The sequence below is a fragment of the Cygnus olor genome, chromosome 12, assembly GCF_009769625.2.
Source record: "Cygnus olor isolate bCygOlo1 chromosome 12, bCygOlo1.pri.v2, whole genome shotgun sequence".
NCBI lineage: Eukaryota > Metazoa > Chordata > Aves > Anseriformes > Anatidae > Cygnus > Cygnus olor.
Window position 1 is genome coordinate 2,959,811 of NC_049180.1, and position 69,110 is coordinate 3,028,920.

The window sequence follows — 69,110 nt, forward strand, 5'->3', positions numbered from 1 at the left end:
GGTTCTGTACATCTCCCTATGAGTAGCCTTGAAGGAATAGAAATGACAGTCTAGTGCTGCCTGATGTAAATCCAGGTTATCCCTTTTATACAGTTTGCATTCCCTGACTTAAAGCCCCTCTATCTTTAGCGTAGACCTGTGTCAAGTGAAGACATGGCCACTGGAACCTGGTCACATTTAGAGACCTTCTTGTAGTGGCTAATTGACGAGCAACACAGCTTTATGCAGACTTCCCACAGGACAGGCAGGAACACTGTCTGGAGGTGTATTTCTACCTCTTTGCCATGGGCCATTTAGAAAAACAAACACACCCTACAGCTGATTTTTCCGGTGACGGTTTGAAATGCATTAGGTGGGTGTCGGGGGAGATGAGAGGGGCAGAGCCAGTGGGGCTGTGTGACCAGCTAGTGAAGCACGTTGCCTTCTGTGCCCAAGGGACAAGCCCCAGGACCTCAGCGGCGTCGTGGCCACACTCACAATCAGTGCTGAGCACCACATCAGCCCCAATCACAGCAAGTTTTTACCCACCATTGGCTTTTGCCATGCTCAAACTAGGGATTTCATGGTTCCCAGGTCTTTGTCCCACTATCAGACCACGGAGGGGACAAGTAACATGGAAAGCTGGTGGGACGGGTGCCTGGCAGTGCACATGGCTTTGTTTTCGGGGCTGGTTCAATGCCTGATGCTAGGCTCTCTGACCTCTCCAAGGGATGGATGCACCTGGTTTGAACGGTGGCCTACGGGAGGAGATGTGGTATCCTCCGAGAGCGGGTGAGCTCACGTTGTGATTTATTTTTCTTTCCTGGGGTTTGTGACTGCATCAGACGGGAGAGAGGAAGTGAAGGTTTGTTCTTTCTAAAGATTTATTTCGTTACATCTGCAACAAGTCAAGAAGAGAACAGGGTAGAAAGGCTTTTGGTTTTGGGCCTGGAACAAAGCTCAGTACTTGAGATAAACAAATGGGGAAAGGAATTATCAAAGAAAGAGCTGGCCACAGACTCTGTTATGAGCTTTATTGTAACAGGCTGAGAAACTCTGGTAACTTGAACCAAAGTGAAAGCGGACTGGACTCTGCAGGGTGAAAGGAAAAGCAGATGATGGAGGTACCTTGAAGAGGAAAGTGTTCTGTCTGCCTGCCTACCCGTCTTCGTGAGTCTCCTGTGTTGCTCTTCCACGTGGAGATGGACATGGAAAATATTCCATGGTGCAGGTGAGAGGACCCAGAGGAAGTGCAAGGTGCGTGATGTGCCCAGCTGCTGCTGACAGCCGTGCACGAGCTGTGTATGCACCTGACTCTGCTGATTTATCTAGGAAATGCAGCAGCGAGGTTTTTGTAGCATCAGCAAGCACTGAGACACACGAGCACAAGATAAATTGTAGGTATTGATGTGGCCGGGCATCACGTACCAGTGTGCTGTACCTGCCAGGTGTGATGTGCTGTACATACTGTGGAGACAACACAGGTGGTGTGACATACATTTCCTACACAAGATTTCTCTGCAAAATTTTCAAGTATTTAATTGCAAAAGTATTTCCAGACCACGATGACACCTTCTCCAAGTTTCCTCTTTGGCAAGCAGGTGCTAATAATAATTCCTATGTAGTGCTGAGGCCAGTCTAGGAGCTGAACTACTGCAAGTAGGCCAGTGGAGATGGTGAGAAATAAATGATCCGAGAGATACAGCATTTGGTCAAAGAACAGAGTTTATTTCTCTGGGGGGGGGGGGGGGGAAGGAAAAATGATGAAGCCTTCATCTCCACAGTGTTAAATTAACAACAGCAAAAACAACTCAAATGAATAAACTGCATGCTAAGTAAATTTAAAGGAATTACTATGAAATGAATGCCAGCTTGCTTTGCTAGTGCCTGCACATGCAGCCAGCAACCCCCCTGTAACATTTCCCAAAAAGCTCAGAGGATCATGCCAGTCCCTACTCCCCTCCGTACAGCTGTAGGGCCGTGGTGCCCCCAGAGGAGCTCCTCCAGCAGAGATAACCCCACCACAGCCCCATTACCTGTGCTCCTTATCTCACCGATATCCTATCAGCCCTGCTCACAGTGAGGCTGGCGAGATAGCAAAGTGGGGCAATTAGTGGTAATTAGCGGTACCCTGGGGCACAGCAGGTCTGTGTCGCCCAGTTCTTCTAGAGAAGATGATAGGGTTGGGTGGCCATGGGGCTGGAAATCAGGGCAGGCTTTGTGCTGCCAGTTCTCTTGTATCACTGTGCAGGGTGGGGCTGGGTTTGGGGGCAGAGCCCTGGGGTAAACGTGGGGATGGTGAAGGTGGCCTCACCCTGGGGACGGGAGGATGCACGGGAGGCTCACACCTCCAGAAAGTGCACAGCCGGGCCACCCCATGGCGTTGTAGAGGCATTAATCCTACTAAAACCAGACGGGCTGGTCGTGCAAGTGATGCTCCATGACATCTGGACCATGAGGCACCTTGCTGGGACCTGCCAGGATGAGGAAATCTCAGGATGGTGGGAGCTTCAGGGAACGGGAAAAGTCAAGTTTTCCTTTAGTGCCATGTCACTGGGGACTACCTAAAGCAACAAAACCCTAGAGCTGACTCTGTCATCAGTACGCCCTAATAGAAGAGGGGAAAACCTCCATAAATATGAGTTTTGGGTCATCTGGGGCACACGCAGGCTGACTTGCACTGCAGCCCACATCGAGGCGGGCTGCCCCCATCACTTGCTCCAAAAACTGGCTTTTCCTACACCTTCCAGGCACTCACCCCGGGGTGAGGGCTGTCCTGTCTCCACCCGCAGCCCGGTCCTGCAGCAGGGTCAGGGTGGGCTCCCTCCACCCCACACGGCTGACACCCAATCGAAGCCTGGTGCACGACATCCCCAAATGAGCAGCGTGGCCGTGGCAGTCGCTGGAGTTGCTGGCCAGAAACCTATAAAGCAGAAGGGAAATTGTTTTGGTGGCAGAACTACAAATACTCAATAAAGCGCAGCTTGTTTCAGTGCTTTTTTATGTGGTTCTGCGCTGACTTCTCATCCCCTAATTCACAGCAGAAGTGAAGCAGAGTGTAGCAGAGATTGAGCATGAATCCTTCACTTTTCGTTAATGGGAACAATTACAGCAGTTTCTTCTTTTTCTTTTGCCAAGCTGTGATATAAAATAATTTGCTGGGTTCCTGTTTCCATAGAAACAATTAGTTTCATACTATTTTTATATTACACATCAATGAAGTGATTAACTAAGTAAAGGCCAACACTTCATAAACGTATTGTCTCACGCAATAATCATGGAGCTACCAAGTGCCACAGCTAAATGCGCTTGAAGTGCAAGGAAACCAAATCCATAAAGCCCTTACCAGTGTGTGAGTATTTATTGATCTGATGTGGCATGTGCTTCATGAGCCAAAACTACCCCAAATTTCAAACATTGGTGTTCAGGTGCCGTAGGGCATGCTGACTTTTGTGGAAGTTCTGAATTTCTCAGAGAGTCTGGGTGCCTTGATTCATCTCCAGGGAAGGGTTTAGGGACCTGCTGGGTGATGCAGATGGATTTCAGCGGCCGGTGATGCTGAGAGCTGCCATCCTGCAGGCAGAGGAAAGCCAAGGGTGGATGGCTTGCCCTGTGGTTGGTGTGCTCGCAGGGACGTGCCTGGTCCCCAGCCTTTCTCCAAGGACTTGATGCATATTTTCTCCTTAAAACAAAATATACAAAGAGTCCGCCCGGCACGGAGTGGAATTCAGGGCTCTGCCCGCTCCCTCCCGAGCACATCTGGGAGCCTTTCCCTCGCAGAGCCGAGCAGCTGCACCGCCGGGGAGGGTGGAGGGAGGGAGAGAGGGAGGGAGACTCCCATGCGCTGTCACGGGGGAAAGCGAGGGCTGAAATGGGAACTGCTTTCAGGGACGCTGTGGTGGGTGGCTTGGCCCCGAGGCTGCTCGCTTGGGTAGGGACGGGACTGCTGGGGATGGCGCCCAGCCCCGGGGAGGTGCAGCCTGGGCTGAGCAATGGACAGGGCTGGCTTCCCGGACAGCAGGCTTAGTAATTCAGTCCTGAAAATGAGCCACTCGCTCCGAAGGCTCAGTAGGAGTTGGGATAGCTCGCTTTAATGAGTAGTTAGGGAAGAATTCACTGTGCAACCCACTCTGTTGGACAGTGAAACCTTATTTCACTGGACAATGGCCCAGAGTCTCCATCTCCTATGTCAAGACCAGCCCTGATAGGAAAGGAAGTGACATTTTCCTCTTCACTGGGGAAAGAGTTATACACAAGTGGCTGTGCAAAAAGTAATGACCCATTTTCAGTTTAGCAGTTTAAGAAAATCAGAATTTTGCTTGGAACGTTCCCTCTTTATTGAAATGCGTCCTGGTGTGATGCACATACAAGTAGCCTCGTCGGACACAGGACAGACCATGTTCAGAAACCCCTTCTGCAGCTATTTCATGGATGAAGCCAGTTACTTGCTCCTTCCAAAGAGATGCAGACAGAAATTTTAGAGAGAGACTTCACCTAAAATAATTTTTTTCCCTAATTCCAAAGGACAATCTCCATGCAGGGGAGAAGGCTTCCTCAATGCATACGAAATGGACCCTGGCTGTCCGTTCGGTGCAATAGTATCCTCTTTAATCCTTTCTGCTGACAAGCTAGGATGTGGTGAATCACCACAACACAACACCAAAAGAAAAGAAATGCTCTGTGCTGGGTGAAAGCACTACACAGAGCTGTGTCTCCACCCAGATGAGAGGGACATCCATCTCCTTCTCTCTGACAGAGCCATTTCTCCTGCATTTCCCCATTTCGTATGGCTTTTCTGTTTGTATTTTTTTAGCCATGCTAAAAACCTTGTCACCCTACAAAGGACCCAGGGATAAGGTGATGGCTAGCAGGGCTGGCTGCCTCGCCTGGCCCTGCCTTGCTCTGCTGGGCCCAAATTGCATGCCCAAAGAGCAAGGGTGCAGAGCGTGCATGGGCCACCCTCATCCAGAGGGCTTTGAAGCTTTGTGCCTGATGTGCTTGCATGCAAGCAGTGCAGATGGGTGGCGAATCTGGAGAGGAGAACAGGCTCCGAGTCTGCACTTAATGACCAGTGTAAACATCCCCCTGAAATCTCTTTGCAGAGCCAGCCTCCACTGTCTCTCTGCTATTCCCCATTCCCCTTTTACCACCCAGCCTCCTGACCTTGCGAAAAACATGTCTCTGAGGGGTCAGGGCTTGGGTCTGGAGCAGATGCTAGAGCCTGGGATCAAGGGTGGGTGGCCCAAGGGCTGAGCAGTGCAGCATTCCTGCACTGGCTCTCTGCTGGAGATAAGGTGGCCCCACGCTGTGATTTACACCAAGGAAGCAGAGTTTGAATGAGGCCTGCGTGTTCCCTGGCAGGCAAGGCAGGAAAAATCCTGCGGAATAAAACCCTTTCAATCTGTCAGTAATGGTTTGCTTTAGAAAAACATCTAATTATATATAGCTAAAAGCACCATGCTGGTCTGGACCACAAGCCATCGCTCACAGCCTCCAAGCCCGAACACACTGGAACATACCAGGGATTGAGCTAATTTATTTCTGCTTCAGTTAAGCCTGGCTCAAATCCTCCTGGTTTTGCAACCTCCTCCTGGTTGGGCTTCAGCAGAAAAGGTGAGACAAAAAGCTGCAACAACACTTCCGAGGGAGAAGAACCCATCTGGGATGCTTAAAGTCCCTGTTTGGGGCCTGGGGAGGGTCAGGGCTTTGAAAACGGATTAATCACCCTGCCAAGGAGAGCAGACCCCTACCTAAATCAGCAAACACCAAGTGAAGCTGCTTAGGGCCAGCTGAGAGGAGCGCAGTGAATGCAAAAAGGGCAAAGCAGACTCCAAAGTCCATGGCCTTCCTCTCCTAAAACTGCTGGACGCAGGCTGGAGAATAGACCTGCAGCAGGTCCTCTGTTCTGCTGGGAAGGTTTGAGGTTGCAATTACCCCCATTTGGTGCAGGTTCCTGAGAAACCCGGTCCAGGTGCCACCAGCCCCAGTGAGATCCTGGAGCCATCAGCCAGACACTTTCCCAAATGTGGCTGGTTCTTCCCTCCGTTCCTTGGGCCTGGAGCCAGTTAATGGCTCAAGATCCTTGTCTAGGAAACACATTTCCACCCCGTTGGGTGATTGTTGAGAAATAGGTTTGAGGACAGAAGAGTCTGGATTAGTCTGAGTTATGAAGCCACGTTCAAGGTCACACTGGGAATGTGACATCAAAACCAGGGCTGAATTCTTTCAATATATAAAAAAAAATCCTTCGTTGAGCACAGCAGATGACTTTGGAATTTGAGCACTTCCAACTTTTTTTTTCCCCATATATCTTATTACACAATTTCTGCTCCCCTGGAGAACACCAAGTCCTCTTCCTTCTTTTCCAACAAGCCCAGCAGAGGTAACGCTGATAACCTGGCCACAGCTCCCGAGAGTTGCCCTCACTGCTGCAAACGGTCTTAAACCTACCTAAGGAAACTCACTGAAATGAATCAGGTAACAAATAGCAAACATGCAGTTTATGCAACAGCGTACAACTAGGAAATCTTCCCCTTGGCGAAACAATAGGGCCATTGTGCTCCCCGTCTGAGCAGTCAGCAAACTCTGCTGGTCCGGGGCTGTAATGAATTAAAGGCTTTTCTGCAGCAGATACAATTGCTGCTCGTTACTAAGAAAAGCACTTTGTCTGGGCATCTGCAGCATGCTAAATGCATGCGTTCATGTTCCTAGCATAGTCAAATTTACTAAATAGCTGAGGGAAAGGCGATTAGCAGACGTGAGTGACTCAGCTCCGTGCTCATTTCTCCCGTTTCATAGGATTCCCAATAATGTGGTAGCAGGAATGCTTGCAGCTGTAGCGGCTGCTCTGACGGCTGAGCTTCAGAGCCTGGTGGGATGGACACGGGGGCACCGACAGCTTCTGCTGCCTGAGCTCCCCGTATTTGTGCTTGTCGGACTATGTCCTTGGAGGTTTTCCAGGCTCAGTTAAACAAAGCCACGTCTGGCCCGACCTCACGTTGGCAATGGACCTGCTGTGAGCAGAGGTTGGTTGGGAGCCCTGTGAGGTCTCTCTGGATCCCATGGATCAATGCTGAGGCAGTGGCATTATACAGGTTATAGGTTATACAGGACAGGGTGTCAAGGTGATGGGGCTGACCTTTCTCTCCCTGCCATTGTATCGCCAGATGGCCTTGGGCAAGGCACTGAAACTTTCCTTGGCTATGTTTCCAGCTCTAGGCAGACAGCCTGGTCTGTCTCCGATGAGCTTTTTGGGCTGGGAGGGAAGGGTGGTTAGAGGCTACCAGGCTGCAGGCACCAGGGCTTTTCCAGCAGGGTCCTGAAAGCCACCGAAAAGCTGTAGCTGCTTGGGCACCAGCAGCAGTTAAAGCCAATCTGTTAGCACTCCTGGGGTGTCTGCAGCCGTATTTAGGGCTTATTGTGAAACAAAAGAGATCCAGTCCAGGTGGTGGAAATTAGGAAGTGAAATGGCAAGAACAATTACTAGCACGATGTCATGAATTCCCTCCACCACAGCACTGAAGGACTGCGACAGGGAACATACCAATGGGCCCCAATAATTCAGAGCCTTGGTTTCACTTAGGAAATTCTAACTAAACACACTCAATGCTTGCGTTTTGTCTTTAAATTATAGTGGTGCTTTGAATTGCTGTCAGGGCTCTGCACCACTGGAGTTGACCCTGGGCTCCCATCTTGCCTCTCCCTGGCCTCCAAACCTTAATGGAGATGGGAAAAGGGAGGCGAGAGCTGCGAAGCTGCTTTCTCCTGCATCCCCTTTCCCAGAGAGCACACATACCATGTGTCACGCTGAAACTGGATGCACCTGCTAGAGGAGCTGTGTGGGGGCAGACATTATACGCCAGTTATAAATCCTTAGGCTATCAACAGCCTTCAGTAAACATTTGGACAATCCTTCCTACCTCTCGGTCGTCCAAATATTTGCAACAAGTGGGGCTGCTAGCCGTTTCCTGACATGCTGCGTATCTAAGAATATCCTCGGATCGTAGGTCGGTTCCAGCGCCCCGTGATGGATAGTCTTATTGGTGGAAATAAATGGCTTGGGGAGAAAGAAAAAAAAAATCTATCTGTCTGCCGATAATAAATCCAGGTCAGGATGGAGTGAAAGAGCTTGCAGTCATGTATGGGACTTTTAGAGAGCTTTTAGGATCTGATCTGAAGCACCCAAGGGTTAACAGTGACCAGCCCTGAGCTCAGTTAGTGGATCTACTTCCCTTGGTGACCACTTTGGACCAGGCTCTTGGAGAAATGGCTGAAGATGCTCCCGAAAGCTCTTCCTTCCTGCTGTGTGGAGCGCAGGGTTGGAAATAACCTGAGCCAACTTCGGATGTAAGAGGGGAGCCTGCTCCACCGGCTCTGGCAGCACTTCCTCCAGCGGAGAGCATCTCCCAGGTGAAACAGGGAGGAGAGCACAGCGGTGCACAGGGCTTGCAGGGTGCGTGTGAACCCTCTCATGCAGCTGAGCTGCCAAATAAAAATAAAACTTTTTATTTTTTTTTTTATTGTGGAGAGAGGAAAGCAGCTCGGACTCCGCTCTAGTAGTCAGTAGGGTTTCCTGCACGCAAAACCTGTGTTTAAGGCTACTGTGCTAAATAGCAGTGCAAGGAAGCTGGAGCCTTGCAGCACAATAATTTCAGTCTTCCTCTCAATACTCCGCGGGTACTTCTGGCTAAATATACACTGTAATAAACCAGTGGATTTTCTGATAGCGTAGGAAAGAAAATGCTTGACCCTCCGCTTAATTGCAGGATAAAACTCTTAGGGTGTAATGTGGCTTTTCCACTGCAGCTCCAGTTTGGACCTTTCGTTTTAATCTTCACTCCCCTCTCAATAAAACCACCAAAGCTGCGACAAATGAAAACAACACAACTTATTATCATGGAGCAATTGTGGCAGTGGGTGCCGAAAATGTGTTTTCTGACAGCAACGTGGGGCTGACCCCCATGCTAAGGGCTGGTTCGCCCCCAGTTACCACCAGGTAATGTCCCCCCGGCACCCCCCGGCTTCTCCAGGATCTCCTCCCTTCCTTTTGGGAAGCCCACAGCTCCGAGCCCTCTGGACAGACTAAACAACATCTGCAAAGTTGCCTCTCTCCCCTCCAGCCCTCCCAGGGGAAGGAGCCGCTCCCAGATGGACAGGAGAAAGCCGGTGTCACCGGGGAGGGCGAGCGGGGCTCCCGAGGGGGGTGCCGGGGAGCAGGGATGTGGCGGAAGCATAAAGCACCTGTTGGGAGGCTATTTAGGGATTAGCCAAGTGCTGACAGACAAATTGGCAAGATTAATAAGAGCAATCAAGGCTGTGTGGGCTCGAGTTGTGAGCTGACATTAATGTGACATCACTTTCATCTGCTTTCGCCTCACACCGCATAGCTGGTCTGCAGCATCATTAGGGCTGCAGGAGAGCGGCACGCTCAGCTGCGGGGTTTGGGGGGGTTGTGCATGTGTTATGGGTACGTGTGTGTATGGGTACGTGTGTGTGTGTGTGTGTGTGCATCCCTGAGGACACATCTGCACGTGGGTGTGCAGGGGCAGGGGACATCCTGTGGCTGGTCCCCACTCAGGGCTGAGTGCACCGAGGGGCACAGGGGCCAGCGCAGCACCCAGCGCCTTGGGGACCCCGAGCCCCCCACCTTGCTGCCCCCACCCCAGGCACCTCCACAGGGCCTACCTGGCCCTAACAGCTCTGGTGTAATTTTGGTGATGTTTTCTCCAAAGCCATTTGCTGTACTCTTTTATTTATTGATTTATTTTGCCTTGATAAGCCATCCGCTGCATTGCTTAACGTCGCCAGGGAAAAATTATTCCCCCCCCCCCCAAAAAAAAAAAAAAAAAGAAAGAAAGAAAAGCATCATGGAAAAAAAAGGTTAATTCCAGGTGCCAGGAGAGAACAAAGGAACCCCCCTGGCTCTGTGCTAAGCCCCATGCTGGGAATCTCCCCTTTCCACCGGGAAATGGTTTGATTCCCCCCCCCAGATATTTTGAGGGAGAAAAAGCTGTTTTGGGGGCTCTCCACGGCCACTCAAAACAAGGAGAAAAATCTTCCCCCTGAAGCTCTACAGTGAAGCTGCCATTGCATGGGGAAACCTTGGGGCAGGGTTTTCACGTTTTTCCTTGTTTCCTTACATCCCTTCCCTGCTAAAGTTTCACTCGCCCTAAATTTTGTACACATCCCCCTTCAGAGGGCAACTTGTTTACGCTGCGATTTTCTTTGTACTTCGGTCAATGAGGAATCATAACAGTAGTAAAACATCCAAGTGTACAAATCCTCCAGGTCTGCCTGGCTCTGCCGGAGAGGCTGCTCCGCTGAGAGCTTTTGCCCACAAAAGGAAAGTGTTGAAAAGGAGGAAGATGCCAAAGCTGCGCGCACGTTTGCTCGCCAAGCTCCCGGGGTGGGGGGGGAAAGAAACCTTCTCGCTGGGACCCAGGGTGCATCCCTGCAAGCTGGCAAATTATCGACCGGGAGAAGAAAGGCTGTCAAAATCCGATTTTTTCAACTATCGCTAGCAACAGTTCAAGCACACAAATACAGGCTGGGTAGAAACGGATGAGGGGGGTGCCGGGGATAATTTTGGAGACATCTTTTTCTTAAGAAAACCAGAATCGAATGGACCCCAAAGTTCAGCCTCTGAAATCAAAGTCACTGCTCTCTCCCACCCTAAAAAATGTAAAAAAAAAAATAAAATTATTTTTATTTTTATGCAATTGATTACTTGGTTACTGCTCACTTTGCACAAAAAAAAAGACTGGAATTATATATATATGTATCATAAGTATTGTACAGTATTGTATTGTACTGTACTGTATTGTATTATATTATATTATATTTTTTAATTTATATATTTTTAGCCATTCTAAATGGTAAATTACCGGGGATTTTTTGGAACAGATTCCAGGTTTGTCTGAGCTCCACCCGGCAAGGAAAACCCCCGACAATGCCCCAGCCCGCACAGCCGAGGTTTTAGGGATGTGCACCCGTTTGCGAGCGGGACGCAGAAACCCCTCTGCGGGCTCAGGGGGGGCTCGGGGAGGACGAGCTGAGCCCCCCCTTCCCCTGCCCGCCTCCAGGAGCCGAGGGCTCGTTTTCGTTGTTTTTACGGCTAATTCTCGGCGAGCTACTTTGATGCTTCTCCCTGCAGCCCTGCTCCGTCCCCGCCGCGCCGGGAAACACAGCTCCGAAAGCGGAGGGGAAGGGGCAGGGGTGGCACGGGGCTCCCCAAACATCCCAAATGTGTTTCTACTAAAAATGAAAAAAAAAAAAAAAAAAAAAAGAAAAAAAAAAAAGGAAAAAAGAATCATATTTGCTCCCAGAAACTGATTAGGTTTAAAGTACACAGCTTAGACCAATCCGGCAGCAACATCCCGGGCATTCAGTGGTCTGTTTGTAATCTCAGTCTTTTTCATTAACATAAACACTACTTCAACAAAAATATACACGGCCACCTACTAAGCCGGGGAAGTAAACGAGGAGCCGCTCCCGCCGCTCTCGGCGCGGGCACCGGCGGCGCGGAGCGGGCGCTGCGCGGGGCGCGCAGCTTGCGCGGAGCGGGGCTGGGGCCGGGGTCCCCTTCGCGTCCCCGCTCCGGGAGGAGATGAGCGAGGCCAAAAAGCACCGAGCAGCCAAAAAAAGCAGCCGAAGCCCCGAGGCCGGGGCTGTTCTGTCCCCCCCGGGCCAGGGAAACGCCGCCGTGTGCGTGCCCGGCGGGACACCCTTGTCCCTTCCCCTCTTTCCTTCTCCTGTTTTCCATCTCGCTTTCTTTCTTTTTCTCTCTTCCTCTATCCCCTTTTCTCCATTTATTTTTATTTTTTTCTCTCATTTTCTCGTTTTCTTATTCTTTTTTTATTTTCTTCCTTCTTCCCATTTTCGTTCTTTTACTCTATTTTTTCTTTCTCGTTATTTTCCTTATTTGTTTGTTTTCCTTTTTTTCCCCTCTCTGTTTCCGTTTCTTTCTTTCACCGTCTCTTCTTCTCGTTCTGTTTCTCTTCATTTCCTTGTCTGAATTTCTTTTTCTGTTTTCTTTGTTTATTTTCCTTATTCTCTCTACTTTCTTTACAGTGGTTGTTATTTCTTTATCTTGCTTTGTTTTCCCTCTCTATATTTTATTTCTTTCCTTCTTTCTTTCTTATTTTCTCTTATTTTCTTTTTCTCTTTCTTTTTCCCTCTTTCTTTTCTTTATCTTTCTTTATCTCTTTCCTTCTTTTTCTCCCTGTATTTTTTTTTCTTTCTTTCTTTTCTTTCTTTCTTTCTTTGTTTCTTTCTTTCTTTCTCTCTCTCTTTCTCTCTTTCTTTCTCTCTTTCTTTTCTTTCTCTTTCTCTCTCTTTCTCTCTTTTCTTTCTCTTTCTCTCTTTCGCTCTTTCTCTCTTTCTCTTTCCTTGCCTTTCTGTCTCTCTCTCTTTCATTCCCTTTCTCTCCCTTTCCCTGCCTTGCCCTAGCCCTTTCCATATGTCTCTTTGCCTTTCCCGTCTTTCTCCCTCCTCACCCTGCCTCTCCCCCTCTCCTCTCCCCCAGGACCCTTTCTCTCCCCACCTATGACCAGTTCGGCCCCTGGCCCCCTCCGGCTGCAGACCGGTTCCCTGCTCCCGGGAAGGGAAAGGGAAGGAAGGGAAGGGAAAGGCAGGGAAAGGCGCTCCCGAGGTGCGAGCGCTAATTCCCCCGCACACCCGCATCTCTGCTCGTCCCCGCGGCTTAGCATCAACGGGGGGCGTTTGGACGCCCCCGCGGGTCGGACCCGCTCCGTCCCCACAAACCAGGGCTCCACGGACGGCAGATTTCGATGCGACTTAAGGGCTCAGCACCGTGCCCCGACGGCCCCGCTGGCTGCTCTCCGCGTCCCACGCGTGGAGGGACAAGGGGGGGCCCGGGGCTGCTCCCGGCCAGGGCACCCGGGGCTCCCCCGGCCCCCACCCACGGGAGCTCCGCGCCCTTCGCTGGAGTGGGAGCAAAAGCCCCGAGCCCGGGGGTCTCCGCCTGGGAGAAGCCCCCGCGGGGCTCTGAGCTTCCCACTTAGGTCGTTTCCAGGGGGGAAACGAATAATCCTGTAAGGAGAATTTCTACATGGTAACTTGGCCCTGCGGCAGCATCTCCCAGCAGGTAGCCCCCCAAAATCACCTGGAGAAAGGCACTGGACGCCTCTATCTGGAAAAGAAAGGCAGAAGCTCCCTCTTCCACCGATTTTACCGGGGTTAGATGCAAAATGCTTTTGCACGTTTTAAGAACTGGAATTTAAGGGAGAGTAAGAGCGCGGAGCTGAGGGTGTTCTGCAAAACGTGCTGCGACGTTTCACGGTTCAGCGAGCGATTTTGAAAACGGGAAAAACAAAATAACGCATGGGTTCGTTGCTCGAATTTTTAGATAGATCTGCGCAGTGGTGTTGGTTTGTTGGTTTTGTTTTTTGATTTTTTTTTTTTCCAGAGATTTCTCCCCCTTTCCTTCCCCGACTTTCACACACGTACACCCTCTTCCCCAAAAAAACAGCCGGTGGATGCACCCGTCCCCATTATCAGCCTCATTCTCACAAAAAGCAGCTGCTTTGCTGCAGAAGCCGTGTAACTGCAGGGTATAATCCTCAGTGCTCCGGAAAGCCTTCCCACCTAGGGTCGGGTGCTTCAGGCATTCACTGAGCACCTTTCCCGAGGATGCCAACTGAGCTCGCTGTTCCCCGCAGAATATTTTTGAAAGCCTCCCTCCCAACCCTCGAATAAAAAAAATCGCTGATAATATTTAGCTGGGGGACCAGCCGTGTAAAAGGGGTCGTTTTACGACTCGTCCTTCTCTTTTTCTAATGAAGTGGGAAAGGCGCTTAACCAATTTTTAGCGTTTTTTAACTCTGCGCTGATAATCGTAAAGCAAAGAAGGGGGCACGAATCTGCAGCATCCCGTAACGTGGCTCCAGAGCCCGCTGGTGCATTATAGAGCTGCCGGGGTCCCGCAATTAAGCTATACATCGTTAATTGGGAATTAAATAGTTGAAAGAAGAATACCGGAAAATAGTTTTTTTTTTCCGCAGGAAAGCCCTCCGCACCTCTTGGCAAAGAGTGGCCAAGCGAGCAGGGAGCCGCAATAGTTTCCAGCGGGGTTTTTCCTCCTTGTTTATGAACAACAGTCCCGAAAACACATTCCCCTTTGGGCTCTGGAGCGGGGGGATGAAAACGGGTTGAGGTGCGAGATTTATTATAGGAGCGAGGTTAAAAACCCCAGGCGGTTCCCCCCTCGGACACAGGCTGTAGCCCGACCGCCCTGCAAAGCCCCGCCGGCCTCTGCCTGCCCGGGGCACCTCCGCCCGCCCCCTGCGCCCCCCATGCCCTGGGGATCCTAACCCTAACCCTAACACTAACCCTAACCCTAACCCTAAACCTCTCCCTGGCCCGAGGGCGCTGTTGTTCCCCCCGCAGCCCCCAAGGGATGCCCCGACTTTAGTTCTGGCAGGTGGCGGCAGGTCTGGCCGGTCTCCGGGCAGGGCAAGGCAGGACCCCACGGGCAGGGGACAAAGGGACGAAGACCCTCTGGTACACGGGGGGGCTCCCGGCACGCCGAGCCCCGCCGGTGGCTTTCCCCAAACGACCAGGTCCCCAGGGAGCCCGGCACAGGGCTCGCCTCGCCTTCAGCATCCTTCCCTGGAAGCCGCTCTTCTTGCCGCATCCCCCACGGGGGACCTCCGTGTCCTGCGTGGGTCGCTTTGCCGGATGGCCTAGCGGATCCCTGTACCCCTGTCGCCCCTCTCGTCACGACAGGTGACATGACACCTGGCATACGGCGACAGCCCCGAGCCCTCACCCCTCTCCCCGGGAGGGGGCACCGCCTGATTTACAGGGCTCAGCGTGGGTTTTATTTTCCACCCCGATGCTGGGGACACTTGTCCTGGGGTTGTCACCCCCTGTCCCCCCACAGCCGGGTGATGCTTCCCCAAAAAGCCGTTCTCCCCCCGAGGACCCCTCCCGCAGCACCGGAGAGGCTGCACGGCCCCGGCACCGTGCGGGTAACCCCAGGGTTTTTTCCTCCCTCGGAGCCCGGTGTCCTCGCTGTCCCCTGGCACCGAGCACAGAGGGACAGCAAAGCCACCCCCCTCCCATACCCCATTTATTTTCCTCCGCTCCCCGTACTGTTTAGGAGGACACGAAGCCGCCTGCTTGGCTGGTTTTTAGGCTGGCATTACACCGTCCCCGTGGCGTTTCGCACCCGTGCAAGAAAAAATCCCTTTCCCCCTCTATTTTGGCTAGTCCGTTGTGACACCCCATGCAGATGAATTTTGTAGGGAACCCCGAAACGAGTCCGTCGAGGGGGCCGATGGCCCTCGCCTGCCCTGTGCTGGAAGGGGCTGCGGCTCGACGGGCCGTTTCGTCGGGGATTTTACTTTCGGGTCGGGAAGAAAACAACGAATCGAGGTGAATAAGCCTGGAAATAAGGCTGAGGCTTGCGGGGTGGCCGGTCCCAGGGAAGCCCCTCGCCGTCCCCGGTCCGAGGGGACTTCCCCAATTCCACCCGGCCGCGCGTTTCGCTCCGGGACCCGTCGGGGCGCTGGGAACGGAGGCGATTCCCTGCCCCAAAAGAAAGGCTCGGAGGAACGAAATGTTTCGCAGGCATCGACGTCCCCATTTTGCCTCTCACCCGCCGGAGTTTGGGGCTAGAAAAGCTGGAAATGGCTACCCAGGAGCTGCGTTTTGTCTGCTTGCCACACCGCTCTGAGCAGGAGCCGGGAGAAGCGGGATGCCTTCCCGTCGGGGGGGTTGTTCGGATCCTTTTAACCCCCGGCCCCTTTGTATCCGACCCTTGCTCTGGGCTCCCGGGGCTCGGGGCGAGCTGGGGAAGCGTTGACACGGAGGGGGCTGCGGGGGTCCCTGGTTATCTGCCCCCTGGGCGGCTCTCGGCCACAGTGCGGCTGGGTGCCCGGGAAAAGGCTGCGAGGGGGGATAATTCTCAAACGTTTTCTGCTGTAGCCCGTCTTTCAGAGCAGCTCAGTTTCTATCGGGGATGGCTGATGTCCCCACCTCTCCTCCCCAAAGACCCACTCTGAGCCCCCGCCGCACCTCCCGGACCTCCAGTTCAGCTCCAATTGGAGTCACTGGCAGAAAACCCTGCAGGGAAACTGTGTGAGAGAAAGCCCCAACGATAATGCCAGCCCGGATTTACACCTGGCTTTACACTTCGGGCCGCCTTTAGGGCGAACTCTTTTAGCGGGGATGTCCGGGAGCATCACCCGCTGCAGCGAGCCGGGTCCCAGCTCAGCTCGGCTCAGCCCCGCCGGTTGTCTCGGTGCCCTGGTCCTCAGCTCTGAGTCCCAGCCAGCCACAAAGCATCCCTCCGGGAAAGTATTCTAGCTATCCGTCCCTGAGCAGGGATATAAATACCCGGAGATATTTTAAAGATCTCTGTGGGAAGCGATTGTGTCTAAGTGGTAGCGCTCGGAGCTTACTATCGCTGGAACCGATTTGTATCGCGGGGAGTGGGTGCTGCCAGAAAACTAAAAAATCCTGCGCTGAAGAGGGCTGTAAATTCCTGTGCTGCAATATTTCATCGAAGGACGTCATGGAAAATGTGGGCTTTTTTGGGGGGGTGGGGGGTGGGGGGGCAGGCTGAGGACGGGGCAGAGGGGGGGAAAAGAGAGACAAAGAAGGGGGGGAAAAGAGAGACAAAGAAGGGGGAGAAAAGTGTGAGGTTTTCCTTTTTTTTTTTCCTTTCTGACCAAAGCCTGAACTTCTGCCCGACACACGGCGGCTGACAGACAGCCCGCACCTCCCCGCAGCCGCCTTAGGCGCTCCGGCAGCTTCGCATTGCACCCGCTCCCGATTTCGGCTTTTTCCTTCCCAAAAACTCCTCCAGGTCCCGGAGGCCGGGCTGAGGGTTCCCGGGATCGGGACACAAGCTGCGTACAAGGACACGCGTGGGGCGAAGTGCTGCCGTGTGCCGGGCCCCCCACCCCGCAGGAACGGCTGGGGAGGGGGCGTTTTGCACCCAGGTGCAGCCAGGAGGGAAGCGGACGAGGGGGGCACTTGGCTCGATTTTAAGGAAAGGGGGGTTTCACCAGGCTGGGGCCCTGCTACCCACTCCGTAGCGGGCCGAATAAACCTGTCTCGCCCCCCCGTGCTGCCAAGCCGCCAGCAGCAGCCCCCGGGGCCGGGGGAAAGGCGCTCCGCTGTCTGCGGGCGGCTCCGCAGTGACTCCGCAGTGACTCCGCAGCCGGCCTCCGCTCCCCAGCCCCCTGCCCTGCCTCCGGCCCGGCTCTCGGACGCAGCCCCTCGGCCTTAAATAAACGTTTAGGGATCAATTTGCAGCCGGCTCGGGGTCGGCGGCCACGGGGATGGATGGCTGAAAATGCAGCCGAGGGAAAGGGCCGGTGCCGGGGAAAGCGGGGGCGGGGGGTGTGTGTGTGTGGGGGTCCTCCGGGAGGGGGAAATGCAAAGCAGGGGCAGCGGGGAGGGGGACACGGGCCGGTCACTCCCCTCGCCCTGGGTGGTCCGGGCTCGCAGGAACACCCCGGCCCCTCTCGGAGCAGCACCCAGCCCGCCTCTAACAATACCACCTATATACATTTCCAGCCTCGGATTACACACGGCCTGCTCGCAAAGTTGACTTCACTTAAGCAATTAGCTAGTAAAAATACCTTCGGCGCAGGAAAAGGAAGAAAGCTCGGATTTGTCTATTTTTACACAAAACACGGCCGACTTGCGGCCCGGGGAAGGGATGGGGCCGTTTGGGAAGCGCAGCGGGGCCGGGACGGGGTTGGGGGGGGGGGGGGGGGGGGGGGGGCCGTGCCGGGCAAAACGGGCCCCAAACGGTGCCGGGATTAGCGCAGGGCTAATTGCTCCTGATGAGCTTTTTTTTTTCTTTCTTTTTTTTTTTTTTTTTTTTTTTTTCTGCTCACCCGCCCCCCCCCCCCCCCCCGCCGGGGCGAGGGCCGGGGGCGGGCCCGATTAAAACCCCCGAAAGAAGAGCAAACAAGAGCAAAAGCGCGTCCCGCTTTGCTGCGGGGCTGGCTCCAGCCCGGCTCTGCGGCTCCGAAAAGGCCGTCCGAGGCAGATCCGGAATCTGAAAGTGCCGCTGGGACCTGCGAGGGGGTTTATAAGCAATAAAGTGTCACCGTCGGCCCCCCCCTCCGGCCGCGTTCCTGCCCCCGTTATCCCCCCAAGCGCTGCCGAGGGTCGTTCAGCCCCCAGGCACAGCACGGCCCGGCTTCTCCTCCCCAAATTTCTCCTTTCCCCAATGCACGGGCTCGGTTTACCTTATAAAACGCTCCAAATTTTCTGCTATTCCCACTGCGAGGCCTATAAAACCGGGGGCAATATATTTCCATTTTAATGCTTGCTGGCCCTAATGAATACATCGGAAATCAAATCTTCACACTCCGAAAAGATGGGGCGAGGGGGGAAAGGGCGTTTGTGCGGGGAGTGGGGTTGTCTGGAGGGGGGTGGTTTGATTTCCACGGGGAGATTCTTGCTCGGAGATGTTTATTTCCGAGTGGAAACGCTGCCTGCGGCGGTGCTGGGCTTTACGCGAGCTCTTTGTGCCGCTCTTTTTCCGACCTCCATCCCCGGGTGTTTTGGGGGACGGATGGGGGGAATTCAGTCGCAGAGCTTTGTATAGCAAAGAACCCCCTTTCTGGGAGGCCTGGGGGGCGGCATTCGATGAGGAGCGAAGCTCAGAGTCAGTGCTGTGCCCCCCAGCCCCCCCAACCCCCCCGGGCAGCTGCCGAGCTCCGAGCTCCGGCCGGGAAGGGAGCAGCGGCCGCGGCCGGGCCGGGCAGTCGGAGCAGCCCCCTCTCCTCTGCCTGCAGCGAAAAGCTCCAGCAATAGCAGCCCCCCCCCTTGCCCCCCCAACACGGGCATCTCTTGTCCCCCCCCCCCCACCGTCCCCCCCCGTCCCCCCCAGGCTCGGGGTTTGCCCCGCACGGCGCTGCGGGCTCGCCCTGCCCGTCTCCATCCCCAGAGCTCCTCGTTTGCCCCGGGAACAGGAGGATTTATTTGGCGGAGAGGGGGCAGACGATGAGAAGGGGAAGGAGAGAGGCTTTTTTTTTTTTTTTTTAAAGGAAAAAAAAAAAAGCCCCTGATGTTAAATCCCTCTTGATTGTATCACAGATGTGACAGGCGCCCTGGAGGCTGCTAACAACTGCCCGCGAATAACGCGAAGGGAGTTTGGAAACCCGATCGGTATCTATCTTTCTTTTAAAAGGTATTAAATTATCACAAAAAAAAAAAAAAAAACGTTAAAAGCGAATCTGGAGGACGGGGGTTTGGGGGGATCCCCTCTCTCGCAGCGCAGGCTGCAGCGGGGCAGACCCACAGCCCTGCGGTGCGGCCTGCAAGAGGGGGGGGACAGTTTTTTCTTTTTTCTTTTTTCTTTTTTTTTTTTTTTTTTCCTTCCTTTCTCTCTTCCTTTCCCCAATCTTGAGAGGGAGAACGCCGCAGCAGCCAGCACATCTGCTCCGCTCCTAGCCAGCAGCCGGCAAAGCCCGGATTCCTGCAGCCGTGCCCCCCACCCTCCCGGCACCCCCCCCGGAGCGCAGATTTCCACGAGCAAGAAGGTGACAAAGCTTTAAAGGGACTTACCTTGATAAGCGAGTGACAGCTCTCCCGATGGGAAGATGCTCACAGGAGCTATTTTTTTTTTTTTTTTGGAAGGGGTAGGAGGAGAAAAGGGGGGCTGAGGACTATTCCTTCCCATTCTCCTTCCCCCCCCCACCCCCCCCCACCCCTCGCATGTGTGTGTGTGCCTGTGGCATCCGACGGAGCTGAGCATCAGGCTCCTGGCATTCAACAGCAAACGTTCAGCACAGATTTATACACAACACCCCCCCCCCCACCAAGAAAAAAAAAAAAAAAAAAAAAAAAAGAGAGAAAAACAACCCAAAACAACCCAGCCCTAAAGAAACCTCGGAGAGGGCGAGGGGGCCGAAGCCCTTTCCCATCCCGGGACCGGCGGCGGAGGCAGGGAAGGGCATTTCGCGCGGCAGCGGGGACTTTTCGCCGATTTCTTTTTATTAAAGCACCCCCGAGCCCGTGTTTACATTGCGCAGTATAAACATCCTGCCCGGGCCCGCCGAGCTTAAAAGAGCGCACGAAGAGGGGGTTTAAAGTGGGTGAAGCTCCGCGCTGCGCCGAGCCCCCGGGGAGCGGCCGCCGCTTCCCTGCGCCCCCCGCGGAAGTTGCGCGCTGCCCCCGCGGGCCCGGCCTGCCGCGTCCCGGCCCCTTTCCCCGCGACACGCGTGGGGCCCTTCCCACTCCCCCCCGTGGTTTCCAGCAGAGGAGGCTTTGGGGGGGGGGGGGGGGGGGGTGATGGTGATGGTGGGAATTTGGGGGGGGGGGGAATGGGGCAGGGCAGGGGGGCTGCAAAGGGGGACCCCCCACGCACGGCCGCGGTCACGAGTGGCAACACCCCCCTCCCTCCCCCCCCCTCGCTGTGCAGGCGGAGATGCGGCAGGGGCGGCGCGGAAAGGGCTCTTTAAAAGCTGCCCCCCGGCGGGGAGCAGGCGGCGGAGGGGGGCCGGGACAGGGCCGAGGGGGCCGCCCGGGAGGGCGTGGGGGAGCCGCTCGGGGCGGGGAGATGCTGGGGCGCTCTTACGTCTGTCAAGGAGCGGCAGACGGCCGCGGCGAGAGATAAAAAGTAAAAGGCGAGCGGCGGGGCCGGGGGCAGACTCGGCAGGCACGGCGATGGGAAGCAGCTCCCCGAGGCACCGGCCCAGCTAAACGGGGGGGGGGGGCCCGGCGGGACGCGGACGGCGGCGGTGGCAGCCCGGGGGGCAGCGGAGGGGGCGGCTTCTCCCTCCGAGCACCGAGCCCGGCTTCTTTCTTCACCCCCCCCCCCCCCCGCCCCGGCTGCCTCCCCCCCAGCCCTCCGCCTTTCGCTCGCCGGGCTCGGATTTAGGGATAAAGTGGGAGGAGGAGGGAAAAGGGGTGGGGGGGGGGTCGCTGCCATTTGTTTAGCCGCCGAGGGGTGAAGTCTCCCGGTGGAAACAAACCCCGCCGGGAGGAGGAGGAGGAGGAGGAGGAGGAGGAGGAGGAGGAAGGGGGGCACAGGGAAGGGGGGGGGCCGTCGCGGCGAGCCCCCAGCAGCGTGGCCTTTTGGGGGGGTGCGCGGGGGGGGGTGGCGGAGGAGGGCCGGGGCTGGCCGCCGCGGACCTGGCCGTAGATGACTGCAGAAGCGCAGCAGGCTCTGTCCTCTCAGCCCCCTCCTCCTCCGGCGCACAGCAGCTACGGCCCCATGTCCTCCGTGGCCGAGAAGCAGCCGCAGAGCTCGGCCATGGACGCCGCCCCCGGGGCCCCCCCCGGGCCGGCCGGCAGCGCTGCGGGCAGCGGCGGAGCGGCGGGCGGCGGCGGCGGTCCTAAAGCGAAGAAAACGAACGCGGGGATCCGGCGGCCGGAGAAGCCGCCCTATTCCTACATCGCCCTCATCGTCATGGCCATCCAGAGCTCGCCCTCCAAGCGGCTGACCCTGAGCGAGATCTACCAGTTCTTGCAGAGCCGCTTCCCTTTCTTCCGCGGCTCCTACCAGGGCTGGAAAAACTCGGTGCGCCACAACCTCTCGCTCAACGAGTGCTTCATCAAGCTGCCCAAAGGGCTGGGCCGCCCGGGCAAGGGCCACTACTGGACCATCGACCCCGCCAGCGAGTTCATGTTCGAGGAGGGCTCGTTCCGCCGCCGGCCCCGAGGCTTCAGGAGGAAATGCCAGGCGCTGAAACCCATGTACAGCATGATGAACGGGCTCAGCTTCAACCACCTCCCCGACAGCTACAGCTTCCAGGGCTCGGCCGGAGGGCTCTCGTGCCCCCCCAACAGCCTCTCCCTCGAGGGGGGCTTGGGCATGATGAACGGCCACTTGGCCGGCAACGTGGACGGGATGGGGCTGGCCGGCCACTCCGTGCCCCACCTGCCCGCTAACGGCGGGCACTCCTACATGGGCGGCTGCACCGGCTCCTCGGCGGGGGAATACCCGCACCACGACGGCTCCGTGCCGGCCTCCCCGCTGCTCGCCGGCGGCGGCGTGATGGAGCCGCACTCGGTCTACTCCAGCTCGGCCTCGGCTTGGGCTCCCTCCGCTTCGGCCGCCTTGAACACGGGAGCTTCCTACATCAAGCAGCAGCCGCTGTCGCCCTGCAACCCCACGGCCAACCCGCTCTCCTCCAGCCTTTCCACGCACTCCCTCGACCAGTCCTACCTGCACCAGAACAGCCACAACACCGCCGAGCTGCAAGGTGAGGCGCGGACACGCGTGGGGAGAGCCCCGAGCCCGCCGCGACGGCTCGGCCGGGGGCTGCCGGCGGAGCTGGCGGGGGGGGGGGGGGCGGGCAGGGTCGGGGACCGTTTTTAGGCATCCCCCCGCCCCGGGAGAGGCCGCCGTGCCCTCGCTCCTCGCCTCCTTTCCCGGGGGAACCGGCCGGCACCACGGTGGTGCTGCCCGGGCGGTTCGTGCCGTCGGGGTTCGCCCCGTCGCTGCTGCGGGGCCGGGAGCCGCCGAGCCCCGGGCTCCGCTCCCCAAGGGGCTGCTCCGCGGCCGGAGCTGCCCCGGGCCTAGGGCTGGTGGGCTCGGGCAGGAGCGGGGCTACGGGAAGGTGAGGTCCGGGATGGGTGCCGGGAGTACCGGGGCTCGGAGCGAATAGGTAGGAGAGGGCAGAGCGGCGGGGACGGGGCAGGGAAGGGGCGAGGGGGGAGGACGAAGGGGTGCCGGCAGCCCCACAGCGACTGACGGGGAGCTTGGCTCCGGTCTTCAACCTCTATCGAGGCCTTAGGGTTAGGGTTATCGAGGGCTCCGGAGGCTCCCAGCGACGTCGGAGGGAGAAATGGGGGGGATTTCCCCACTTGGGTGCCCGCCACCCGGTTCCTCCCGCCCCCGGCCCCCGCCGCCCCCGCGACCCGCTCCTGCCGGGGCTGTGTTTTCCTCGGGGCTGTGTTTTCCAGGCCCGCCGCCTCCCTCCGGCCTCCGCTCCTCCGCCCATGCGGAAGTCAGAGTCTGGGGCTCCCCGCGCCCCGCAGCCTCGGCCCGGCCTCGGCCTCCCCGCAGCCCCCCTGCTGCTGCCCGGTGGAGGCTTTGCCCTGGCCCGGAGGGGGGGTGTCGTGTTTTCGGCCTCTGCTGGACCACGGAGGCCTGCGGAGGGACGTGGAGGCCGGGGCTGGCCTTCGTGCGGAGGCCCAAAGTCCCCTCGGGGAGGCTGTCGGGGTGCGGGGAGCGGGGCTGGGGGCTGCGCAGCATCCCCGCGCCTTCGGGGGAGCGAGAAAAACCCCGCGGCCAGGGTGTAAAACAGCGGCAGCGGGGCAGGAGCGCCGAGGGAAGGGCGGAAAGGCGCTGGAGGGAGGACAGCGAGGCCTGGCCCGGGCACAGAGCCGAGCCGAGCCGGGCCGGGCCATGGCGGGGACAGCGGCCGTCTGCGGGGTCCCGCCGGGCTCCTGCCTCGGTCCCCGCTCCGCCACCGAGCCGGTGGTTATCTGCCGTACACAGCTCGCTTGGAAAGACCTTGAACGAACCCCAAATCGCTGGAAAAAGGAGCAAAAAGCCGCCCGGAGAAGGCGCCGGGGCCGCCCGCGGCGTGAGGGCAGCAGCTCCCAAAAATCGCCCGGGTTCCCAGCGCCGTCCCGGGGTCCGCGGCTCCTCCCGAGCGCACCCCAACACTTCGGGGCCTTTTTACGTCCCCAGGCGGCTGCAGAAGAGGCAGAGAAAATTCCGCCCTCGGCTGCTTTTCGCCCTCGGCCTCTCCAGCCGCTTTCTGGGGCCGGCCCATCGGGACTGGGCTGAGAGCGGCCGCACTGCCCCGCTCCGCACCCCGCGGGGAGCACCGGGCACCCTCGAGGGCGCAAAAAGTGGGGGGAAAAAATAAAATAAAATAAAATAAAACCAACCCGAGACAAAACCCAAACCATCTCCTTGAAGTCTCCTCGGGCCGGCTAAGAGACTGCCGAGGCCGTGGAGTTTGCCTCGTCGCCACCTGCCCCAATATTGAGGTGTAAAACCCCAAATTCCCAAGCGGGCTCTGCGAGGCGCGGGCGGCGGCTTCTCCGCCGTGCTCAACCTCTTTTACTGACCGTACCCACGACGGCTGACAACTCTTTTTCCCCCTGTCCCGCAGGCATCCCGCGGTATCACTCCCAGTCTCCGAGCATGTGCGACAGAAAGGAATTCGTCTTCTCTTTCAACGCCATGGCCTCCTCCTCCATGCATTCGGCGGGCAGCGGCTCCTATTACCACCAACAAGTGACATACCAGGACATCAAGCCGTGCGTTATGTGATACGGGGCGGAAAAGCCACCTCCCGGGGCCGCCGAGGCCTGACCCGGGCACCGAGCCCCCCCACCCCGGACCCTGGGGGCGCAGGGGGGTCTCTCCGGGCCGGGAGGAAGGACCGGGAGCCCCGGGGACCGCCGTGCGCGGCGGCCGAGCACCGGCCCCGGCCCCAACACGTGTCTTCAATCAGAGACGGTCTCTGCCTTCTTCTGCTTCTCCGCTTGGGTCGGCTTGGGGTGAGAGGAAAAGCAAAAGCAGCCCCCCGAAACACCCACCGCCGCCTCCTCACCCGAAATCCCCGACTGCGAGTTTGGGTTAAGAGTTTGACAAATGAGGTTTTGATTATTTCCTTTTTAAAAAAAAAAAAAAAAGAAAGAAAGAAAGAAAGAAAAAAAAAAAAGAAAAGAAAGAAAGAAGAAAAAGAATTTGCTAACCACGTTTTCTAAGTCAGTGCATTGAGCGATGCCACCACCCCGGTGGGTAGGGGCAGAGCCGGCTCGGGCCGGGGGCTCCAAGGACCCCCCCGGTGCCTGCGGCCGCTCCGCGCTGCCCCCCCGGTCGCCTCCGGGCTTCCCGGCCCGGCCCTTCGGTCCCGTCTCACTTCGAGCCCCTACTTCCGAGAAATATCTTCTTAGTTTTGTTTCTTTGCCGGCAAACACACAGCGGGCAAAAATCTCTCAGAGGGATTTTTTTTTTAACTATATATATAATTTTTTTTTTTGCCTGCATAAAGACTGCAGGATCAGACCCTATGCAGAGAGAATAAGGCACTTTGAAAAGAGACAGCCATGCTCATTCTGTTATTTATTCTACATTTTTTTTGTTGTTGTTGCTAATAATCGAGACACGAGTAGTCTCAGTTGATCAGTATTAAAGCGGTGGAGCTCTGTTGGCAATATTTGCCATATAGATTTTTTTTTTTAGTTAACCTTTGTAAATTTTAAACCGATTATGGTCTTTGTGTAAAGACAATCTTCCATATGTTTTTATAGAAATATATATATAATGAAGGATTATTCCCCTCCGTCCCCCCTCTATTTTTTTTTTTTTGCCCTTTGTACAGTTCGGTGACACCTATTTTAATTTCTTTCTGCACTGTATAAAATTGTAATTATGTGGTTGGTTTTGGTTTTGTTTTTGTTGGTTTATTTTTTTTTCCCCGCCCTGCCCTTTTGTGTACGTTTCGTCCCTAAGGATAAAAAAAAAAAAAAAAAAAAAAATCGAACCGAAATAAAACATGTATGTTATTTGTACATGGGCTTCACGATTGTATGAGCAGCAAATAAACGAGCATGCGGTGTAAGACGCGTAATTATATCTGAGGAGTCGGGGGGCTCCGCGGGGCGCGGAGGGGCCGCCCGACCGCGGAAACCTTCGGGTGTTTGGGGCAAAACCCCCCGAGAAGAATAAAGAGAGGAGGGAGGCAAATCGGAGGCGATTTTTAATTTTTATATATATATATTTTTTTGCTGCTGTTATCGCCTCGCCCAAGGAGAAAGCGAAACGCGGTGCCCGACAGCGATTTGCTTCTTGCTGGGGGACGTGGCGGGTCGCTGCGGAGCCCCAGCTCTCGGCTCCTTCTTCCTCCTTCTCCTCCTCCTCCTCTTCGTCCTTCTCTTCCTCGGGGCCGGCCGGGACCCCGGCGGCTTCGGGCACCCGCGGAACCCCCGCGGCAGGGGGAGAGCGGCCGCGGGCCGGCTCGGCAAAACCGCGTCTGCTGGGGCAGCGCCGTGGAGGTGCCCGCAGGCTTTTCCCTCGCCGTGGAAAAAAAAAAATTAAAAGTAACTTAAAAAAAATAAAAATAAGAAATTCAAGCGGGCGAACAGGGGGCTGGAGCGGCTCCCGCGGGGTCACCGCGCTGCGCTCAGCGGAGACAGACCCGCACCCTCCGTGCCTGCGGGACAGCGGGTGGCTGGGGACGGGGACAAGGATGGGGACAGGCTGGTGGCTGCGGAGTGGGGTTTGTTACCCCCTCTCTCAAGGCAGTTCCCCTTTTACGATACCTGGAGGCCAACGCGCCCACAGCAGCTCATGCTACGAAGCCAGCCATGGAGTAAAAACAATAAAAAAATGAGATGCATACGGCTAAATCTGACTCCTTCGTCGGCTATTTCTCTCTTTTTACAGGCAAATTAGGTTACGGCGCGCTAATTAGCCCAGCTTTATGTAATGAGTTTAATTAAAAGGAAACTCAGCCGGTAACAAACCAACAAAATATCTTTCTAATTGCTCTTCTAATTAAGGCAGGTGGGAAAGGCTTTGTCAGAGCTGGTAGAGGCCTCTCTCCAGGATTTTTTCTTTTTATTATTATTTTTGGGTGTTTATTTTTCAAGGGTAGGTCTGCTTAGGCTGATGGCGAACAATGTGCAACATTTACTGGGGTTCCCCTGTTTTTACGCCTTTCTGGACGGATCCTTCCCTCTGTCCCCTGCACTGTTGACCGTCCCTGCTGGAGGTGAGCTGTGTTGTTACCATCTTTTTAACGTACAAGCTGAAGGTTGAGGTTTCGCTCCTGACGCACATATCTGCACTAGGTGTGGTTGAGATAGAGGCTCAGGGTGAGGAGTTCAGTCTCTGCCAAGTGGTTTTTCCTTCCTTGAAATCTCACTATCATTCCTAAGATTCGTTTCATCCTTCAGATTCACGTTGAACTTGCTCCTCTGCGTGTACTATCGATCCGCTCACAGCTTGGTGTCTGCAGGGGATGGAAAGGGCAGGCAGACACCTTGCAATCCGCGGGTCCAGCCTGAGCAAAGTTTGATATCTGGTCCCCAACAAAGGTTCGCATGATTCATTTTCCTCCCTCCCATCGGTTCCCCTGCCCCATGCCGCCAAACCTGGAAAAACAGAACCACCGCATACCGTGGACGCCACATACTCCTCAAGCCAGTGAGCGCAGTCTAAACAGGCAGCTCTCCATCTCAGACACCTCCACCAGGGAGGAGAGGATGAAACCCTACGGGCTCCTGCCCCCAGCCCTTGTTCTGCACGAGACAAACCTGCTTTTTCCCTGCATGTGTTGTCCCAGGGGATGGCAAAAAACCTAGCTGCTATCACAACCGGCCCCTTTGTAGCAGCTCTGCGTGTATGTCTGTGTGGTCGGGTGGGCTCTGCTGGGAGGTGAGGAGAAATAAGCTTGTTCAGAAACACTGGTGGAGCCTTGTAAGAGGAGAGGAGAAGTAGGCTTGCTCAGAAATACGGTATTTGCTCACGCAACAGCCTCCCCCTGCCCAGCTCCAAGCTGTGGTCAGCCGATGTGGCTCCGTTGAGCATCGGGGATCCGCTCACTACTCCTCATCACCCGCTGCCCCATCCATAGGTGATAAAACTACCTGGTCTTCTTTGTTCTTGGTGTTTCTACGATAGGAAAGTTTCCCATTGCGGATGCCCTGCGGTGGCCCGTGAGCTTTATGCAGGGCTGTTGTGCTGAAATTCGACGCACAGCAAGGAACAGGCCTGATGCCTCCGACCAGATGTGGCACAAGGGGACCCAGAAGGCACCAGGCAGCAGGGCCAGGTGGTGTCACAGCAGAGCGTTTGGGTGGCAAGGAGCCTTGGTGGCCCTGATGCTTCCCGGGTGTTTCCTTCCCCTGCCACGAAGCTGGATGTGCACACTTACTGCCCTGCTCCTTGCACGCTCGTGTGCGCACAGCTGCTTGCTTTGGGGGGGAGAGGCACACGATGGTCCCGCACGGGCAGGGCGCAGAAAGCCCCAAGGGTGCGAGAGCTGCACTTGGGGGCCCCACGAGAGGCGGTGCGGGGCTGAGGTCCCCGCCGGGGGGTGGGGGTGGGGGTCGGGGGGCGATGCTGGGCTCTTTTGGTCGGGGGGCGGCACCTGGGGAGGGGGAGCGGGCCCGGGGGCGGCGCGGAGCCGTTCCCTTGGCGGCAGCGCCACCTGGTGCCGCGCACCGCGCACCGCTCCGGGAGGCGTCTGCCCTTTCCTCCGTGCGCCCTGCTGGGGCGGGTGCTGCAGGCTCGGGGTTGAGGTTTCTTTTCCTTTCTTTTCCTTTTTTTTTTTTCTTTTATTTTTTTTTTTTCTTTTTCCTTCCGCTTTCTGGTAGCCGGCGCTCCGAAGGTGAACGGCCCTTTCCTGCATCTTCAAATTTAGCATCGAAACATTGGCGCTTGAGCACATCGGACAAACCGTTTTTGTGGAATGCTTCTGGGTTAGGCCTGTTCTACCCCCAGGTGGGATGGATGGGGATATGCGGCATGGGGTTGCATAGAGAATCCCATGTATACTCAGCACGTGATGCTCTTGGATGGGGGTGGTTACGCAGACTAGCAGCAAACTAGGCACTTTGGAGACTTTGCTGGTGGAATCAGATCCTTTGAATCTTAAAAGGGTATTTAGATGGCCAAGTTCTGAGTTTGGTCTGTACTTTTTAGCAGGTGAAGGCTCAGATCCACCAGGATAATTGGGTGCCTGACTTCTGTGTTGAATCCAAGAAGTCTGGGACCTACACGCGTCAGTGGATCTCAGTTACAGTAATTTTCACTTTTCAAAAGTGAACTTTTCAAAAGGGAACTTTTTCAAAAGGGGACTTTGACTTATTTTGGAAGACCACATGCTTTCAGAAGACCAAACCTGGACATTTGCTCACTTTCCATGCGTGCTTACAAGCGTAACTCCTGCCTGATACCAATTTCTGCAGGAAGACAGTGCTAGGGTTGTTCCTGCAGGCTTGGCATTTGCATGTTTGTGCCAAAAAGTCTTTGGCACTGGGATTCGACCTCAGGGACATAACTGATGCAGGGGAGCATGCGTCTGGCTGAAGGAGACCCCCATGATGAGCAGAAGATGCCCCGAGTGCTAGCGGCAGCTCCGCAATTGTGAGCTGATGTTATTCATAGGAACAATTATAAGATTGGCTCAAGAAGTGAGGAGAGGCATGCAACTCAGTTGTTTTTTAAATAACTTTCATTGCCAGTACTCATCCTGCCCAGTAAGCAACTAAAATCAGAATATTATTAAGGAACGATAAAAGAAGGAATAAAGCTCATCGTTACTGATCTTCCAGGATGGAGAGCTGTCTATTTGCACAGGTTTATGAGAGGTTCTTTGAGACCAGTTCCCCGGTATCTGAGGCAAACATGAATCTCCTCTTCTCAGACACTTCCTGCAGGTTCTCTGAGAGAGCCCAAGAAGCCTGCAGGTCTGAGGTTGAAATTCATGGTCACAGGCACATATAGCAGAGCAAATGTCAATCCGAGAGATCAGATCTGCTTGATCAAGGAATGAGATGCGTGGACATTGGCAGTGCCACCTCACTTCAGTATTTCTTACAGTGACATAAATACTAGAGACTGGACATAGTCATTTCTTTATTTGAGGCAGCGGGAGTTGAAAGACCCAGAATGGTACAGAAAGTGCAGTTCTGTGGCTCAGCTCAGCTTCAGGCTAATTACTGAAAAAATAAGCAAACACACCTGAGAAAGCAGTATGTCAGAGCCTGGAAAGTTTTGCAGGGACTTAAGAGTACCAAGAGTTCACTTGGAGCTGGACTTGTTACAGCGATTGTGTTCCTATATGGTGGTAAAGAAAAGACACTGCAGATCAACTACCTGAGTAATCGCTTCCTTCAGAAAGGTGGAAACACCAGACTTCGGAATCTGAGCAGTGCAAGTGCCTGGAAAGACTCTGAAAACACGATATCCCTCTGGAAAAACTGTAAGTATTACTCTTGTCTGAATGATTAACTTTATTCTAACAGATTGCTCAAAGATACTAAGGAGTGGCAGGAATGGATACACTAATGCCTAGAAATGTAGAGGTTTTTGCAACCTTTCATGAATGTTTCACTTCCTTCCCTGCCTTTTTTTCCTCTCATCTAACAGTCCTGAATGTTTGCCTTATTCCTCAAAGAAAAAAATTGCCCCGTTTTAGCCCCACATGTTTCTGCATGGGATGGGTGGACCACAACATAGTTGATTTGCTAGACCTCTGGAGGAGGCACGTCTCAGGGAAAGGAGCTCAGTTTCTGTCCCCCATCTTGTCTCATGGGATAAGAGAGCCGTGATTTATGTCCCTGGACTGGAGAGAGGCTTGCAGTTAAGTGCTTTGACTGACTAGAAGGCTCTCCTGGAGCAGGAGGATCGAAAGGATCACACGATCCCCAACCACAGCAGGGCTGTGAGGAGGCAGAGTGGCTGCGATGCTGCAGCTCCGTTGGGAAGATACAAGATGCCCACCTGTCACGTAGAAATGTCAAAAGGTCACCACGCTGGTTTTATTTTTTGAGGGAGAGAGCTTCTCATGAGTTTCTAACCTGTCCCGCCAGTTGTTTCCCCAAGTGCTGGGAATTACCAGTTGCATCTGGTCTAGCAGGAGCTCCACCTTCCTCATTTTTCCATCTGTAAAATGTGGACGTTACTGGGGCCACCATAAAGATTGACTAGATAGGTCCGTATCCTGAAGTCATTTCTCCCAGTGACTTCAGTGAGATGCCCAGCCCAGAACAATGGCAGGATACACGACCCTAAACATTTCTGCAGTGCTTTGAAAGATGAAAAGCAGTGACTTTTCTACCTATGTCAGTGGAGGGGCAGAGAAACTTTTCATGATGTTTACAGCAGACGTTGCAGACATTATACATAAAAACATGGGAAATGGTGCACTTTTCTTGTAGAGAGATAATCTTTAATAGATGGCAATGAGGAAATAGAGGCATTCATACACAAGAGCCTACCTCACAGAGGGGTACGTTTCCCTGACTTAACATGGTCACAGTCACAGATGTTTCCTCCAGAGCCAGAACTGCTGCATGGGGCTGTTCCTTCTAAGGAACCGGAATGAGAGAAATCCCAGCGCATGCTTTTCCTCCCCCTCCTCAACCCTTGCTGCAGTTGTAGAGAAAAATGCAGAGCCAGTGCTAGATTTTCAATAGAAGCATTTTCTTAAAAACGTTCGTTTCTTCCTTTGGAGCACTATAAGACGATTAAATTTAAAACAAACAAAAAAAAAAAGACGTGACTTGAAGCCAGTATTTAACCATCCCTTTCCCCAGATATTTTATTGGTCTCCAATGATAATGAGCTAAGTCCTCTGTCCTTAAAGACTGCTTTCTGGGAGGGAACCAGGGACAAATGTGAATGGAGGCGCTGGAGGGCTGGATGGGGACCTGGCTGTGACACAGGAGCAGGCTTTGCTGTCTTCCCACCCTGATGTTGAGACTTTTTTTTTTTCCTTTTTCTCTCCATGGAAACAAACAATCTCTGATTCTTGTCACTCAGAGGAGACTACACAGCAAGATGGCTTGTTTACTCGCCGTTGTCTTTGGTGGATTGAAGCTGTGTGGCCTTGTCCTTGTTCCAGGAAATGCATGGACATAGCTGTCTGAAGGAAAACCCTCATGATTGTATAGTTTTCAGTGCTGAGTGGCATTTAGCCACCTCGTTTTTATTGTTAGCAGATCACAATGTTGCCTCACTGCGCTGTGCCACACACCACGCTGTGACTAATATCATTCAACAAAAGAAAATCCCCTCCAAAGTGACCATGTTCTCGAGCCTAATGGAGCTGGTGGAGGCTCCATTCATCCGATACAGTTTTCTCTTTGCATCTCTCCCACAAGTAGGGATAGAAGATGAGCAGAGGGGGCAGAAGCACTCTGGGAAGCTCATACACACACGCTGTAACACCTAGGGTGGTCGCTGCCGGACTCTGCACCCTCTCAGCTGCCATGAAAGTTGAGCTGGGTTTGCTCCCGCTGACCAGCCTCCGGAGCTGTTCAGCATCTTTCCCCATTGAACCCTTAAAAAGAGGGGCATGCAATAACAACATCCTAACTTGTTTGTGCCATGAAAGGAGCTGGAAAGAATGCATCGAACCACATGACAAGCGAGGACATCAGGCTGCACAGAGAATAGAAAGACCTCATTTTTAATTACTTCTGAACAAAGTTGGCTCAGTAAAGTATTTCCCATTGTACTGCTGAACTTTTCTTCTCATCACACAGCAGAGAAACACAGGCTCTTGTGCTGCTGCAAGTGAACCAACATCAAGTCTGTGTTAGGGATCACTTCATTTCCTATTAAATGCAGACTGCACATCTATCACAGGCATTTTAGACCTCTTTTTTTCTTCAGCACCCAGGCACTTCTTTCTCATTGTAAATGTTTTTATCATGAGAGTCGTAAAAAGCAAGGATATCCCACCATTCATACAGAAGGAGACTGGGGGTTAAGTGCTTAGAAGTACATTCTCTCCATTGTTCTGGGCATGAGCGGTCACCAAAAGGCAATTACAGAGAACAGGGTTGAAGCACTGAGGCTTCTGCAGTCCTAGACTAGCGCTTCAGTCACAGCAATAAAGAGGGACTGTAGGGGCCAATATCCACCTGAGATTAGGCACAAACCCTATCCATGATGTAGCCAAGTTCATCCTAGGTGCTAGCACCAGGGCCACAAATACAACCAGCAGAAAATGAAGAGTTATTATTTTAGTAAAAGTTCTCATCTTTAAAGCTTGTTAATTCAGACTGTAAATTCTTCAGGGCACGGACTTTGTGGTTTGATTGTTGCTAAAATATCTTGCGTAGGCCTGATCTGGGCCAAAGTGAAACATAAGCAGGCTTCAGTTCCTCGAGTTTCATTATGAGATCAGAGTCTAAGGATTCACTAAAAAGCATTACATTTCAGTTTTGTGGATTCAGAGAAAAGTCAGAAGTGACTCATGTATAACTGATGTCTTCCTGACCATGCAGAGAGCCTGAAACAATAGATCTAAGAGATGCAAACTGCCCCATTCACTTTTTCTTCAAAATCTGCTGTCTCCCCAAGTAGAATTTTGGTCAGCCTGCAAGAAAAAATCCACATCATACAGCTAGAGATGCCAGAAAGCCATGTAGGCGTGTGCCTTGGGCAGTCTTGCATTACTTAATTAAACAGCAATTTAGCATCTTGCATTGAAATGTCTCTTAGCTAAAGATGATCAACTTCCCAAGCGGCAGTAAGGGCATCGTCCTTGTCACTGCTTCTCTTGCTGGCCAAGACAGAAATCACATTGACTTCAGCATGTGCAAGGTCAAACTCCTACTGAATGTGTTAATATATGGTGCATTTCAGACAGTACGAGCTATACAGTGGTGTACCTCACAGGTTAGCTTGTAGAACAGCTTTGCTGCAAGTCATGCTGCCTTTTTTTTTTCTTTTCGAAATGTAAATGCTTAAGTTCCTACAACATCACTTCCGGTTCTCACTGTGGGAATACTATATCAATCCATAAATGCGCTAGGACTTGTTCCGATTTTTCATCTCGAAAAGGGAGAGGTTACGTTCTTCAGTCATATTTGCCAACAGAAAACCCTGGTGAAAGTAAAGCACCCACCCTAAACCTGCAGGAGTGTGGGGAAGCCACACCTGATTTCTGATGACTACTGCTCTGCCTTCATATAACCTCTTACTACTAAACACTCCGCAGAGGCTCTGAACCCTGGTGAGCCTTCTGTAGCTTCAGGTTCTATTTTCAGCAGCTGCCTGTACTAATTCGCTCCTGCATGATGTTGCTCTTGATGCAGAGATGACAAATGAACTTGTACCCACACACGTTACTACTGATTTGCTGAAGCTGCTGATACAGATGGGTTTGCAGTGGGCTGCCAAACTCCGACCTGGAGCAGCTGCTACCTTGAATTAAAAACAAGCTTTAATGACTTTACGATGCCAAGGCCTAGAGGACCTTGCCATTTATTAACAACCTGGATCAAAAAGGACTACTTAAATTGGATATTATCACAGCATCAACATTATTCCAGTTCATTCGAAATGCTAATGAATTGTCCGTTATCTTAAGCGTATAGTAATTATTTTTCTTTTCAGAGCCTAACTGCAGTTATATATCTGTCTAGTTAATATCTTCCCAGCAGCGTGGTTTGGACTGTTAATTGCCTTTTGGGAAAGTAACAGGTTATTATGTATTGCTGTGAAATGTGACCTCACAAAACATAAGACTGAAAAAAGTGACAGGCTGGAAGATAATTACAGAGGTTGGCTACATGGATATAGATCTAGCACAGCTCAGGCTCTGGAACCACAAACGTAACTCCCCTGGCATAATGTAAGATTTTACTAGGAGAAGACAGAAAACCGGTATGAATGCCTCTTTTTCATTACCTTTGGAGGTCAGCTGACCTGGAACTATATGTTGTGGTTTCTGGCAATCAAAAAACAGAGATGACCAAGGTTAGCATAAAAAGATATATTAGGAATACCTTCAAGTATGTATTTACACATGAATACAAATAACTTATCACTTATAAATTTCTTTTGACTCATTCTGCCTCAGTGAAAGCAAAAAACCATTATTTTCCTCCCAAAAAAACCTATGAGGTCAACAGTGGTTATTGTTATCTGCACTGAAACTTCAGAGATTAAAAAACACAACACAGAAATAAGGCAGAGGATGAAATTCCCACAAACCAGAAAAGGCTGGTTCAACCTGCAATATAACAGGGGAAGTTAGAGACAACTGAAGTTTTCCCTGGCAGAATAATGCTTTTTAACTGCTGAGGTCACCTGGGCATCATCACCAACGCAAGCAGTATTGCGAGAGTCAAAAAGAACATCACATGATCATGTTGCTTAACTCGCCATCATTTGGAAGGGGAAAGCAGTGATGTGTAATTATTTTTTGATTTTCTTTCCCCTGCTTTCTAAGCCAATGATGTAATGAGTATGTTTTAGTAGTAGCATAACCCCCGACTCCTATCCTTGAAGCACACAACTACCAAAACAAGATGCAGAGGCCTCTGAAGTGCTCACGTCTGAATTCATACTAAGTGACACTGAAAATAATTTTGAGCTGGAGGAAAAGAGAGCATTTAAGAGCACAGCACTGCTTCTTCAGAAACCTCTCCTTTGCTGACCTTACAGGAAGTTGAAGCAATGCTTTCCTTGAGTCCCTCCTGGGCAGAGCTCATGATAACAGAATTTTTTATTTAATACTGTATGAAATGTCTGACCCTTGAGGCATAATAATGTACTTAAAATATACTTAAAAGTACCCTCAGGCTAAAAAAAGTTTCCAACTTATATGTTAAAAAAAAAATCCATTTGGATGCTTACTTTGACTATGTGCCCAGCATCAATGGCAAAACTGCTTCTGTTTAGAAAGGATGGTTCAGCCAAAATTCAGCTTGTTTTTCAGGAATGAAGAACTGAAGAAAAAGTATAATAAAAGCCATACCACATAAATCATCATTCTCCTCTACACTGTAAGTGTTCATGTGTGCGTAAAAAACTTACTTTAAGCTAGTAGTTGATAGCACTTCTGCAAATAAAATTTGTCAGTGCTGCTCCCTAATGCTCATCACTGTCTGCTGCTGTGGGTGCAGGAAAACCACACTGGTGGTGACAAAGACACAGCAAGAACAGGCTTTGCTGCTATCTCCAGCAACTTTTCAAAGAACTAGACTAATCATCAACAAGTTTTGACTGTGGTTTGTCTGCTTTTCATTTCCACTACAATGATTATCTATTAATGTAATTTCCCAGAGGCAATAGAATCACACCACATTATAAGAGACAAGACAATCAGGAAAATAATATGTTTTATGATTATCTACATCCATCAAAAAGGCACCTGAAGTGTTTTGGGGAGAAGTAGGGGAGAAAAAGTTTCCTCTCCCAGACTGGGATAAAACATACAAAGTTTACAGAGGGCTGAATTAACAAAACCAACCTGAGAAGGGGGCTACCTTCTCTTCCATTATGCTAATAGTTATTATTAGAACTTGGGGGCTGAGCCAGTGTTTTTACAGCAGTTCTTCAAGAGCACAAATAGGCCAAGGTCCCTTCCCCCATTTTTACGAAAAAGATGCTGAAAACTCACATCAGGCAAACACCGTTTCTTAGTAAACATAGCTGTAACCTTTAAGACAGATTTTCTGCAGCTGGCTTTAAAGCTCACAAGCACAAATCTGCAGGTACAATCTGTAGATGACAGAACATAACCACCTCGCTCCATGTGGCTGTGCGCAGCTACCAAAGGGCAGGTTTTTGATCCAGGCCTAACAGATGTACACTCTGAACAGCAAATCAAACCAGGGCCAACGAAAAACAAATGCACAGAACGTGGATACTTTGTGGACAACCATTTAGAGAAAAGGCTCCTCTGTCATCCGTCTTGACAATGCACTGCAGGAATGGGGCAGGCAAGTCAGCTGTGAGATGTATGCCTCATTTGTTTCAAAAGCCGGCTTTTCCTTTGTTGTTTAGCCTGCAGAAATCAGAGCCTATACTAATAACCTTGAAAACTTAGGTCAGCTTCTTGCAAAACAATAAAAACACTCCTTTTTTTTTTCCCCTCTATTCAAATTAATTTCTAACTATTGATTTCTACTTGCCCTTTGTTTCTCTGATTCTTGGCCAGCTCAACTCGCAAAGTATTACCCCCGAGGCTCAAGCCTTTCAAAGAGGATACAGCACTCTCTGCGGCTGCTTTATCCTTGTAATCGAGAAAAGCCCTGTGCTGCGCTCCCTGCCAATTCACTTTTAAAGGAGTTGCACGGAATTCCCTTAAAGCATATTTCAGCTCGCTCACTCTTACGTTGGGAGGTATGTTCCCCACATACACAGTAGTAATCGTGCCAGATCCCTCTAATCTGGGACTTAAAGAATCACTTTCAACGTACTGTTGTCCCATTTGAGCCGAGCCCATTGCAGCCTGCGGTCTTGTATTTCCAGGCATTGCCTTCTCATTTAACGCTGCTGACTTGCTGGCGTTTGCCAAGTCTGGATGTTCGTCTTGGAGGGTAACATCCTTGCCTGTCTGTTTCTCTTTGTATCGAAGACTCTTTAGGATGGGGATTTTTGCCAGCATCTCATAGCTGACCTAAAAAAGGAGGAAGACAGATACAATTATGAGATTTTTCTTCCAGAAAAAGATCACCATCAGGACCCATTTGTACCATAAAAAGAGCGGAACTTTAGTATATTGCTGCCATTCGAAGTGCCAGAGCATTCAAAATGTTACTAATTGTTGGCTGGATTCTGAAGATGCTCCCTAAATACACACTGCAGGACAAAAATAAACATTAGTTACTCTTTAAGCGAGCAGTACAATGTAGATCCAGCAGGAAAATCAAAACCAAACTCAGAGCTATGCGATTTTGACATTTATTTATCAGGGCGTTTTCAGATTTGCATTCTCATTGTTATCCCTTAATATTTGCTTTGACCGAGGGCCTGTGCTCCTGCTCTGGCAGAATCTTACATGCCTACAATTCATCAGACCATCAGGCACTTTCATTCTGCAGACCTCCTTGCTTTCTTTTCCCCCCAAAACAGGATATCCCGTAGGCTGGGTCATACAATGAGGAGGGACCATGGTGTTAGCTTGCAGCTGAGGAGCGTGCCTTGTAGCGGGGCTCCTACGAGTGTGGGCCCAGCTGGAGGCACGTTCTCTGGTTGTGGCACATCACCACAGCCCCTCTCTTGCCATCTGACCTCACACACCACCCGCAGCTACTCATCAGATCCCACACCACTCTGCTGGGTTGGATCACAGAACGGAAGAGTGTCCAAACACTTACTTCAAAACTGTGAACTCTCTGTCCCTCCATCCAGCCCCAGTTCATAAGCAGCTTTTCTGGAAGGGCTCTTCCTCTCAACAGCTGAACCCTATCCATCTCAGGCATGAGATGCCCCAGGCTGCACTCAGTGACTGGCAGGAAACGCAGTGGTTCCCTAGCTAATGTGGTCTAGCTCTTGGCTTGCAGACTGCAGTTGGAAGCAGCAGTAATTCGTACTTGGCTGCTGGACAAGCAGAACATCCATCAACACAAGATCCAATTCTTAAATTTAGGGAGCAAAACAGAGCCTGGGGAAGTGATGCCTGAGCTAGCAGAGTCCCAAGCTAGTAGCCCACACAGTGCGAGCAAGCCACTCTCGCAGGGTGTTGTGCCCGAGAATATGAGCCACGACCTCGGCAGGCTGTCCTGGACCAGCACCAGTGTACCCTGGCTAGAATATGCCTGCAGGGCTCAGCTCAGAGCCCCTGAACTCCTGGTTCTACAATTCTGTCAGGGGGAGTTTCAATCTAACTGCACCACGAGAAGTGTAAAATTCACAGATCTCTAGGGAAAGGAACCCAACTCTGACGTGACTGGAGTAAAGTTGAAGACAGGGTGGGGGCAATGTTAGGCTTAGGTAACAGGAAAGGCAGTCAGCAGGAGTTTCTTAAATGCTTCCAGGCAGGACTCCTCTTCTGAGGAGCAAACAAGTAAGTTTTACTTCAGGCTGAAATTAAATACATACATTTCCACACAGCCCAGCTCCGCCTTGTTAATATAATATCAAACAGCGGAACAGAGCTAACCATCACGGGCAGAGGCAACCTCCATTCTGCCACACTGCAGACCCACAGACAAGGTGTTTGGGATCAGGCCCTTTAAACAAGCAAACTTTATGGCTGAGAATAATTTCTGTACAAATCTGGCCTGATCTGGCAGCCAGTACAGAGAGGCAAGGACTTCCTCTGGGGCTCTGGGAGCCTCAGCACTCTGAAAGGTACATGCCATTTTCAGATTTTGAAGACTTATTGCTCTGCGGATTCCTGGACTAATTTGTTTTTCTCAGCCAGGAATTCAGACTGCTGGGTTTGACGGCAAACTCCCCTTCCCTGGGCAATACAACATCAAACCAATGGCTGAAGCCATCTTATTTTGTTTTTACTGGCCAACAATTAGGAACATTTGTTGTCCTCTGTCAAATTTCTATGTGAAACGTAAGCTCTATGCTAATTAAACCAAACAGGAAAAACATTTTTCTATTCTCATGCAACTAATCACTCTTGGACCCAAAGAACAACCTTAACCTATTACCAAGTGTGTGCACAGTTCCTTTCACCCTGAAATTAAACTCAGCTCCTAAGGCACAGACGGGGGGTTTTAGCTAGAAAGAGCAATGCTACCAAGAGCGAGCCCTCACCCACTTTGCAGATTAAGGGAATCGACGAGCAGGGCCACTCAGAGGATGGATCTGGAACTCCCTGTCTCTCAAGAACAAACTGAAGAGAAGATTTAGATAATCCAGGGTCAGCACACTTTCTAAAAGAGAGCTCAACTAGCCAGGCTGCAGCACTGCCTCTCTTCTCACTGGAGTGACCAGCAGTTTTTGGTATCTGCCTGGAGCTCCTGGTTCAGGGTCCCTACAGCCTCAGGCAGATGTACTTGCAATAGCATGGATGTCTTCAGAAGGACTACGAACTAGTTCTCTATAAGAACTGAAGCTCTGACCATCAAAAACCACCACAAAGCGAGCCTATCATTACTTGAAATGCAGCCCTGGGTAGGCATACCAGTAAGAAGCCTCTAAGCAACAAAGGCAGTTGATTTGGCACTTAGATTTGTTTGTAAAAAAAAAAAAAATCTGGAAAAAAATATATTAAACTAGTTCTGATACTGTCAACTGACATCCTTCTGCCACAGAGCGACAGAATTCACCTTTAAGACTATTTTCCCTGGGGTCTAGAAGAATCTTTCGTCTGGGCCAAAGCTTTCAAATCCTTCCCTATTTCTCGCTCCTTTTATGTCAAAGAATGGTAGAAAGACTCAGTTTAGGAATTCAGAATATCATTTCACCACCTTTTTTGGGGTGCAGGGGGTGAGAGACAAAAGGGCAAAAGGGGCAGTGGGTGGCACAGGAGGAGAAAAAACTTGCTCTGCTCTGTTGCAAAATACCAAACAAAAGAACTCCTTTGTGGTAGTACAATGTGTTGCTAATTACGATCACGAAAAAAAGTTTCTTTTGTCTTGTGAGCTGGGGAGGATTGCAATGATTTATTTCCATGTGGAGAGAGTCCAAAGATATTCCTCCTCTCTTTCAAACAAGCTGCACGTTTCTTGGTCCTGTGCCGGCTGGTCACTCCTCCCTAGCCTTGCTTAGCACTTAGAGCTAAGCCAGGATGCAAGGGACTTGGGCTCTGCCCCGCGTCTTGTTGATCCTGTTATGCGGACCTGGGCAACCTCAGTGGCGGAAGCTCCTTCCCTTGCTCCCCCTTTCCCTATAAAGTCGGAGCCAAGCCATTTATTGATGTTTGTAAACTCTGTATTGAGTGTTGGGATTTAGATGATTGGCTTTGGCAGCGAAGCCAGCTGAAGAAGTTTCCTATTATCCCTTGACCACCAATTCCCAGGCCGCTTCCACGCTTCAGCCTTCTGGGGTCGGACAACAGAAGTGCTTCTGGGGCTGTGCTATGAACTCAGTAACTGAAGTGATTCAGGTTAAAAATAACTCCACCAAAGGCAATTAATCATTTAACAATCCTGCCTACTCCCTGCCATGGCTGGGAGAGCCTTGGGGAAAGAGGACAGCAGGGTAGATGAATTCTTCTGGCACACAATTACCAGGCTATGGGAAAGGAGCTGAGAAGGGAAATGTGGCCCCTCTCTGACAGAAACCTGAAGAAAACAGACTCTGGGATGCTGTCTGCCAATAAAAATCTCCCAGCACTTAACCCTGAGCATCCACTCTTACGACACCTGGTTTGGTCCCAAAACAACGTAGTGGCAGATGGACTTCTGCAAAGTCTCTGCTGGAACGTCGGGGCTCTCCTCAGCCACTGTTATTCCAGAAGAGCGAACGTAGCCACTTTCAATATTTTGCTGGAGAAAATGAAAGATGTGTTTGTCCTCTGACAGAATGAGTAATGCTGACCCCTGATACAGTGCAGGCCAAGCCAAACACTGCTTTGATTTCCCTGGCAGCAAAGGCAGTGCAGTTCTGATGTAGGGCCCGTACGGGAAGGACAGTTATAGATTGGAGAGGATGCTAAGCCTGTTATTTAATTCTGCTTCTCATAGCTACCCATCTGGGCACACCAAATGATGGAGGAACACGTGGCTCATGATGGATACAGGTGTTGCTGCCCTGCCCTGGAAGGCTGAGAGCAAGACCAAATGATCTTTAGTAGAGTAGATCCACCAACCCTTCCAAGTAACGAGGCTGGAAGGCCAAAGCGTTTGCAAGATTCATTTCTGCCCACCGTGGGGGATGCCTGACCCGAGACTCCTCATAAAGGCCTCCAGAACAGAGCCCACTTCTCACGTTGTCTCCTTAATCAGTTGCTTGTTTCAAGGAGCGCTCTGCTCACAGGGGTTTAAAGCACAAAGCCAAGACAGCTAGGACGGGCCAGCACAGTCGAACGTTTTGTGCAAATGAATGATAAAATGTCCAAATATGTGCACGCAATCCGAGGGCATATTTCTGGGAGCTGGCAGCCCATGAAGTCTGCGAGTGTCCCTCAGGAGAAACTTATGCAACCCACATTTGGAATCCATCAGCAAAAAACCGAGTCCATGGACTCCGCAGCAAGGGTCAGATTTGCAAAGGTGTCGAGATGTTTAACCACGCGTGGAAGCCTGCCCTGCTCACGCTATCCCTCAAAACAAACCCACCCCAAAAACAAAACAAAAAGCCCTAGCTAAACCGACAATAATTTTTTTTCTGATGGCAACAGCATGTCCCTGCTAAAAGTTTTGCCAGCTTGAGCGTGTGAATTTTTTGAGCTCTGAAACAGCATTATTTTACTTTCCAAACATTCTATCACAGACACAAATCAAAAGCTGTTTGTTGTCAGTGTCTCTCTGCCACTGCATATTAAACTCTTTCAACATCAGACCCAGGGATTCTCCTAGCTCATTTTGTTTTGGGAAAAAAAAATTTCCTGCTTCTATAAAATTCTCAGCAAAAGAGTGAATAAAAAAAAAGAAGGAAGTGCTTGCTAGAATCTAGTGATTTTTCTACCAACTATTCTCATTTCCCTCTTCATGTCCCCAAGTATTTTAATTGGTCTGTACAGTTTCAATTTAAAATAAGCACAGCACAAATAACTTCACAATTGCGACACACACAATTGACAGCGTTGCAGATAAAGATCACAGCTACCCATACAAAATACTAAATGAGAAAGTAAGTTGGTTCATGAATTTAGAGTTCCCAGAAACAATGGGGCGGATTTTCGAGGCAGATGAAGCCAAATAACTCTCCACTGGTATCCAAATAAAGTTTTCCAGAGTGCTCAGCTCTTAGCGGCCCTTGCTGCCCTCCAAGAGCACTTACACATTTTTCAAACCCCTCAACTCCAGTGCAGAAAGCTTACCTGTATACATGCTCCAGTATTGCCTTTGTAATTCAGATGTGTTTCTAGAGTGCCTAGCACTTATTTTGATAATGCTTCCCTGGTACTAACACTGTAGCTCTTATATTTCCTTTGAAGTCTTTAAAAATCAGCATTTCTACGACAAAAATCACAGTATATAATTATTCGCACCTGTTCCCATACTCGACTCACTACTTCCTTCCTACACAGCATGTAAGGACCACAAACACTCCAAGACAACACAGTGCCTCTTTGAGCACAGAAATCTAGCCTGGAGATATGCATTTTGTTTACTCTGTAGGTACCCTTTTACCTCATTATGAGCTGAAAACAGAGGGTACCTATTAACGGCTATTTATCCTAACAGCTTTAGGAAAGCACATCCTTTACAACAACTCTTAGCAGTAATCCCATGTTTGCAAACACCTTTAATTAATTTTTTAAGTCATTGTCTTGGCTTGATCCAGCGAAGGATGAATTTTTTTTTTTGCAACGTATTTTACACATCGCCCACCTTAAAGCAGTTAAGCTACTTTCTGTTGACAAAACACCATGTTCAGAAGTGGGGTATTTATTTACTGACTACCTCTTGATTCGTTTAGTTTTGCTGAGAGGAATAGGAATGCAACAGCAAAGCCAGGATTTGAAGGAGAAAAGGATGTAGAGAAAAAGATGAGAAAATAATGTGGAAGCATCCAGGTAAAGCTGATGGACAAACACTTAAATTGCCTCAATCAAATCCTACAATTTTAACAACCTGACAATTAACTAGACCTCCCACCTCCAAGACCCTCTGTGCAGGAGTAGATCACAGCTACCTCCACAGCCACAAACAACATATATACAAGTCGCTCAGTTCCCTGTGAAAGAATAATGCTAAATTATTTCTTCATACCGACAACACTTTGCTGTTGTCCCAAAATAACAGAAACATAATTATCCCCACTGACTAGCGTTCTCCAATATTATCTAGTCAACACAAGCTCTGAAGAACAGCCAAAAGCTGTTTTATATGTTAAGTTAACACTCAAACACTTAAAGCTCGGTCGTGTAAAGAGCTCTGTTCTCAGTGAAAGCTGTAAAAAAATTCAGTGAGAGCTGTATTTTTCAGACACCACCACTAACGCAGAGATTACTATAGAAAAAACTTTCACAACGACACACAAACTGGCTGAAGTCAATGTGGTGCAGGCTTTAGATGAAAGCATCTCCTCAAGCCTTAGAAACAAGGGGTTGCGACAAATACTTTGTAAGCTTTTGAGCAACATTCTGTAACACAAATCTTGACTTTTTCTTTGCAAAGCAAAGAAATGCAAAAGAAACATTGAATTTGATAAATTGCTTGGGGACTGACTTGACTTTCTACCAATGGCAAAAGCCACACAAAAGATTCAAGGGCCCCTGCAAGAGACTGTGCCCCAGACCCTTAAATAATGTTGCCAGCGAAAGGAAGGAGACGGGAGCTGGGGGGGAAGCATTAGCAAAGCTGCTTACTGAGACTGGTCTGACAGTGAGAGAGAGACTATAATCAAAAGTATGTTGGCAAGATGGATAGAGCACAAGGAACAGGCCTTCAAAACAATTACATTCAATAATACCCTAAAAATTATAATTCAAAAATAATTCAATGGAAAAAATGCACTAGAACAGAGAAAGCTTTTATTTATTTAATTTTAACCTCAAATCCTCAACCACAGTCAGGGTAAATCACTCTCTCACCATAGGAATAAAAATAGTACTGGCTAGAATTGTTTGTTGTAGATACATTACCTTAACAAATGCAACTTTTTACTTTGTTAATCACTTGCCAAACAACTGATTTCCCTGAAAGCATTCACCAGTATTTCTCCAGAGCTTTCTGCAAAAAAAGGGTACGCTATGCCTCATTTTAGCATTTATCCTGCTACCCAGTCGTGCGGGATTAGGTCTTCTCCCTAACAAGATGACTTTTGGAATGAAAATCTAATGACAAAGAAAACGTTTTCACAGAATGCAATTCCAGTAGAATAATTTCCTAAATGCTTTTCCAAAACCATTTTTGAAACCACTGAAGTTTCCGACAATCTCCAGAAAAACAAAACCAACACGCAACTCCAAACCCATAACACAATCATTGTCAATAAATAATGATACGTGATTTAAAGCAGTATCAAGTCACTGTTCCTCCACCTGAAAATGAGCTCCGGTTACAAATTCATCTGTCCTCTGGAAGCCAACCCCATACATTCGCTATGTAAACAGCAACGTACCAGCCACTAAGTCACGCTTTTCTTTTAGAACTGGAGCAGCATGTATTCCACCCGTTCCACACAGTCTAATGCCATAAAGTTGTCTCCAAAGTACTGCCTTCATAAATTGAACACAGGCAGTTTTATTAAGCACTCAAGAATTAGATATAAAACAAGATGGAGAAGTCCCTCGTCTTACATAAGCTGTTATACTGCAAACAACTACAAGAACTGATGTCTTTCTTAAAACTCCATGAACGATGTTTTTGACAACTCTCACCCTATAATTCATTTGATACCGTAACTTCAGCTTCAATAATATACTTTGTCACTATCACCATCTACAAACCACTGAACATTTATGCTGTATTTTTGTTTCATCTAACAAACACATTTGCTCCTTTTCCAATTATTTCCAAAGTAACCAATGTGTTTATATCTAATTTTTAAGGGAGTAAAAATGGGGAACTTAGCAGAATATTGGTACCAGAAAACCATTGTTAACAGAGGTGACTTGCCTTATGCCATATTATTCCCTGGGGTTTTGGTCGTTTGCAATTAGTCTTGATAGTTCTTGTTGGTGTGAGTATATAATCAACGGTTAAATCATGATCATCAAGAAGCTCTTCTGCTATGTCGAGCACCTACAAGAAGCAAGAGATTTGTTAAAAACAAATTCATTAAAATTGTGCATAAATTCCTGATGCCTTGTAACATATGCAAATCTATTAGTGACCCTGCAAACAAAGTAAAGGTGCTACCCCAAAATCATTCCAAGCTGTCACTTCAGAGCAGATATTTTATCTTACCTGGCAGTCATGCACAATAGTAACTACAGGTGTCTCCTCCTTCACTGCTCCCATTGACACCATCATCGCGTATTCCATGTCTGCATAACCTTCACCTTTTCCAATTCTCCAGCCTAAAACACACAAAAGCAAAAGGTGATAGTAGACACAAACAGCACAGTGGAAAGAATGGTAACTGTCAAAAGCATGAAATTAAACTAAGCACTCTGCAACAGATAAACCAAGCACAGAGTTATAACCTGACAAGAGTTCAGATCAACGTCTTTCACAGAACGCAACTTTACTTTGAATTCAAACTGAAATTAAAATTAAATGTTAGTTTCAACAAACACTTGGAAGATGCCAGGATCCTCCCACTGAGAATAAACCAAACCCGATCCAATTTGGTTAACACAGCAACCTATTTACCCACTGTAATTAGAACCACCTACTCACATCAAGCACAGTTTAACTTCACGTAAGTAAAGAGGAATCTGGGTCACATACAAAGAGCATTTTATTTTTAGGCAATGGGTGAAGTCAACAGATATTTTTTCACCACCAGCGGTTCTTCAAAAGACTAGAAAATGCAAAATCTGATCCCCAAATAGGTACTGAATCAGCAGCTGCAACACCCATCCTTTTATACAGCCTGTTAGAGCAGTGCAGGCCTCTGAACACGTTGGTCTCCCTGCTTCCTTTAAAAGAAAAAGGAAAAGCTTGCCTGAGTAGTTCTACTGAAGGCCAGAACAGTGGCCTGCATGCTCTAAACCACACTGCTGCCTGCCCATCAAGTCCCGGTGGCACTGTTGTAAACCAGGCACTGAATCTTCCTGCTTGGACTAGGATCAGTGATTTGACACACAGAAAAGACAAAACTTAAGGCCACAATTAAGCTCCAAGGAGATTTTCAGGTCTGTCAAAATGAAGATGTAACATTGAGAATCACAACCTTAACACCCTCCGCCGGGAACGCTTACAAGGTTTTATCTTACCTTTTTCAGAGACAGCCACTGATCCTACAACAACCAAGTCCACTCGTACTTTCCCATCAAGACCTACAGGCACACTGTATTCTTTTATACCCTGCAAGAAAAACATAGCTTTAGGTTCACACAGTGCAGAGTCTTCCAATCAGTGAGGAAGAAATCCAGAGTATTTTGATAAATCCAAGTGACTCCCCATGTTTCTAAGTGTTTCTTCCATGTATAGCCAAGTTGTAAATGTCTGGAAAGGGATTCCCTCTAGGGAATCCTAGAATACATTTTCTACTACAGTGACAAGGATTCTGGCACGCTTCAGGGAGAGCTAAGGGAGGTGGGCCATTTTCTAAACAAGGTTGCTTTTTTAGGATCAAAACCTTGTATTTGAAACCCTTAATTCAGCATCTATTTCTGAAAATGAGGGCAAATGAAACTTACCCTCCTACTCCTACCAAGTGAAAGTCACAAAATATAGATTCACGTTCACGAGCAACGCCAGAGCACTACAAATTCTTAAATTAGCTCTCACATACCAATCACAAGGTTAATTTAGACAGACAGCTACAGCCTGAAGATGTTAAACTGTACCCAAAACACACAACAAGGTGCAGATGCTGGATTACTCTCCTCTTCACACTGTATACACGGCACTGCCAGCATCTCCAGACCCAAATCTTTAAAAGCACATTCCCAAGCTGCCTACGTGTTCCCGAGACTGCATTCCTCAACACTTTGCTGTGTGATCATTATTCAGGATGTGCCACTGCCAAGCTAAGCTATCTTTACCCAAACTTCCTAACTACAACACCGATGAACAGAAAAACACATTATTCCTTACAAGTGACAAGAAAAGCCTTACATAGCCCTGGCAACCTTTCTTATATTCCTCTTGCCCCCTCGCCCCCTTCAGGCTCCTCTCTAAAGGGCACATCCTAATAAAACCCTGTCCAGAGCTGCAGAAATTAAAAACAGAACTTTATTTTAGCTTTCAAACATCAGATGTTTAGAACTTAAAGATACCTTGGGATTCATTCACTCTTAATACACATATACAGCACAACAAATCTTTTTCACAGCAATTCAACCTTGTGCTAAGTTAATCCTCACAATAAAAAAAAAAGAAACATTTTCAGGGTGAAGCATATAACCAAGAAGATTGGTAACTTTTGTATGACTTTAATAAGGCTCGCTATGCACTTCACAGCAGCGTGCCACAATCAGTTTGCACAGTGCTTTGTCAATATAAACTAGTGGCATTTATTCATTAGTAAGCCTATTTGGGGAAGAAACAGACGTGATGGTAAGATCCTAGATCAGACATGAGGCCTGAAGCAGGTCAAAAGAAAGGTCCCTTTCAAAAAAAGTGCTCTTCAACCCTGAAAAAATTAATGACCTTAATAGAACTTCCAACAAAGAAAGTTGCTACTAATTACCATCCACTTACAATCCTCAGTTCTATACTAGGTTACCCTAGAACTTTATTGCGTTTAGCAGGAGATAAAGAAGGGAATAAAACTATCTAGCAGAACTAATCATTTTGTACAAGTTAAATTATCACATCAAATAATGATGCATGTAAACCAAGACAGGTTTCTCTGCCAAGTGACTTTAGCTATACAGTATGACATTTTAACACCAGAGGGCAGCAACGCACCACGTTTCAAAGTAAACCACTACATACACATTATTTTTATACTGCCAGTTGAGGCAAATGACAGAATTTATGCTTCTTTAAAGTTAAGACTGTAGAAGAACCAATCTTTTCTATTGAGTAACTCCAAATATTTTATTGACCAGATCAGGCAAAAACACTAAAATACTCCTTATAGGGTTTACCAACTCAAAACCGCAAAAATAATACAGGAATAATATTTATTAGAAGCTTAAAGATCCAAACCACCTATGAAAGTTGTTCATAATGTTCCAGAAAGCATTCACAAAATATACTGTTCTATTAATAAATTAAACAGACATGAAAAAAAAAAAATTGCATCCTGACTTCAGCGCTGCCAAAAGAGTATTCCTGGTGGATGCGTACACAAAACCAGGAGCAACGCACTAACAGAACAAGGTGTCAGGTAGCATCTGGTATTCCAACTTCTAATTAGACTGTCATAACACAACTCTCCTCCACATGTTAATTCAGACTTTGCCCGTTTTGTGTCCCTACTTGAGAAGTAGCACATATCCGCAGGATCTCCTTGGTGGCACCTGAGGGTGGAACAATCTGATTGAACAGGCCACTTCTCAGACGGGGGGTGGGAACCAACAAAGTCTTCCTTGCCTGTGAAGCAAAAGGAGTCACCACATTAAAATGACGCGGGCTCGTTTTACACAGAAGAAACATTTTTTCTGTCCCATAGATCTCCATGTGGCCAACCATCTTATTTGCTATGAGTCGTTCGCATCGGTGACTGTGTAGCGGTTGTAGAGGAATCCTCTCCACTACAGTACAGCTTCAGACAAGGAACTATTTAAAAAATACAGGGCAAAACATGCCTGTTGGTCTAAAGTATGCGTGCACAAATAAGGTACTCATGATAATAAGCTGACAAACATTCATGGGTCTGACATACGTCCTGTGATAAACGTATGGCAATTTGAGGCAAGGCCACCTGACGTGTTTCTGGGAATTAGACCACGAAACCACGGAAACAGCTGTTGTTCCACAGAAGTGTACTACTTTACCAGAACTCTACGTGCACCTTTGTAGTTTGCCCAAAAGGCAATGATACGCTGACGTGAGCAGCCCTGCGAAGCTCAGGACTGGTACAACTCCTGCAGGAAAAATGGCAGGAGTTGGCCACAAGGTGCTGCCAAGCACCGCACCATTGTCCCACTCTCCTCCTCCTCCTCAGGGGTGCAAGGCACTCAGTTACCTGCAGCGCGGCTAGCCGAACACCTTCCAGAGGTTTATCAGGATCCACTTTGATCACACTTGCTCTGCTGAACGCATCGAGCTCTTTAATAGAGCAGCAAGCCTGGTGGGACCCCTGTGCGAAGAAAGGAATCAGGAGAGAAGGGAATGCGTTCACTTACTTCTAGTGTTAGAAAGCGAGCATTCTTCTGGGGAGCATCGGGATTTATTTTTACAGTATTGGCGGCTTTGAACTCCTGTAAAGCCAGGAGCCTTGTCGCAGCATGAGAGGCACCCTGTTTTCATAAAATAACCATGCATCACCAAGGAGTTCAAAGCAGAGAGGAGAAATTTTTACTCTTTCATCCTGTAGAGACGCTAACTTCCCATGATTTTAAACATGAGGGACACACTGCTAATTTTGTGATCTTCTCTATGGGAAGGAAACACATACCAACAGTGGCTGAAGGCTCGACTAACATCTTGCAGGCCACGGAAAAAAAGGGGATCTGGGTACACTCACTTTGCCTAAGTTGACTCTGTTCACTCCTGACTCAAAGTTGGAGGGCAATTTCCCTTTTTAGACAATGAACACAAACAGGTTCCTTTAAACAAAAGACACAGAGGCTGGTTTTGGATGAACCACTTTCGGGACGAGTCTCTCTTTGCAGAGCCTATATGCAGCTCAAGAAATTAAGTTCTTAGAGTGAGGTGCGAAAACCTGGCGAAACACAAACAAAATGCAGTGCACACCTGCCACGGCATATCTGCGGGAGATCACGGAATGGCTCGGGTTAGAAGGGACCTCAAAGATCATCCAGTTCCAACCCCTTGCCATGGGCAGGGACACCACCCACTGGATCAGGCTGGCCAAGGCCCCATCCAGCCTGGCCTTGGGCACCTCCAGGGATGCGGCAGCCACATCCTCTGGGCAACCTGTGCCAGTGCCTCGCCACCCTTACAGTGCAGAATTTCCTCCTAATGCCTAGTCTGAATCTTTTCTCTTTTAGTTTAAGACCATTCCCCCTCACCCTATCACCACCTGCCCAAGCAGAGCCCCCTTCCATCCTTTTCTTTATCCCTTTTAGTACTGAAAGGCTGCAGCGAGGTCTCCCTGGATGCTTCCCTTCTGCAAGCTGCACACCCCCGGCCTTTCCTCACAGAGGCACACGCCAGGCACGGCAGAGCTTTGCATTTGATGACCCGCAGCACACCAGAGGTGCACAGGGTGACGGTCTCAGCTCTCTGCCGCCGCCACCACGATCACCACCTCCATCACCTCCTCCACCACCACCGCTTCCATCACCACCTCAACCACCAGCTCCACCTCCGCCGCCTCCACCCTTGCCTTCACTACCTACCACCACCACCACCACGCCCAGGACCTCCTCCTCCTCCTCCACCACCACCCCCCCCACCTCCGTCACCGTCACCCCCAGAACCTCCGTCACCCCCCCCCCCCCCCCCGTACCTTGAAGTTGGGGATGCGGCCGTGCACGGGCCGGGGTCTCTCCGCCAGGCCGCTGCTCTCCAGGTAGCCCCACACCAGCTCCCGGACGCCGCCCTTGGATGTCCCTGAGGGGACGGGGGGGCAGCGCTCACCTACAGCCCCCCCCCCCCCCCCCCTCAAATCCCCTCAGCCCAACGGTCGCCCCCCAACGGTCGCCCTCGCGCCGCCCACCCCCCGCCGTGACGTAACGCCCCGCGTGACGTCACCCCCCCGCCGTGACGTCACGCCCCCGCGCCCCGCCCCCGCCGCTCACCCGCGCGCGGCCCCGCGCCCCCCTGCATGGCGGCGAGAGCCGCCCAGGGGTGGGGCTTCCGGCCCGGGCTTGGCTCCGCCCGCCGCTCCGGGAGGCTACGGCGGGGCGGAGGGGACAAAAAGGTGCGAGGGCGAAGGGGAAATGGGGGGGGTAATAATAGGAATAGGGAATAGGAGTAGGAATAGGAGTAGGAATAGGAATAGGAATAGGAGTAGGAATAGGAATAGGAATAGGAATAGGAATAGGAATAGGAATAGGAATAGGAATAGGAATAGGAATAGGAATAGGAATAGGAATAGGAATAGGAATAGGAATGAACACCCCAAAGAGAAGCCCCCTCTCCCGCCATAGCCCCTTCTGCAGTGCCACATGCTGTGAGGAAAACCCCAAGCCCAAGCCATGGGCCTTTCCCCGAGTCATGCCCCAAAATCCCGGCCATGTCCCTGTGCTTTGCCAGCCCCCGAGGGGCCGCATCTTGACGTAAAGTTCAGAGCAGAAATCAGGGAGAGCTTCTGTACGGAAACAGGGCGCAGCACAGCCCCCCAGGATCCCATAGCATTCCTTTCAGTCACGTTATACCTGGAAAAAAGCACACTTCTCATAAAGTAAACTCCCAAATCAATTATTTAATCAGTTATTTTTCCGTTTAAAGTCATCCAGTCATACATAAAGCACTACCCAGCCTTTATGTGGGATTCCAGGTCCGCCAGCTTCCACGAAGCACCCTTCTCACACGTGTTTAATGGGATAACAAATGATTTATTCGCACAATTTATTATTTATGGGACGGATGCATTCCCCAAGCACCCCAAGAAAAGCAGAGTGGGACAGGAGGGCCGTGGGAGCGATGAGCCGTGGCTTTGTCTTAAAGCGTGTCAGGGAAGGATGGGACATGGCTTTGGGGTTCAGTTTCTGATCTGCTTGGCTCGGGTGCTGCCGATACACGTCCACGGCCGGAGCTGACTGTTGCTCTGCCAGCCCAAAAAGCGGAACAAATTAGGATGCTCTTCTCTGAATAGTTGCAGATGTATCGCCGGGCAGATGCAAGCGCATTTGCTTTCTGGGGCTGCTGTCGGTTGCCGAGCTGTTTTTTTCACAGTGCAAAGCAAAGGCTACGGCTCCACTGGGCCCGGGAGTCCTTCCCCCTCCAACGATGTGTTTTTCAAGCTCAGACCGATACCGTGGACTTGGGCTAAACGCTGTGGTGAGCCTGGGGCTTCATCTTCCCACCGAAACCCCTCGTCAGCATTTGGAGAAAGAACTCGGAGCCCTGGTTCCGCAATGGGGTGCGCTTAGGAAGAGCCTTTTCACTACCTCCGAGTGCTGCTGGAGCCAGTGGGAATCCGTCCAGGCATAATAGACCACCCATGTGGAGCTGGGCCTAAATGTTTGAAGCTCATTCCTCCACTTCCTACTCACGGAAAACTCCCAGCGACTTTGATATCTCAGCGGGGAGTTCGGGATTGGGCCTTTGGTGAGCAATTTATGGCCTCTCTGTAAGTCAGCCTCGCGATTTGCGCTGCCGGCAGAGGAAATGGAAGCGTCGTCCTCCTTCCCGGGAGGGCGCAGGGACCTCACGTGGGCTCACCGTGCTGGGACACCGGGTGGCATTTAGCTCTCCTCATGTCCGTCGGGGCTGCAAGAGCCAGCGCTGTCCGTCTGTCCGCTGTCACCCCAAAATCACCGCGCTGCAGCTCCCGGGATGGATGCGGCTCTGCCACACTCTTCCGCCTCTCCTCTGAGGAAGGGGAAGCAAGTGAGAGCAACTGCATGGTGACAATTCATGCAATAGCAATCAGGGGAGCTCAGGTCCTTCCCACAGCTCCCTCCAACCTCCCTGCAGGCCACTCAGTCCCACGTGTGGATTTGGCTTCCCAAAAAGAGGGGCCCGAGCTGGCTCTGCAGCAATCAGGATACTTTGCCCTAGGAGTCTGCTGCTGGGTGACTTTTTTTTTGACCGGTTCAATTCACCGCTTTGATTCCACGGCTCTGAAATCCTGTGTGTGCCAAATTGCTTTTCCAGGGCATCTTTTTTTTCATGCAGCCTTTCCCATTAGCTCTCACAGCCTCACGTGGCTCGCACAGATGTCACTGGGAAGTCCCTTTGTAGCAGGAAGCGTACAGGGCCACCAACACCCCGTGTAAGTGGAGTTAGTCCACTTGAGGTGACTGCATCACTTCTAGATTTCATTTTACAAAACCGAATAAAATACTCTGGTCTTTTATTTTTGACCTCTAGAAAGAGGTCAAAAATTTTTGACTTCTAGAAAGGGGTCAAGAAAGGATCCAAGCATTTCATATGGAAGACAAACCGCAGCTCTCACGGTTTGTGAAAACCCTAGAAAAGGGAGTGCCTGCCTCACGCAGGCTGGGATTACAGACCCCGGAGTGCACTGCGGACAATGCAGAAAGAAACTCCTTGTGCTGCAGCAGTCCTTGCCCTGGAGTACAGACCGAACGTGTAAGGGCAGCCACAGAAAACGGACAAAATGTACCCAAAGATGAATGCTCATCTACGTATGTTCATTTTCAATATTGAAATTAAAAATCAGCTGCAAGTTTTTAAGTCAAGCTGTTTTGATGATAAAGTCATTCTTGCGGTGCATTAACTGGGGTACTGGCAATTTGTACTTCTGACCACTGTGAAATGGATTTCCATGTGTGAATAAACAGCCTGTGACCAAATCATTGTGCTTACTAAATAACCCCACAAAGGAGGGATGTTAGGGCCCGGACCAACCTGCCTGAGCCCAGCAACCTCACCTGCTGCTGCGAACGGCCGTGGGGTTTGTGCCCTGGTGCCCTTCCTGGGGTCGGTCCCCAGAACAGAGGTGACACTGGGGTGTGAGTGTACAGCCAGGAGGATCAGTGGGGCTTTGCCGGGGTGATGCCACTGTTTGCATTGCCAAGGCAAAGCTTTCTCTTTCTTTTTCTTTTTTTTTTCTTTTTCTTTTTCTTTTTCTTCTTTTCCTTTTCCTTTTCCTTTTTCTTTTTCTTCTTTTCCTTTTCCTTTTCCTTTTCCTTTTCCTTTTCCTTTTCCTTTTCCTTTTCCTTTTCCTTTTCCTTTTCCTTTTTCTTTTTCTTCTTTTCCTTTTCCTTTTCTTTTTCATTTTCCTTTCTTTCTCTTTCCTTCTCTTTTCTTATCTCTCTTTCTTTCTCTCTTTCTCTCTTTCTCTCTCTCTTTCTTCCTTTCCTTCTTTCCTTCTTTTTCCACTTTCTTTCTGTTCCCTTTCCTTCCCCCCTTTCTCATCTTTCTCTCTCCCCTCTGCCACTGTCCCACATCCATCCCTCGTTCCTTCTCCATTCCCTTTCCCTCTCACCCTCCCTTCGTCTTTCTCTCTCCCCCTCTCCCCCCATTTCCCTCACCCCTCTGCCTCTCCTTTCCCCCCCCTCTCCTTTCTTCTCCCTCTCCTTCCTCCCCATCCCTCACCCTCCGGCTCCTCTCCCGGAGCACAGCTCCGGCTCCCACGGGCAGCCGGTGCCGGTGCGGTGCTGGACGGGCGGTGCAGAGCCCCCGGTGCCCCCTGGGGGGCAGCACACGCCGCGCAGTGCTCCCGCCGGGCAGGTGAGCGCCCGCCGGCACCGGCAGCGCCGAGCACCGGCACCGGGCAGCGCCGGCACCGGGCGGCGGGGCCGGGCCGGAGGGAGCAGGGCTGGGAAAATTCCCCGACGGGAGGCACCGTCGGGGCTGAGGCTCTCGGTTCCGGGACAAAAAGGCAAAGAAAAGAATTGGAAGGCAAAACCGGGGGGGGGGGGGGGGGGGGGGGGGGCTTAACTCGGGCAAACGGCGCTGCCGGAGCCCCGGAGGGAGGGCGAGAAGAAAAAAGGGCCATGCCCGGGGGGCGAGTGCTTGCCCCTGCCTGGCGCCTGCAGGGATTCCTCTCTGCTCTCCCCTCTTTCGGAAGCATTTTGTTTCATAACGCTGATTTTTCTTTTTTCTTTTTCTTTTTTTTTTTTTTTCTTTCCTCCCCGCGGTTGAAGTTCGGGCTTTTGTGAGCTTGTTGTCAGTCTCTCTAAAGTTCCCAGCTGCAGCGAGCAAAGCCCCGCGGCCGCTCCTCGGTTTTCTGTAGCAATTCATCTCGGTAAAGTTTTCAGCTGAGGAGAGGTAAGATTCAACCCAGGTTATTTCTCGAGAGCGGAGCAGGCTTCTAGGAAGGGACAGCTCTAGGACGCCGCAGGACGGGGTTGCTTTGGTCAAGCTTTTGCAGTTAAAAATTGCTGGCTTGTAAAAAGTGGCATTGTTTTAAAAATCCCGTGCGCTTATGGACGCTTAGAAAACGCCCCAGTTTTTTTTATGAGAAATATGATTTCTTTGAAAACCGAAGATGAAAATAAGAAGTCGTTCGCAAATTATTCCAGGAAAAAAAAAAAAAAAAAAAAAAGTTGTTTCGATAGTCGTAGATTAACAGAAAAATATGAGCAGATCTCGCAGAATTTAGTATTTATTTTCCCCCAAAAAAATCTCCTGCGCGTTTGCACAGTTGATGAAACCCTCCGGCTAAATTTCCGTTTATTTCCATCAAAATCGAATAACAATTTCGAAGCGTCCGACGAAAACTTCCCGAACACTTTTCCATCGCGGATCATTTTTGGCGGTACCTCCTTGCAGGGGAGCTGCCCCTGATTTTTTTTTTTTTTCGGCAATCGCATAAAATCGTTTCCTTTCTTACCAAGAAAATCGCCGGCAATCGCCGGCCCCGCCGCGTTCCCACGGCCGCAGCCGGCTGCGGTCTCGCCCCGTCCGCGGTGGCTGGAAGCGGGGAAGGGACATTTCAGCCAGCAAAATCCCTCCCTGGCTTTGGGAAAAAAAAAATAAAAATCTATTTTTTTAAAGCCTCACGGTGCCCCGCAGATCGCAAGGAGGGAAAGGCGGAATTACAGGGCGAGAAGGCAAAAAAATCCCAGCTCAGAAATCAGCTCAGGAGCAGCCGGGCGGGGGGAGGCAGCGGGGAGAAGCCCCGCCGAGGTGACAGCGAATTCACTCCGGTCTCATCTGCTCCCTCCGGGCTCGAATCGATTTTGCAGTGACTATTTTCGTGGCCCAGGAGGGAGAGGGGAACTGGCCCTTTCCCACCTTCATGTCTCCGCCGGGCAGCCCGGGGCACCTCGCGGCAGCAACCCCAAGCACCCGAGTTTACACTTGGCCACCATGCGTCCCTAATTGTCCCGCTCTGATTGCCTCTAATGAATTCATTAGAGAGAGGCAGAGGGGCGGATTTCACATGCACGAGAAAATCCGCCTCAACGGCCGGAACGAAAAAAGCCACCTAAGAGCACTGGAAAAACTAAAAACCCCCCTCAAAGTGCCCCGGAGAGGCCGAGGAACCTCTGAGCGCCCAAGGACGGGGCCCGGGGGGCATCGGGCCGGGAGCAGGGGGCAAACTGGGGACAAAGCGGGGACAAAGCGGGGACCGGGTCCTTTCTCCACCGCCACCGGGGAGGGAACCGGCGGCCTTCGGCGGATCGAAGCGGGGAGCCGCGGGGCTATTTCACCGCGAACAAATTTATCGAGGCAGGGGCAGAGCCGGCCGGCACGGAGCACGACGAGGTGGGATCCCCAACCGCGGTCCTGGGGAGCCAACGGGCTGAAAATGGGCTTAAAAGTTAAAAAAAAAATGGGCTGGTGGAGTGCGGGCGGAGGGCGAGCAGGGAGCAAAGCGGGGACCCTTTTAATGAAATAATAATAAATGGAAATAATAGTGGTAATAAAAGATTAAGTCATAAATAAAATACCTTAATAAGAATGATGTATTTTAATAAGAATGAAGTATTTTAGTAAGGATAAAGTATTTTAATAAGGATAAAGTATTTTAATAAGAAATAAATTAAAAAAAAAAAGTGGGGAAAAACTCTATCTATAGGGTTGGACATATAGATTAAAGCACGGCGAGGGTGGCCGCGCGCGTGGGTGCGCGCGCCCGCGCGCCATGCCCGGCGCGCCACCGCGTCCCGGGGCCTCCCTCCCATTGGCTGCGGCGGCGGCGGCGCGGCACGCCATTGGCGGGCGGCGGCGGCGCGGGGCGGGGCGAGCGGGGAGTAAAAGCGCGGCGGCGGCGGGCCGGGGTTTGAACGCTGCGCAGCGCGGCCGGGAGCTCGGCGGCTCCGCGCACCCCTCGCCGGGAGCCGCCGCCGCCGCTGCTGCTTCTGGCTCCGGGAGGAGTTCGGGCGGCTTGGTTGTCAGCAGAACTGGGTTTCCGCAAGGCTGCTTTTTCTTCTTCTTTTAAATTTTTTCTCCCTTTTTAATTTTTTTTTTTCTAAATTCTTTATTTTTTTTATTTTTTTTCGCGAGAATATCGTATTTCCCCTCCCCTCCCGTCGGCATCCCGCTCCGCAGCAGCGCCCGCCGCCGCCGCCGCCGCGGGGCACGGCTAGGTGTGTAGGTCAGAATCACAGTCATAAAGAGGGAGGGAGAGGCCGCCAGAGACCACCCTGCCCCCGGCGACCCGAAGGATGCTGCTGCGGCGCCGCTGCTAGAGGACACGCTGGGATTCAGCTCGTGTCCGGGACTCGCTCTCTCCCTCTCTCCCCTCTTCCTTGTTCCGCAGAGGGGTCCCTGCCGAGGGTGAGGCCCTTCCACCCGCGCCCCTCTTCCTCCTCCTCTTCCTCTCCCCCGCGGCTCCGCTCCCCGCGGGCAGCCCTCTCCATGATGCAGGCTCGCTACTCCGTCTCGGACCCCAACGCCCTGGGAGTGGTGCCCTATTTGAGCGAGCAGAACTACTACCGGACGGCGGGGACGTACGGCGGCATGGGCAACCCCATGAGCGTCTATTCGGGCCACGCCGAGCAGTACGCGGCGGGCATGGGGCGCTCCTACGGGCCCTACCACCCGCACCAGCCCGCAGCCCCCAAGGACCTGGTGAAGCCGCCCTACAGCTACATCGCCCTCATCACCATGGCCATCCAGAACGCCCCCGACAAGAAGATCACGCTCAATGGGATTTACCAGTTCATCATGGACCGCTTCCCCTTCTACCGCGAGAACAAGCAGGGCTGGCAGAACAGCATCCGCCACAACCTCTCGCTCAACGAGTGCTTCGTCAAGGTGCCCCGCGACGACAAGAAGCCGGGCAAGGGCAGCTACTGGACCCTGGACCCCGACTCCTACAACATGTTCGAGAACGGCAGCTTCCTGCGCCGCCGGCGCCGCTTCAAGAAGAAGGACGTGTCCAAGGAGAAGGAGGAGGCCCGCGAGAGGCTGCTGAAGGAGCAGCCCAAACCCCCCGGGCTGCCCGGCTCCGAGCTCCCCAAGGAAGCCTCCTCCTCCTCCTCTTCCTCCGCCTCGGCTCCGGCCTCCGAGAAGAAGGTGGTGATCAAGAGCGAGACGGCATCGCCGGAGCTGCCGGTGATCACCAAGGTGGAGACGCTGAGCCCGGCCAGCGGCGGGGCCCTGCGGGACAGCCCCCGCAGCGCCGCCTCGCCTCCCGCCGCCTCCCCCGAGGGCTCCCTGCCCGAGCATCACCCCGCCGGCAACGGGCTGCCGGGGGGTTTCAGCGTGGAGAACATCATGACCCTGCGGACTTCCCCCCCGGGGGATCTGAGCCCGGTGAGTGCCGCCTCGGGCCGGACGGGGGCCGCAATGCCGCTGGGCTACCCGCCGTCGGGGCAGCCGTCGGGTTACAGCGCGGCGTGCAGCCAGGCGCTGGACGCTAGTGGGAGCTACCACTGCAGCATGAGGGCCATGAGCCTGTACAGCGGCGAGAGGCCGGGCCACATGTGCGTGCCCCCAGGGCCGCTGGAGGAAGGCCTGGCCGAGCACCCCACGGGGGCCCCGTCGCCCCTGGGCGCCCTGAGCCTGCCGTCGGGGCAGGAGGGAGCGCTGGGAGCCGGGCATCCCCACGGCGGGGGGGCGGCGCAACCCGCAGCCTCGTGGTACCTCAATCACGGAGCCGAGCTGAGCCACCTGCCCGGGCACACTTTCGGCACCCAGCAGCAGACTTTCCCCAACGTCCGGGAAATGTTCACGTCGCACCGGCTCGGCATGGAGAGCGCCTCGCTCAGCGAGCACCAGGTGAGCAGCAACTCCGCCTGTCAGCTCCCCTACAGGTCCGCGCCGTCCCTATACCGCCACGCCGCCCCCTACTCCTACGACTGCACTAAGTACTGAGTAGCCACCGGCCCCCCCCCCCCCCCCAACCCCCCCCATAGGGCAATCCTCAAAACAAAACCCCCAAAAAATGAAAGGAAAAAAAAAAAAGGAAAAAAAAAAATCGATAATAACAATTCCCCCCCCCCAAAAAAAAAAATCGAAAATCAGGTGAAATAAAACCACACCAAACCCTTCAGACTGAGGACAGACCTCACAACCTCTCCGTGGACCTGCGAGCCACGGCGTTTGGAGATCCCAAACCCCCTCCTCCCCCCACCCCCTCTTCGGGCCTCCTGAAATGCAAGTAAATTTTACTTGAAAAGGAGATCTCTCCTAAAAAAAATAAAATTAAAAAAAAAAACAAACACAAATTATATATATATATGTCTATCTAAACAAAGTGGCAAATTTTATATGCTAAAGTATAGGGGGTCTCAGAAAATAAGTTATGGACCAATATCGCAACGACCATTTATACGATTTTAAAGAAAAAAGTATATAAATATATATATATAAATATATGTCCTGGGTATTTTTTAAGTTCTCTGTTGTGCTGTAAAAAATGTGTGGATTTCTAATCAGGCTAATTTTCAGAGCCATTAATATAATATTTAAAGTTGAGTTCACTGGATTATTTTTGTCGCGCCCAACGACTCCTGACTTCCAAATTAATGACAAGTGATTTCTTCTTCTTCTCTGTACAATTATGCAATAGAGTTTCTTTCGTTTTAGAGCTCTTCTTTGCGCAAGACGAGGAAATAATTTATTTTTTGCTGGTGGGTTTTTTTGAAAGAAAAAGACAAAGTATCTGATACTTTTTTTATTATTATTTACGACGTGTGATGTTTTGTATAATAGATCTCATCCTGACCATTCCTAAGGACTATTTGCTTTAACCTGCTTCAAAGTTCGTTTGTCTTATGTGGTCTTAATTGTTGTACTTACCTTAAAATAAATCCATGCTGTTTTTTCTGCTCCAAGTCTGGCGCTTGTGTGTGTATATACGTGTTTTTTGCAAGTTTTCTCCCTCCACCTTTCCTTCGCGCGGAAAAACGTGGCACTCGTTTTTTTTTTTCCTTTTTTTTTTTTTCCAAACCAAGTCCTTTTCCTGCAGCACGAGGGCTCGTTCCGATTATTTTGGGGGCTGTTGGGTGCTGTGGGGCCGCTCACCCTCCGCCCCAGCCCCTGCAGCGGGGCATTTCCCAGGCCCCAGGAGTTTCGGATTGCTGCCGCTGCCTTTCCTCTTGCCCTGTCCCTGCATCGTAGGCCCGGGCTCCGCTTTGCAGCTGCTTCCACACGGGGCAAAAAAAAAATAAGAAAAACCCCAATTCCCCTCTTTTAAGGAAACCCGAAGGGCTGCGAGCAGGGGTGGGTGAGAAGAGCTATCGCTTAAACCCCAGCTCGCCGCGGAGTCTAGAAATAATGCGGGAAGTTCATTTAGGAATCGTTTTACAACTTTTAAATCCCCTCCCGTCTGAAGGTTTGCATGGGTTTGACCTTCTCTTTATCTACCTAAGCCGCTTTTAGGGCCGGCTTCTTTTTTTTTTTTTTTTCCTTCCCTCCATCCCCCCCCCCCCCCCCCCTTCCCCCCGAACCAACCTGTTAAAGCAACTTCAGCCGGGGGCAGCGATGCTAACGGCACGCTGCGGGCTTCGGGGGGGGAGAAAAACTTCGCTTCTTTCCCAGGGTTTGTAAGCCCGGCTCCTTGCCCGGCTGCCGGGGCCACCTCCCCTTTCTCCCCTTTTCCCTTTCCCACCCCCCCCCGCCGCCCCCCTGTCCCGTGTCGCCGTGGCCGGGTCGCGGAGCCCTTCTGCTCGCGGGAGGCTGTTAAAATCGATGACATAAATTGGGCTTGATCGGGTACATCTCGCATGCGCTGGAAAGCTGGCAAGAGGCACAGAAACTCTCGGTTTGAAATGAGAAAAAATGTCCGACGCTCACTTGATCTGTATTTTAAGGAACATTCTTGTAAAACTCTTGCCCTTTTTCCTGGCTCTCAGAGGGTAGTTCTTCTGTTTTCTTTTTTCCTTTTTTTTTTTTTTTTTTTTTTTTTTTCTTGCAACAAAATCCGAAGAGCTATTTCAAAGAGGAAGAAGGTAAAAAATAATAACAAAAATATGAAGCGGGGAAGATTTCTTCCTCGGGTTCAACCCTGTGTTTCCCCGCAGGTTTTCTTCTCCGCAGGCTGGGGAGCAGCGGGCGGGGGCCTGCCCTGCTCTGTGCCCCCCCCCCCCCCCGTGCTGCTGCTGGACAGTTCCTGGGGGACGGGGACATGGCGGGGCTGCAGCAGGGTTTGGGGGTCCCCTTTCACCCCCTTTTGATTTTGCTGCCTCGCTCCCGTCCCGGCGAGGGGCAGCCCCGACGGAAGCAGCAGGGAGGGGGGCAGCCCCCCAGCCCAGCCCGTAGCTGCCCCCCCGGTGCCCGCCGGGGCTGGCTGGGTTTTTCAGGGCCAGGTGGCCTTTACGCTGCCACCAGCAGCCGATGTCGGCAGTAATCCTGGAGGGATGTAAAGAGGGGGAGAAGGCTCTGCCCGGTGGGGTGTGCGGTGTTCCCAAGCCCTATCCCCCCCCCCCCCCCGCCCCGCTGTGCTGCCATTCTGGGGCGGCAGGATTTCAGCAGCCTGGCAGAAAAAGAAAAGCCCTCGCGAAGGTGCTGAGAGCAAGGAGCCCGGGAGCTTGCTTCCTGCAGGATCAGGCCTTTCCCCCAGCCGGGAAGACCATCCGGGGCAGGGCGGCCTCCCGGCTCCCCCCTCGGAGGAAGCTGGGGGCTCAGGTGCCCTGTGTCCTGGGCGGGGGGGGGGGGGGGGGGCAGACCTCGTCTGTCCCTTTCCCCGAGCCCCCGGCCTTTCCGAGGGGAGCGCTTTTGGGGCTCATTTTGCAGGCGAGGCGAGGAGCGCGGGGCTCAGGCATCTTTCCGTGGCTGCATTTAGAAGCTGAGCTATGGGGTTCAATGCCGCGATAGGCGTTTGTCGCGACAGGTGACTTCAGCCCGAGGCAGAGGGGGAGGAAGGAAGGAAGGAGGAAGGCACAGGGCAGAGCCTACGGCCTTGTGACGGCCCTGATGCATCTTTTCCCACTCCAAATAATCCCCCACCACGTCCTTAGGACAACGTTTGCAGCTGAAGCACCCCCAGAGCACCCCCTCCAAGCAGGTCCGGGGACCAAGCTTCGCCCCGGCGGGGCTGGCTGAAGCTGAAAGATGCCCCGGGACGGGGCCCAGCGCGGTTCCGGGCAGCAGATGAGGATGGTGGATGGGTTTTTCTTGCTGCTTTGCCATCAGCCTACGGTTTTGCAAACCTGTCTGAGAGCCCAGACAGCTGCGGGGCTCGGGAGGGGAAGGGCAGGCGGTTTCCCAGCTCGTCCCCACGGCGCTGCCGGGAATGTCCCCACGCCGGCGGTCACCGTGCCCCGGCCGAGGGCGCCTTTCCCAAGAGCTGCAGGACCCGGTTAAAACTCACTGCCTTTAGGAAAGTCTCCGACCTCTGCACAGGCCTGGGCACGGAGCTGTCTGCCTTCCCTCCACACCATCCTAAATCCCCTAGAGCTCGGCAGGGCGCCGTGGGAAGGCATCGGACAGGAGCTTTTGGGGCAAGGCCTCTAGGTCTTTTGTCACTTCGGAGGGGACTTTGCAGCCTGTCCATACCAGGCAGTGAGAGGCTAGGAGATAAAGAAATGTACCCCCAAACTGTGCCCATTTCGAGCGACTTTGCAACTGTACAGCGCCGAACACCCGGGGCAAGGGGTGGGCGCTTGGCTGTGGCTCAGGGCTGCTCGCATCTGTCAGAAGGAGGAAGGGGCTGGGGCAAGGGGCTGGGGCAAGCCGAAAGCCACTGCCTCTGGTAAACCTGCGGGGGGGTTTAACCCCTTCCGAAACCGCTCTGCCAAGGGCTGGACGGGCCCGGACCCTGCGGCGGGGCAGGCCGCGGAGGGAGTGGGGAGCACTGTTTTATTTATCCCCAGTTCCCCACCAGTATGGGCTGCGGAGGGAGTGGGGAGCAGTGATTTATCCTCGTTCCCCACCGCTATGGGCCGTGGAGGGAGTGGGGAGCACTGATTTATCCCCGTTCCCCACCAGTATGGGCTGCGGAGGGAGTGGGGAGCACTGATTTATCCCCGTTCCCCACCAGTATGGGTCGCGGAGGGAGTGGGGAGCACTGATTTATCCCCGTTCCCCACCAGTATGGGCCGCGGAGGGAGTGGGGAGCACTGATTTATCCCCGTTCCCCACCAGTATGGGCCGCGGAGGGAGTGGGGAGCACTGATTTATTTATCCCCCGTTCCCCACCATTACGGGCTGCGGCGGGAGCGGGGAGCACTGATTTATCCCCCTCTCCCCCGGGATCCCCGGGCGGGAGCGCTCCTCGCTGCTGCTTTAAAAGGGGCCTGTCAGCTGGAGAGGAGGGGAAACACGTCCAGGAGCGCCTCCGTCGCCGGCTCCGCATTTCTTCCGCTCAGGGGAAGAACAACAACAACAAAACAACAAAAATCCTTCTCCGCAGCGTTGCTCGCTCTCGTCCGCTCCCTTCCCCGGCCACCCCGCAGCCGTCAGAGCCGCCTCGGCTGCAGGCACGTCCGAGGGCTGCTCCCGGGCAGATAACGCGGAGATGCCGCTGGCAGGAGAGAGACACCAGGCAGCACATGGGCTGGGAAGAAGGAGCAGACAGAAAAGCCGCATCCCCGCCTCCAAGGATTTCCTACCGCAAAGACGGGGCGGGGGGGGGCGGGGGGGGGGGAAAGGAGGAAGCAACAATTTTCCTGGGGGAGGGAGCTCGGGAGAGCCCGCGTGCCCGTCTCCTGCCGTCCACGCGAGTATTTATTGTTTTAATAACCCGTGTTTGGAGTGGCTTGGGAGCGGGGGGATTCCCCGAGGTGGGGCTGTGCGGAGGGGGGGTGGGAGACGACCCTCGGCCCCGGCTCGCTGCCCTGCGGGAGCGTCGAGCAGGTGAGAGCAGCCGGGCTCTGCACCATCCCTCCCCGCTGAGGATGCTACCGGGGGGGGGGGGGGGGGGGGGGGGGCGGGGCGGGGAGAGGGAGACGGCCCGGCAATGCTGGTCCCCACTCTCGAGGCGCTCCTCCCTCCGAGCCCTCCTTCTGCTTTGATTTATCTGGGCTTTTATTGCATTTATAGCACGCCGGATGGCGTGCCGGGGGCCGGCGGGTGTGCGCAGCGCGGGGGAGGGATGCGGCGTCCCCGCAAGGGCGGTGTTAGTGGGGTGGGTTTAATCTCCCCCCTCTCCTTTTCCCCTTCCCAACCTGCCTGGGACGAGCCAGTGAGCGAGGAGAGCCCCGAGCCTCTCTCCCCGACGGAAGCCACCTCCCTGGGCAGTCCGGCTGCGCATCCCGGACTGGTGATTGTGCTTTATGGGTTTTGGGATCGTTTGCGGCCCCATAAAAATCCCGTTAGATTTCTGCCCGGGGGTGAAAGCCCCTCGCCCTCTGCACTGCTCGGGGAAACGGCAGAGGTGGGCGAAAAACCCGACGGGAGGAGAGGGGGGGCACGGCCAGGGCCGGGCGGTGCACGGGGCACCCCGGAGCCCGACCTTCACCTCCTTCCCTGCCAGGTCGCTACAAGCGGGTTCTTTCTCTCTGAACGAGGCTCCAAGGAAGGGATATCCCCCGGGTCAGATCTTGCTCCCCTCCTTAAATAACCAGGGAGGGAGCATCTTCCGTGCTGGCGTTCCTTCTCCTGAAACCCTCCCTTTATTTCCACGGCCCTATAACGGGGGGACACACACCCATTCACCCCCCATCCCCTGCCTCCTCTTCCCTCCCCCAGAGAAATGATGCTCCACCGCCGGCTCTAACGCAGGTCTGAGCCGCGGTGGCCTGCGGAAAGAGCCGACACCTCGAACCGCACCGGAATACCTCAGGGCTTCGGATTAAAGCTGTTACATCAGTAAATTAAAAAAAATATATATAAAAAAAAATCCAACAACAGAAAACACAGACCCAAACCTGGACGTTTATACAGAAAAAGAGCATCACAAATTCCTAATGTAAGCACCGGCCAGCTGTGTGCACTTGTAAAGTTGTTATAATCCCCCTCCTTGTTATAAACAGGAAAGTACATAATATAAAGCAACAGGCCCGCATTCACAAATACTGACCCTCCTCCCCGCGCCTGCCAAATTCCCCTTGTCTGAAGCTCGCTGCAGCCCCCGGGCGTCTCTCCCGGCTCAGCCCCTGCCCGCACGGCGCTCGCCGGCCACGGGGGGGGCCAGGGCCGGGCCCGGCCTCCGCCCCCAGCCGGTCCTCGACGGGGAGGCTGCGGCCTCCGGCCCGGGGCCGCTCCGCACCTGGCCCCCGCACAGAGCCCTTCCTCCGGCAGGGAGTCCCCTGCTCCTTCCTCCCCTCCGCAGCGCTGCTTTCTCCTCTCCTCGATCCGGTTTTCTTCCTTTTCTCTCCTTTTTTTTTTTTTTTTTAAATTATATTTTTATTTTTTTGGTCAATGCCCCCGTTTTCCTGCGGGGATCCTCGCCCGCTCCTCCCCGAGCTCCAGCAGTGCACATCCTGCTCTGCTGTGTGTGCTTACAGCGTCAAAGGGTGGACGTGATATTTCAAACATCAGATCAGTGCGTTTATATATTGGGTGCCCGGAAATTTTTCCAAATAAACACAGCTTGATTCGACTTGGGTGGGCAGACTTATCAACAGACTAATTCTATAAACAAATGAAGGAATAACCCGGAGACCATTGGCTGGTACCAGCAAGACACGTGGAGAGAGCTTGGAGTTTTGTAGCAATGAAATTTTAATTAATGTGGGTGGGCTGAGAACACAAACGACTGTTTATCAGAGACAATTTATTTTCCAGTGCTAAGTCAACATATAATAGCAAACTTACAACAATTATTTAACTTCTCCCCCCCCGTCCTTTTTTTTTTTTTTTTCCCTTTTTTTTTTTTTTTTTTTTTTTTTTTTTTTTTAAGAGCTATGAAGCAGGGAGAGAGGCAGAGCGAGCTCGTTGAGGCAGGGCTGGGATCTGAGCTCGCACAAATAGCTCCCCGGCGGACTCGCCCCAGGTTCCTGCCCTGCCCTGGCCCTTCGCTGGGCTCCGAGGGGGAAGACCCGGAGCTCCACGCCCGCCGGCCATGAGCCATCTCTACGGCAGCCACCTCTCCCCCATGGGCAGCCCGTCCATGCTCTACCTCCCGGCCGCGCTGGGCTTCGCCCCCAGCGGCGCTCTCTCCCGGCAGGACCCCCCGCAGAAACCCCCCTACAGCTACATCGCCCTCATCGCCATGGCCATCAAGGAGGCTCCGGAGCAGAAGGTGACCCTGAGCGGCATCTACCAGTTCATCATGGACCGCTTCCCCTTCTACCACGACAACAAGCAGGGCTGGCAGAACAGCATCCGCCACAACCTCTCCCTCAACGACTGCTTCGTCAAGGTGCCCCGGGAGAAGGGGAGGCCGGGCAAGGGCAGCTACTGGACCCTGGACCCTCGCTGCTTGGACATGTTCGAGAACGGCAACTACCGACGGAGGAAGAGGAAGCCCAAAGCCGCGGGGCTCCCGGAGGCTCGGAGCGGTGCCGTGCCCCCCGACGGCGGCCGCCCCGACGAGCCCAAGCGGGCCAAGGGGAGCGGAGCGGGGCACAGCCCGGCGGCGGACTCGGGCGACGAAGGGGCTCCGGGACCGGCTGCCGGTGGCGGGGGGGGAGAAGGGGTTGCCCCCGGGAGACCTCCCCGCTGCTCCTCCGCCGCCGCCCCCCGGGCTCCCGCCGCCTCCGGGGGGCCGCCCGCCGCCCCCCCGGCGCTCAAGAGCGGTCCTCGGGGTCGCAGCTTCAGCATCGAGAGCATCCTCGCCCAGGGGTTGCGGCAGCCCCCCCCCCGGGGCCGCCCCCAAGGCCCGGGAGAGCCCCGTCGGTTGCCTCGGCGGCTCTCTGGTCGCCAGCGGGGGCTTCGGGCCGGCCCTCAACGCCTCCCTCATGCTCGACTCCCAGGTGCACGGCAGGCTCTACCACATCGGCATCCCCTTCCTCTCCTGCTTCCCTCTCCACTTCTCCGAGGCCGTACTGAATTTCCAGTAGGTGCCCCCCACCCCTCCAGCCCCCTCGCTGCTCGCTGGAGGGCACAGCCCGGACTCGGACCTCGCCACGCGGGTAAAAGACCAAAAAACGCTCTTAGAGGTGACTCAGGATTTCAGGGCATTTTCAAGGCACGTCTCGCTGCGGAGAGCTCCTTAGGGACTGCTTCTCCCCACCCCCCAGCCCCCCCCAACCAGATCGACTGTGCAAGGTAAAGCGGTTTTCTTTTCACATCGGTGGCGGAAGCACAGAGAGGGGGCACTGGGGGGGGGTCCCACGCTGGCCTCCACGCCCTGCAGGCTTTGCTCTGCGGCTTTCGCCTTTGCATCCATCACGTTTCTTAGACCTGCTTTCTGCCACCCCCACTCTGGTCTCCAGTTTTCTTTATTTTTTCTTCCTTTTGAAAACCCAAACCACCCCTTTTATTCTCATGGAAGGGGGCTGAGATTTGCTTTGCCATGCGTACCCATGGGGGCCTGCTGCACACCATCGCTCCTGAGTTCAGCCCAGCCCTCCGAGTGGGTAAAAGGCAGGTAACCAGAGTAACCGGAGCTGAAACAAGGGCAGACGAAATAATCCAGGCTCATTCTGCGCAGTCCTGCTTGCTTTGACTCAGCACTGTATATAACTCACGACGTTAACGCAAGCTGTTTTCCTGCCCAGCAGTTGCGCTTCTTGAGTATCGCGATAGTGATGTCTCACTTCTGTCTCGCTCAAGTGGCCGTGGAGAGGGGGCATGGATGAGCAAATACGTTTTGAACGTGGAGAAGCGGCCCGTTTCCCTGGGTGGCTGGGATCGGTTGCTTCTGACCAAAAAAGACTGAAGCCGGGTTGTGGAGGCTGGTCTTGGCATTTCAAAGGAGCTGTGTTAACAACCCGGACAACTACCAGGAAAAAAAAACACAGACCAACAGAAACCATCAACTACGTTTCTCAAAGTTTTTTTTTTTTTTTTTTCTTTCTTAAAGAAGGAAAAATCAAGACTCTTTAGGAGCAATCAGGATTTTTTTTTTTTTTTTTTTTTTTTTTTTTGCCATGATAGAGGCTTTCTGTATATTAATGGATAAAAGCCCTTTTGGAAAAAAAAAAGTCTATATTCTCAATTTTCATTATGAAACCAACCTATATCCAATAAAAGCATTTGGTCCAGGACCGTGGCTGATGCGTTGTCAAACTCCCCTCGCCTCGTGCAGCCTGGTGGGGTGACGCTGCCAGGAGGAGGTAAAAGGGGACTGAGGAGAAATACAGGGGCTTGGGGAGTGACCTGTTTCTTGTAACTGTGATCTCATCTTTCCTGAAGTGATTCTGTCTCTCTCCTCCCTCCATCCCACCCCTTCTCATGGCCTTACCTGGGCTATGGAAGTCTGGCTTCTCAGGTGAGCTGTGGGTCAGCTTTTCCAGAGGATGGCCGGCACCTGACACCTCGCCTGCTTGCCTTGACATTTGGACCAGGAGCTTAGCAAGGCTCAGATCAGCATGAAGCAAAGAGCTCTCAAGTGGGGAAGTACAGAAAATCCCTGAAAGGTGGTAATGATGTGGAGTTTCCCAAAAGGAAGATGCTCACAGGTGGATCCCTGGGCAGACGCAGATACAGCTTTTTCCAGGAGTGTGCCAACACCCTCAACGAAAAAAAAAAAAAAAGGAGAAAAAAAAAGACAGGGTGAATATTTATATAGATTTGCAAGACAGACAAAATAACATCCACTATATGCTTCCTATTTCTGGCAATTTCTGTTTAAATAACAATTGAGCCCATTTTTCAAAGCTACGGCACCAAATCAGGAAAATCTTGTGATAGTGAAGGTGTCACCGCCCGCTCAAAGCCACTTGGGCTCCCACCATCACTTACAGAGCTGGGCACATGCTGGGAGGGTTCATCAATTCCCTTGTCCCTGCAGCGCCACTCCTGTGTAAAATAAATGGCAGCCTTACTAGGAGGGTTTGAACAAGCCCTGTGGAGGCTGGGTGCTAACATCACCCATATGAAACAGCAGGGGCAGGGAGATCAGGGTTAGTTCTTGCCCGGTGGTGCCTTGAGACCTCCCATCATCCCTCACCCCCCAGCTGCTTGCATGTCATAGG

General features: G+C 52.2%; 4 protein-coding genes across 11 annotated transcripts; 3 read left to right on the top strand and 1 right to left on the bottom strand.

Annotated features, from left to right (window-relative positions):
* Positions 1-21,080: 21,080 nt before the first annotated feature.
* Positions 21,081-25,108, top strand: FOXF1 (forkhead box F1). Its single transcript, XM_040571499.1, has 2 exons — positions 21,081-22,175; positions 24,042-25,108. Exons 1-2 carry the CDS (start codon positions 21,113-21,115, stop codon positions 24,200-24,202), a joined length of 1,224 nt encoding a protein of 407 aa, XP_040427433.1. The 5' UTR covers positions 21,081-21,112; the 3' UTR covers positions 24,203-25,108.
* A 6,946-nt stretch (positions 25,109-32,054) lies between these two features.
* MTHFSD (methenyltetrahydrofolate synthetase domain containing) lies at positions 32,055-50,997 on the bottom strand. Of its 8 annotated transcripts, none has more exons than XR_005823667.1 (11): positions 50,916-50,993; positions 50,624-50,727; positions 49,175-49,288; positions 48,466-48,579; positions 46,308-46,398; positions 45,334-45,446; positions 45,043-45,168; positions 36,829-37,028; positions 35,261-35,352; positions 34,310-34,349; positions 32,055-32,179 (listed from the first exon to the last, which is right to left on the bottom strand). XR_005823667.1 is itself a non-coding variant. In XM_040571254.1 (10 exons), exons 1-9 carry the CDS (start codon positions 50,941-50,943, stop codon positions 34,334-34,336), a joined length of 906 nt encoding a protein of 301 aa, XP_040427188.1. In that variant the 5' UTR covers positions 50,944-50,993; the 3' UTR covers positions 32,055-32,179; positions 34,310-34,333. The 8 variants fall into 8 exon arrangements, 5 of the variants coding, with proteins under 5 accessions (XP_040427188.1, XP_040427187.1, XP_040427186.1 ...); XR_005823666.1 differs by having other exon boundaries at positions 32,055-32,993; XR_005823664.1 differs by having other exon boundaries at positions 32,055-34,349.
* A 6,005-nt stretch (positions 50,998-57,002) lies between these two features.
* Positions 57,003-66,060, top strand: FOXC2 (forkhead box C2). The gene is made up of 2 exons (XM_040571404.1): positions 57,003-58,923; positions 65,930-66,060. The coding sequence occupies exons 1-2, from the start codon at positions 57,559-57,561 to the stop codon at positions 65,966-65,968; spliced, it is 1,404 nt and encodes a 467-aa protein (XP_040427338.1). The 5' UTR covers positions 57,003-57,558; the 3' UTR covers positions 65,969-66,060.
* A 31-nt stretch (positions 66,061-66,091) lies between these two features.
* FOXL1 (forkhead box L1) lies at positions 66,092-67,171 on the top strand. Its single transcript, XM_040571405.1, is given in 2 exon segments — positions 66,092-66,823; positions 66,825-67,171. Coding segments are annotated over 2 exon segments (939 nt in total). The 3' UTR covers positions 67,032-67,171.
* Positions 67,172-69,110: the final 1,939 nt, after the last annotated feature.

Excerpts from the sequence above, each read along its gene's own strand:
- FOXC2 (XM_040571404.1), top strand. The coding sequence starts at position 57,559 with ATGATGCAGGCTCGCTACTCCGTCTCGGACCCCAACGCCCTGGGAGTG. Across the intron at positions 58,924-65,929 it reads CCTCGCTCAGCGAGCACCAG|AGCTATGAAGCAGGGAGAGA; the intron begins GTGAGCAGCAAC and ends TTTTTTTTTAAG.
- MTHFSD (XM_040571251.1), bottom strand. The coding sequence starts at position 50,943 with ATGCAGGGGGGCGCGGGGCCGCGCGCGG. Across the intron at positions 50,728-50,915 it reads GGGCGCGGGGCCGCGCGCGG|GGACATCCAAGGGCGGCGTC; the intron begins GTGAGCGGCGGG and ends CCGTCCCCTCAG. Across the intron at positions 45,447-46,307 it reads AGTGGCTGTCTCTGAAAAAG|GCTGGAGAATTGGAAAAGGT; the intron begins GTAAGATAAAAC and ends TGTGTGTTTTAG.
- FOXF1 (XM_040571499.1), top strand. The coding sequence starts at position 21,113 with ATGACTGCAGAAGCGCAGCAGGCTCTGTCCTCTCAGCCCCCTCCTCCT. Across the intron at positions 22,176-24,041 it reads CAACACCGCCGAGCTGCAAG|GCATCCCGCGGTATCACTCC; the intron begins GTGAGGCGCGGA and ends CCTGTCCCGCAG.